The 72,089-nt window shown below is 41.2% G+C and overlaps 1 protein-coding gene across 2 annotated transcripts; it reads left to right on the forward strand.

Moving 5' to 3' along the window:
- Positions 1-7,037: 7,037 nt before the first annotated feature.
- Positions 7,038-48,559, forward strand: LOC139532043 (cadherin-10-like). Of its 2 annotated transcripts, XM_071329154.1 has the most exons (12): positions 7,042-7,447; positions 14,465-14,817; positions 29,540-29,834; positions 31,881-32,000; positions 32,643-32,810; positions 33,449-33,636; positions 34,250-34,509; positions 35,646-35,782; positions 36,131-36,252; positions 36,345-36,453; positions 45,110-45,358; positions 47,443-48,559. In XM_071329154.1, exons 2-12 carry the CDS (start codon positions 14,602-14,604, stop codon positions 47,934-47,936), a joined length of 2,358 nt encoding a protein of 785 aa, XP_071185255.1. In that variant the 5' UTR covers positions 7,042-7,447; positions 14,465-14,601; the 3' UTR covers positions 47,937-48,559. The 2 variants fall into 2 exon arrangements, with proteins under 2 accessions (XP_071185256.1, XP_071185255.1); XM_071329155.1 differs by lacking the exons at positions 45,110-45,358; positions 47,443-48,559 and adding an exon at positions 36,771-45,103 and having other exon boundaries at positions 7,038-7,447.
- The last annotated feature ends 23,530 nt before the right edge of the window (positions 48,560-72,089 follow it).

Raw genomic sequence — 72,089 nt, forward strand, 5'->3', positions numbered from 1 at the left:
GGCCGGCAAACCGTGCCAATACAGTGCATTCGGAAAGTATTCAGACCCGTTGACTTTTATCCACATTTTGTTACATTACAGCCTTGTTCAAAAATGGATTTTTTTTAAAAAATGTATCATCCATCTACACACAACACCCCATAATGACAAAGCAAAAACGGGTTTTAGAAATCTTTGCATATGTATAAATATATAAAAACTGAAATATAACATTTACATAAGTATTCAGACCCTTTACTCAGTACTTTTTTGAAGCACATTTGGCAGAGATTACAGCCTTGAGTCTTCTTGGGTGTGACGCTACTAGCTTGGCACACCTGTATTTGGAGAGTTTCTCCCATTCTTTTCTGCAGATCCTCCCAAGCTCTGTCTGGTGGAATGGGGAGTGTCACTGCACAGCTAATTTCAGGTATCTCCAGAGATGTTCGATCAGGTTCAAGTCCGGGCTCTGGCTTGGCCACTCAACGACATTCAGAGACTTGTCCCGAAGCCACTCCTGCGTTGTCTTGGCTGTGTGCTTAGGGTCATTGTCCTGTTGGAAGGTAAACCTTCGCCCCAGTCTGAGGTCTTTAGCACTCTGGAGCAGGTTTTCATCAAGAAACTCTCTGTGCTTTAGTCTGTTCATCTTTCCCTTGATCCTGACTAGTCTCCCAGGTCCTGCCGCTGAAATACATCCCAACAGCATGATGCTGCCACCACCATGCTTCACCGTAGGGATGTTGACAGGTTTCCTCCGGATGTGACGCTTGGCAATCAGGTAAAAGAGTTCAATATTGGTTTCATCAGACCAGAGAGTCCTTTAGGTGCCTGTTGGCAAACTCCAAGCGGGCTGTCATGTGCCTTTTATTGAGGAGTGGCTTCCGTCTGGCCATTCTACCAAGGCCTGATTGGTGGAGCGCTGCAGAGATGGTTGTCCTTCTGGAAGGTTCTCCCATCTCCACAGAGAAACTCTGGAGCTCTATCAGTGTGACCATCTGACCCTTCTACCCCGATTGCTAAGTTTGGCCGGGCGGCCAGCTCTAGGAAGAATCTTGGTGGTTCCAAACTTCTTTAATTTAAGAATGATGGAATTTGTTATTATGGGGTATTGTGTGTAGATTGATGAGAAAATAATTCAATCAATTTTAGAATAAGGCTGTAACGTAACAAAATGTGGAAAAAGTCAAGGGGTCTGAATACGTTCCCGAATGCACTGTATATTCTCCAATTATCACTTTTATACAACGGGTTACCAACATATTCAAACAATTATTGACATATTTTCATTAAAAACATTATTTTAATGAGTTTATTCATCCTTCCACAAGACATAGTCCCGAAACAAATCTAAGGTTGTTTTTTTTGACCAGTCTTTTAGTCATTCAGTCTTTCTGTTTTGTATCTATGGATGCGACCCAGTCGTTTGTTCTAAATGTTCCATTGCCATACTGGCTGGCAACATTCTTATCCCTTGCTTGCTAGCTAGCCACCTACGACTAACTTATAGTCACGTCAAAAAGCCAGAATAATAGCAAAGTAGCCGTATTTGTTTACGCTGTTTTCTAATGCCATTTATTTGTAATCTATATTAATGAACTAATGAGGCACAATTTTTTGAAAATGTGCTCTCTTGCCAGTGCACTGTTGTTTAGAGGAGCTAGCCAACAACAAAGCTAACACAATCACTGCACACTGAAGCTGGAAAGACAGCAAATTAGCTGTACTTATTTTCATTTTACCTGTTTCTATTGACATTTCTTTGTATAAACCCATAAATATGATGCCAGCGCATTCATGATTTCAACTGGCTGAGGTAATGCTGCCTACATTTGTCTCGTCCCGTCTCCCGACACGTTCATTACTACGGGACAGCAGTAGACTGAATTTCAATATTGAAACAATGTTGCAAATGTTGGTGAGACAGACAGCAAGGTTAATGCAAATCCCTGCTGTTGAAAATCAAATGCTAGTCTAAAAGAAACAGGAAATCATGTCTAAATGCTTTTTATGTTGGAGATCAAGTTCATAAATTGCCTGGCTGGGCTGATAAGACAGTGGATTGTGCAATCAGATGGAACAGAGTAAATAGGCATTTCAACATCATAGCTTCAGCCGGTGGTAACTTGTGGAATAGACACAGGATGGAATGCAGTTTTAACCAATCAGCATTCAGGATTAGACCCACCCGTTGTATAATTAAATATAAATCACTACCCCACATGTCTTAGGAAGAGATGACTTCAGATAACCTTTCATTAACAGTTTGTTACAGTATATCAGGGTCCATTTAAATACTCATCTTACATTTTCAGTGTGAAGTGTGTGTGTGTGTGTGTGTGTGTGTGTGTGTGTGTGTGTGTGTGTGTGCGCACTAAGAGACATGTTTGGTCTCATGATCAGACAGCTACAAGTTTCACCTAACCCTTCCTCTGTTTGATGATGTCGACGGTAACAAATTTAATGAGTTCTCGGCAGATCACAATTCTAATGAGAGAGACGAGTTTCTGCCACGGTTGCTCGAGTCAAACATGTCATGAAATGATTGTTTCATTATGTGGTTGTGTTAATTCTGAAGCATCCCACTGCTCATTCTGGAGACCTCTCATCTCTGTACCTACACTATAAACTCCAATATGCTGTCATTACTTAAAACTGTTTGAGGAAACCCGTTGCTCTTAATATATCTGAGTATGGTTACTTGTGATTTTGTAGTCATTACTCAAACCAAGTGTCACTGGGGGATCCAGATTTGAGTTGTATTACCTTGACATTTTTGTACTAAGCCACGCCTCCAATATAATTTCCCAGTGTGCCTTGCTTTTTCGAGTGAATTGTAGAGTTACAACCCATGACTGTATTCGTTAATGACAAACATCATGGTTGAAGTCATTCATTAGGATGTCTGTGGCCTTCACTAAAATAGTTCCAAGCTGAATGATATCTTAATAATAAAATGCTTGATGGCAATCTGTTACATATCTCATAAGGCTTTATTTTTTAGCTTTAACTTATTACAGTGTCCTGATACTCTACAAGTCATACTATCAGACCTGCAAGTAGTGTTGCAAAATTATACTAACTTTCCAAAAATTACATGATTTATTAATTAAGAACTCCTGTTTGAAGAATGTCCAGGAATATTCCAACTGGGATTTCTGTAGAACCTGGAAAATGTACGATAATTTTGCAACCCTACCTTGAAGTCATATAATCCTGGCTTGCAAAAAGATGTGTAACCTATTAGAATCCAGCCAGAGTTAGGATAACAGTTGACATTTTTATTCATCCACAACCTGCATTCATAATGACTGCCAGGGTTAGTAACCGTGTGAGGAGACTCATTTAAACTGGAACAACCAGTTCAGCAAAGGCAACAAATCTAACTAAATGATTGGATTAGCTGTGAAGAAATGTATGCTATTTATCTTTGTGTAGCATAAGATTAATCAGTCAATGTACATGTAAAAACACAGATATATATATGTTTTTAATCCCCAAAATCTACCTGCAGTAGAGCATGCTTGGAAAAAGTTATCATTGGTTATCCTGACTTCAAACAAAAATAGATGTTGAAAATAGAGTTGATGTGACTTCTCATTTTGCTTTGAGTCAGTACCGCATAACCATTTTAAGTAATAATGACTTTTTACAGACGTTGAGTTCAATTTACTGGATGGATTTTGGGGTTTACAGTGTACTAATATTTATATTAAAATGTGCCTTCCTATCAATTGGGTGAAAATATCTGTGTCCTGGTGTCATAACATGGTGACATGGCAATGAGTTGTTTACATTTTTGGTATAAGTACATTGTTATAGTTCAGTATAAAAGTCCATACCAAAGCAAGTTGGAATAAGCATCATGAAAATAGGAAAAAGAGACTCTCTACAATATTTGAATATGTAATACATAATGCCCCATAGGATTATCTTAGTGGTCCAGTCTGTTTGTGCTTAAGCCAACAACCTGTCAATGTTTGTTCATTGTCATGCCATGACAAACATGAATAGCATGAAAATTATAGAACAGTTGGCTAAAGCTCATACAGTCTGGGACCGGACTACCATATAGGATTTCACTGAAAGCTTATCTTGTGTGGACAAAAGTAGTGCACTATATAGGGAATAGGGTGCCATTTGGTATGCAGTCAGACAATTGAGATAGCATCCCTGAAACGCTCTTACTGGGAGAAAATTGTTTCTTTGCCCCTGGAATAAACATTGTTTTAATGCAACAAATATTCAGCGGTGTACTTTTACTAAGCTAACTACCAACGTACTTAAGAGTTATGTATACGTCTTGCACCTCGGGGAGAGCAGGGGCATGATTCGGTGAAGGTCTGTGTGAGAGAGTTTTGGCACACATAGTCATGCTCGTAATAAGGTGTAAACCTGAGTCAGACACACAATTTGGCTGTTTTTCTCTGATTGCACTGTGTTGTTTGGGCTCAATAATAACAACATAAGTAACCTCCCAGGGGTGTAAATAACAAGTAGATTAAAACCAATGATATGCACAGATGTACAAAATAGCCTGGATTTTACCCTGGCTTGTTAGTGTAGGACATAGGGGCATGGTGGCACCCACCTATACACCCACACATACACAAACACATGCATGCACACATGCACATGTCTGCACACATCCACACGCATACACACACAGTCATGTACACACACACACTATCTCTCTCATGGCAGCATAAACAACACAACTACATTGTAAATTATGAAGGATGTGGACTTGGCTTCACATCAGAGAAAGGGTACCTCAGTGCCTGTGCCTGTGTTAATTAGTTTAGCTTGTTTACTTTTTAATTTATTTATTTTTTTGCAGTAAGAATTTGTCTGCGTCTTAATATCCCCCTATGGGCCTGGGTAAAAAGTAGTGCACTATGTAGAAAATAGGGTGCAATTTGGGACTTCGAGTTAATCATCTATTCACACTGATAGTGGGAGATAAAACTTGCGGTGGGATGAGGGTGGCTAGTGGTACAGCTGCTGCTTACCTTAAATTATTCATTGAGATTGCAGAACCTGAGTGGCATACCATGCATTTCAAAGGTACTCCAACACATTGTTTATCAGCTCAGGGTACACGTATGTGTATTGGCATTTGATGCTTTATCACGCTCTCTCTCTCTCTCACTCTCATTTTCTCTCGTTCTCTCTCTCTCACTCTCTCTCATTCTCTTTTTCTCTGTACTCAGAATCAAACACCCCTGTGATATATTAACTCTCTCCATTTCCCTCAACTCAATTAAAATGCTATATCTCTTTCAAAAGGCAGGGGATTGTGGAAGAGCTATATTGATATGCATCCAAGATGAAGCACATAATGAAAAGATATGACGGAGTGCTGCCTGCCTGGACGAACTGCCTGAGCGCACGCGCTCAATTTCACTGCAGTCCGGTTGGCCAAGTCACCCAGGCAGACGAGAGAGCAATGGAGATAGTTGGAGAACCCCCTCCCCCCTCTGAGAGGGTGATTTACAAGTTATGGCCTTTCTCTCCTTCATTCCACTGTCATTGAAAGGATATTAGATAGAGCTGATAGCTTGAGACATCAAACATCACAGAGGAGCTGGACTGTTCAGGACAACCTAGCTTAGACTCGCGTGCCTCCTCTCTACAGAGCTGCTTTTCTCCCTGCAGTCACATGGAGTTCATTCTGTGCCTTCCAGGAGTCCTACCCTCTACAGCCTCCTTAAGGTTACTACAAGCTCTACGCAGACGCAACATTTGGAGTGTTGCAAAGTCGTTTTTCGTCACAAAAGGGGCAGCTCCTTGTAATACGCTCCGACATTCAACATCGTTTTTTACAACCTGAAAATGTAGACCATTTAAAAAAATAATCAATGTAAACCAAACAAAAAGAACCCACCCCAAAATGTATTTTATTTAGAAGTAATAACTAATGATTACAGGCTATTGTGAAATGGTAGAACCTATTATAGCCAGATAGCTAGCCATGTGCTTTTTTACTCCATGACCAAAACACGATGACGTTCTATTTTTACCTGATATGGGAATAAATATACAAGCAGCATATCAAACTGGGATAATATTTTAGTTTACACCGGTAAAGTATAAGAATATTTGCCACAGCATATTTTTTTCATTATAAATCTGATTATTTCACATGGAGATGTGGGAAGCTAAAAAGGCTAGCTAACTTGCTATGTTTTTAGCCAAGCTGCTCATTACTAGTAGCAAGGGGAGGCGACTCTACCTTGTTTTCACCAAATTAAAAAATTAAAAACAACTTTGTCCCCTTGTGAATGGGAGTGTGACCGGCGAGGATGTCATGTTACCAAAAAGTGTCCGCTACTCCAAAAATCCCACTCACGCATGTAGATCAACGGAGTGAAGCTCGATGTCCGCACCTGAGCAGATATCTAATTAGTATAATGAAAAATCCCCATCAAAAGCTGTTTGTTAAAGCGAGAGATATGTTTTTTTTTTGTTGCATGGGCTGCGTCTCAATCTACCGCATCCGCCGATGACGGCCTTCTGCATCGGCGGTGGAATGTTGCAAAAATCTGTCTTCTCACGAAAACCTCTGTAGCGTCTGAACCGTTTGGGCTATACAGTAATATGAACCCTCCATTGAAAAGTGAGACTTGACCAAGTATGTGTCGGTTGTTTTGCTCTAGGATGCCCACAAGCCTCATCTGAAGGTAGTTTAGTTTATTTCTTATATCACTAAGATATAGGACAGAGAGTTCAAAACAAACTTCCTTTTGATAAATGTTTTGTCTATCTGAGTTGCCATGTATGAATATGTGATTCAATAGTGGACCCCCTCGTAAGGCATAAACTTTACCTCCCCCGTCCTCAATTCCACTGCTGCTTTAGTCAACTGCTGCTTCTCACTGTGAGTAAGGGCACTCTCTTTTCTCCCTTATCCTTTTCCCCTCTGCTTCCTTTTCATTTATTTCTCTTTTTTTTCTCTCCCTTGCCCTCTCTTTCTTTATCGCAAACTTGAGAATGGCAGCCAATCAGAAGCAGAGTCCCCTTTGCTTCAGCCTCCCTGACATCCACAGCCAGAAGTGGTGCAGCGAGAGAGAAAGAGAGTGAAGGAGGGAGAGAGTCAGAGAGAGAGAGCGATAGATGGACATAGAGAAAGAGAGAGGGAAAAGATAGAAAAAGAGAGAGAGGCAGGAAGAGAGAGGTTAGAAAGAAAGAGGGTGGGGGAAGAAGATCAAATGTGAGGCAGGAGGTGGAGCAAGAGAGGGAGGTAGAGGGAGAAGAGCATAGAGAGAGACAGAGGAAGCAGGCAGTAGGCTCACACAAACACTGACACACATACTAGCGCTTGCAGCACTGTTCAGTCTTGGATGTAAGTGCAGCCGAGAGGAGATAGAATAAGTGCCACCGCTAAGCACTGCTACGTGAGGAGTGGGGAGACAGTACCATGACACTCAGAAACACAGATGGACAATACTACTAGCTGTGAATAACAAAGGTAAGGTTCTGTTGTTTTGTTTTCTATTCTCTGTTTTGCAGGATTTTTTTATATCAAATCTCTCATCTCCATCTCTGCAGTCTTAGGAAACTTCAAAATAAAAAGTGCTAGATGAAGGGCAGTAGCTACACGTAGGATATTAATTTGAGCCAGTTTGCTACAGCAGGCAAATAATCCTGCAGCAACAGGACATGTGAATTATTATTTGGTTTATAATTAATGGACATTTTTGCAGGGGTTCAAACATGGGTTGATACATTTTTTGTAACAGAAAATCAAGCCTGAAATTTTCAAAGTGGAAATTACTTTAGAAGCCTTTTTAAACCTCAAATACAATACAGGTTTCACATTTCCTATCAATTTAAGATTCTACATCTGTAAATGCATTCAGATACTTTCTTAAACAAAATAGGATGGACACAGTGCTCATGCTACAGATTTTACAGATGTGAAGGGCAGTAACTACATGAATGCAGGGACTTTTCATAAAAACAAACTAGGACTGGCACGGTGCTCGTACAGTGGATTTACAGATGTTGAAGGGCAGTAGCTGCATACAGGTAACTGCCAAAATAAAAGAAACACCAACACAACGTGTCTTAATAGGGCGTTGGGCCACCACAAGCCACCAGAACAGCTTCAATGCTTCTCGCTTTGGCATAGATTCTAGAAGTTTCTGGAACTCTATTGGAGGTATGCGACACCATTCTTCCACAATAATCATTTGGTGATTTGTTGATGGAAAACACTGTCCAGAATCTCCCATAAGTGTTTAATTGGGTTGAGATCTGGTGACTGACTGACGTGTGTGTGCGCACATACACACACACTTTAAACCCCTATGCTCCTTTGAGACGCCTCTTGAGAGCTCTTCTTCTTCCAGCCATGGTAGCCAACACAATGGGCTACTGGGAATTTTTATACATGACCCTAAGCACGATGGGATGTTAATTACTTAATTAACTCTGGAACCACACGTGTGAAAGCACCTACTTCAATATACTTATAATTATATGTATCCTTCATTTACTCGAGTTTTATTATTTTTGGCAGTTACCTGTAAATTTAGAGACTTCCTAAACAAAATAGGACTTGCATTGTGCTAGCCCATACGACAGATTTACAGATTCCTCCAGTGTCTCACTCTGATTAAATGTTTCATGACCGGCCTCACACGCTTCCAATAAGCTAACTCATATTCAGACTTTTATGTCAGCTACAAGAGTGATTTGTGTGTGTGTGGTAGCAATGGCAAAACCTTACATGTAATTAAGTGTAAGCAGGTTTGATGGTGAGGCAATGCACTACTGCTCCTACCTCAGCTCAGATTCATGGAAGGGTGAAAGAGTTCATTGTGGGGTTTTGAGCACTGCAATAAGAGGGGCAATGAGTATGTTAGGATGTTTATGTTCTATATACCCTACAGCACAGAACTAATCTCTCTGTCCCTCTCTCTCTCTCTCCATCCCCATGTCTCTGTCTCTATCTTTCTCTCCATCTCTGCATCCCTCTGTCTCTTTCTCTCTCTCCTTGTCTTTCTTCCTCTCCCTATCCGCTGTTGTGTGCTATGGGGCTTGGTAGATACCGCCTTATAGTCACACATGTGATTTATAAGGGTGCAGTTTGTACTGGGTCATTTGGGTAATGCCATTATTGTTTAACACAAATTAACCACTAACATTTTCATGAATTATTATTGCCAGATATGTAATGGCCTTTCAGCGTTCGAATGAATAATAGCAAAATCCTGTATCCCTCCCACACAGACACTGCATGGTTCTCTATCTCTCTCCCAAACACTCAACCAATGCTTTCAACAGGCTCAAATTGAAACATGACAGACCAAATTCTAAATGAACACGTTGGATATATATAGGGAAATCTGGAGAAAAAAATCACATGCGGATCAGAAGGGTTGTCATTGTTATAAAATGCTTGGATCAGGCAACAAAGTACATTTTGTGTAGTGGGGCTCATCTAAAACACATAATACAAAATATAATCAATGAGCTGACATGGACTGCAAAATAAATTGTGAATGAAATTGTAAGCTTTCCGTTCAGTTTTAGTGCATCAAAATTACACCACTAACTCTACGTGACAATTTATGCAATAGGAAGGATTTTGTCTGTTCAGGGCCTCACACATTGTATAGTTCCACCTCCCTTTGGACCAGTTTTCAGGGTACAAAGTGAAGACAGCATTTAAAAAATTGCATTTCAAATTTGCAGCAGGTTCTGTAAAGAGTTGTCAAGCCTTGCCAGAGACTGCAGCAGGCAGCCAGGATGCTAGCGATGTTGGAAAGGTCTAGGGCTCCACCAAGTGGACACTTTTTTCAGGTCTGCTGCTTTTTCACAGCTGCATCACCGCCCCTACTGTAGTAGCACTTAGGCTCTGTGGTGGTCTGTCAATTGTGTAGTCTGTCAGTGTGCAATCAGTAGCTAAAGCCACTCAATCTGTCAATCACAAAACAGGCATTTATAGTCCTTGACCTCATTGCACCACAACTGCCTTAATCTCAAGTGCACAGTTTTGTTAAAAGAAGAACCACAAATTGTTTTTGGCAAATACTTATTCAAACCATCGCTCCGTCTTGCTAAGATAGGTCTATCCACAGGGACATCACATGAACAAAAAATATAGCCCATGATGTATTGGGTCATATTTTGGTAGAATGTAACATAAATAAGACATTCTCAAACTGTGGGACGTGGACCACTGGTGGTCTGTAAGAGTTTTCTGATTGCAGAGCAAGATTTGTGTTTGCGACTGAAGTTTGATTATTGTAGAAGAGTATGTGGGCATCAGTGGCCTATATATATATATATACATATATATATATATATACATATATATATATATAAACATATAAACACTCCATTATAAGGGATGCTTAGGGAGCAATCGGCAGTGTATTGCTAAATGGAATGGTCTTAGCTGGTCTCAGGGTGGTTATTTATTTCATATTAAGGCTGCTGTTGCAGATAGGTTATGAATCTCAGGAGAAATGCACCCAGAATACTCATACAGTATAAAGGGCGAGAGCAATTCCACTGACCGTGTCTGTTAGGAGTCTAAACACTCCCAACTTATTCAACACGGTGTGTGTTCATAAAAGTCATATTCAAAGGACAGACAAATGGTTGATAACCATATAAGCCTTCATAGAAATAGTGTTTATTCCACTAGCTTTTGCCAGAATGGACAACCATAAATTGCCAAACGCTCTACTCAAAGACTTAACTTTAAAGAGCATATTTAATGAATTGTTTGTTTCATGCATCTCTGTCTGTTTGCATGCCAAGCCTCTCAAGCTTCCTACCACCTAATATAATCATAAACAACTTTTTTAATATACTGTAGGCATTTAATTGACTAATCAAATCAAGATGATTCAGTGAGAGGAGTTATAGCATCTGGTCAAGAAATCGAGTCAGTACGCTCTGCTCAGGGTGTGGAGGAATTTTAAAAAGACACACTGGCCTAATGCTTAATAGACATGGTGCATCAAAGATTAATATCCAGAATGCTATTAAAACTCAAGGACAGCCTTGAATGATAATTAGAAAATGCAATCACAGGAATCAGATCAAATTAATTGCCAGCCAATGTTTCCCGATTTCCGAGGTTCTGCGCCTGCCATGCCGCCTGTCATACTCATGGCAAAGCCTGGGCACGTAGTGAAGTGATAACAGCACATCATCATCAGCTTATGGCTTACTGGCACCCCACGACTTCCCCCAATCATCGTGGCTTTATTCTGTATCTTCTATCTGGTGGTAGGGAGAGCGACACCTACAGTTGATATCACATTTTCTTGGTTCATACAGTACATGTTGTTAAGCGTACTGTATGTTTTGTGAAAATGATTACTTTGTCCTCATGTAGTGCACATTTTTATTAAATTAGTGATCGTTTTCTGTTCTTGTACTTTAACAAGGTTAAACATCTGGGAAACTGCTCGACCGGGGTCTTGCTGACTGAAAATGAACTTTAATGGTTTAGTTATACTTTATATTTTGAAGGCTTGACCTTGGATGACAGCTGAGGCCATACCAGTTTCCCCAATCACAACTGTCTCTCTCTGTTACTGTCCTAACCTTTTAACATTTGGATATAAGCCATAACCTGCCTCTTTGAGAGTCACGGTTTGATTCAGTATAGGCATTAGCCTTAATGACATGAATTACATTCCACAGTGCTCTTTAAGACTGATGGAATGAATAATGTTTTATTTTGAGATCTCATTAGCTGAATTATTTGATTTGCATTCATGGGGAAATAATTCATTTACATGTGGCAGTGCTTCAGTTTCATCAATGGAACCGTACTCATTTGGCTACAAACAAGGTCCTTTGTTCGTTCCCCAATTTTTTTTTGATTGTTGAACAAAAGCAGAAAATTATCAAATATGGTCCTTGCGTGTTCAAGGCCCCTCGTGAGTTACACAATGAATGCTTGTCAGGATGACGCTGGTACTATGGCCTTTCCACCAGCGTCACACTAAATGGGCTCTTTTATAAAAGGGAGGACAAGATTTATTAGGATTAACTTTCCAAAGTCCATAAATGATGCATGCATCCGCAAATGACCTATCAAGGCTGGCCCTGGTGGGGATTCTGCTTCATCTAGGTACTATAGACTGGTTAGCTGACAACGTCACAAAGACGATGTGTGCGCTTCGAGGGTGGCAGAGGTCTGTGTTTTTTATGATTCTGGGTGGCCAGACAGCTAACAACAATGACAAGAAGCTGCCATGTGGGGATTCGTAGGTGGCTCGTTGTCTCTTGTTATGACACCATGTCTGTCTTGTTTTGAGGTTTTTCGACTCTTGTCACGTCTATGCTTATACAATATGGCTAAAATTATCAATGTGTTTGAAAGACAACAAGTGCTCATTGTGCAAATGTATTTATTATTTCAATAAAGATTTGGAGAGGAAATATAGTTTACATGTTGTCAGCAATCCTTTGATTCTAAGCCAACCCAGCCTCTTTGCTACACGGTTGCGCACTCATCGGTTTTGTTGCTAAACAACGCACTGTCTACATAGCACGTGCCATGGAGTCAATAATACAATGGCTACCTTTAGAAGCCAAGGTTTGGCTGCCAGCAAGCCCAGTAGATATAGCTTTGTCAGTGGTCAGTCACCATATATCAATACACAGGAAGATGGCTAGCTTAAGTTGAATTTGAACCAGGCTAGGAAAACTGTGGTTGAGTTAGCTAGCTAGCTAAGTAGCTGGGAAGCGAGCTAACTTCCTTCAATTACCATTCTAGCCTGGCGGAATTTAATTAACTTTGTCAATACCTATTGTTTCATTTCACAACTGGCTAGCAAAATTAAACTAATGATGAAAACAGAAAATAGCTGTTACTAAACTGTATTACTACTCTACTAATCAAATCTAAAAAAAAAAATATTGATCAATGTATTACATTTTAATGTTTTACTGTAAGGGAAATTAAAATAGGCTAGGCAACGTGTTGCAGTAGGCCTTTGTAGAATAATACAAAACATATCCTTGACTGTAACCAAAAACAAATTACTCTTGATTTTCACATATGTATTTATGAAATTCATCCTTTACAATTGTTTATGGATTATTTATCAACCGTTGGTACTTATGTTTATATCAGGAATCAAGGTAAGACCCAAGTGCAGACTTTGTGAAAAAGAGAGACTGTGGAAAAACAGGAACAGAGAAAAATGCTGGTTGACTTGAACAAACAAGACGAACTGGCCTAGACAGATAGAAAACACAGGTATAAATACCCAGAGGATAAGTGGGGAAGATGGGCGACACGTGGAGGGGGTGGAGACAAGCACAAGGGCAGGTGGCACAGATCAGGGTGTGACAGTTTATGGCAAATCATTTGACCTGCACACCTTGCGGGTAAATATTATTCTGGACTGCATTACTCTATTACCAATCAAATTGATCAAATCTGCTACAAGTTTGGCTACCAGCCAGTTTAAGCTAGTTTAACAGAGCTAATCGTAGGTTAAATGTATGACTGTTTGACTTGCCGATTGGAACTATAATTCCTTTACTAAAAGCTCAATTCAAGCTGTATCGCTGAAGCATTACAGATTGCACTATAGACATTTTAAAGGTAATTTCTGATTGGGCCAACACATGCAGCGTTTACCTTGAAAGCAGTCTCTGCCAATGCGGGAGCATTGTCTTTAGCTGAACTTAAATTTCGTAACGCTGGACATATGCAAAATGGATTGAATATCGCCAAAGATAATTACTGAACGCATTTAAGGAAGTTTCTAATTCCATATAATTCATAATTGTCCCCCACGATGAAATTGGACAGGGAACTGTGGATCTGTCTCCATCTGTCCATCCGTTCGTACATTAGTCACACGCGATATTTCAGATGGCACTGGCCCGATTTTGACGAAGTTTGGGTGAATGATGAGGCTTGGTATAGATCTGGCATTTACAAAATTACACTGACTGGGCCAAGGCGGGAGCTATAGTAATTAACAAAAATGTGTTAGTCACATGCAATCTCAATTGACCCAAGGGGTGGGGGGGCGACATGTTTATGTTGCCTGTATTTTTCTCTAGGAAGATTAAACAGTAGCAATGTACAACACTGGCAACACTAAAGAGCTTTGAAACCAATTATCTCTTGATACAGATCAAATATCTTAATATCTTCATATGATTTTGCTCGAGCAGGAAAATTATCCTGCAACAACGAATGTGAATTATTATGTGGATTATAATTCATGTACATGTTTGGAAGTCTGTCATTTCAAATTGGAAATTACAAACTTCAGAAGCCGTTTTAAACCTCAAATGCACTACACATGTTTTATTTCATGCACTGCAGAAAAGTCCTCCTGCAACAGGTGATCAAATTAAGATCCTACATCTGTATTAGACACAATCAGACAATATGACCATTGGGAGGATATTGAAACCCAATATGACTGCCTCAAGTCAATATCCTGCTTGTGTTATCTCTCTAATTTATCCATGCTCTTCTTCTTCACAGGGATCAATAAGGGATCAAAGGGAAGAAGACTACAATGCCTGATTTGGTTACATTTCATTCCAGCGTGCATCCTACCAGAAGGCCATTACCATAACTCATTAGTCATACAGAACTATTTCCCCGTGTGATTGGATACCATGATAACCAATCACTTCCTGGGTCTACTGATGCTCTCCATCCTGCAGCCAACCAATGCCCTGCCTGTGGCACCTGGAAATACTGTGAATCTCTTGGGAACATTGCAGGAGAAGGATGATGGAAGGATACTCCAGCGCTCCAAAAGAGGATGGATGTGGAATCAATTCTTTCTTCTGGAGGAGTACACAGGGAATGACAACCAGTATGTTGGCAAGGTAAGGGTTTTGGGCACCATTTTTATGGGACATTCTTGGTATGCTGCCTTGAGGTGATCGATTATGTCAAAGTACACTCAGTCCAGAGGACTGTTCCTGTTGTACGTGACATAACTTTCAATAGTTTCAGAAAATGTATACATAAATAGAGAGGAGTGCACCAAATGAGAACTCCCTTAAGGTAAGTACTAGCTTGTTAGGCCAATGATCATAGGTGAAGGGAATGGGCTTCTATATCCTAGCAACAGGCAACTAATTCCAGCCATCCTTCCCTCATTCACACAACAATTCAAAAACAACAAAGTTGGTTATAAATGAGTAAAAGAATTAAGAATCATCACTCAAAATAGCGATTTAACATGACACATAGAGGAGGAATAGATGTTCCATATACGACAGACAATTTAACCAAATCAAGTCATGAGGTAGACATAACGGCTAGATAAAATAACTGACCCAGTACCTCACATCGCCAAGGGCCTGATATCCTCCTCTCTCATGCTGACACAGCTCTTCAACTGACAGAGGCTTGTGTTAGCCAGTCAGGGACCAGATAAGAACGCATAAAAGTGGAAATATTTCTCAGAGCTATAACCCCCCACTTTAGATCAAAGGAGTGACGTGTCAAGCCACCAGTGTTAGTGCTAACACAGAGACAGCTAGTCGCAGTGTTAGAGACGACGTTACAGTTATCATCCTGAGGGAGGGGAACGAGGTGACTGTCGACAGCCAATTTTCTCAGAGGAAGCTGGCTTTCATCACCTGCCTCATCCTCAGGAGTAAACAAGTGTCACGGTACAGGGTGGAGTAGGAGGATATGACTACCAGTTTGGCAGATAGCATCGTCCTGACGCGTTGGAGACAGGGGAACAACAAGAAGACAAAGATGGAGAGAAGAGGGAAGTGGGTAACGGAGAGAAAAATAATGAATCAATCAAGTCAGGGGAATGACATTTCACTTCACAGAATTCAGGCTTTCTTCCTGACTCTGATGAACTCTTGCTGGTACACTGGCAAGTTTCTTTGCATGACAGCAATCACATGTGCTGGCTCTTGACTCACCCAGTGTCCAAAATCATTCACAATTAAACTGTCAGAATGACATGAGGTCTCAATGAATACTCTGGAGTTGGTGTCTGTGATGAAAATGTCGTGAAAAGCCAGGGCCGATGGACAGGCACCTAAAGGCCCAGAACCAAGTCATCAGGTCTTTCTCATGAAGATAATTTCATTGCATTTACAGTGCACTGTGGGAGGATTTATTTATTTCACATCCATTCAAGTCCCCCATCCACCACCCCTCTCACTAAACCCACATACAGCTAAAGTATCTTCCTCCTCTCCACTGGCGTAGCGGAAACCCCCTCAGCCCCCACAAGGTGGGGGGACCAACCAACACTGTCTAAATTGTAATACAATTTTGTATAAATAACTTTGACAGTAACCCTCCTATTAAATGTCCATATGTAGCAAGCAAACTGTTTGTTTTGTCCAATATACATGGGTACAATATAGTTTAATGCATCCAATTAGCCAATTTCTCAGCTGCGCCAACGGCAGACCGCCTCAGCCTCCTCACATAATTGGCTATCAAGTTAAAAAAAAGTTAGGTGAATAAGTTCGGAGAGTGAGTTCATTGTTAAATATGGACAAACAAAAGGCAAGACAAAGTGGTGCATGAAAATGCAGCAAAAATGCTTTATCTGATCAAGCTTGTGCCAATTACAGATCTACCACCTCGTCCTCGACTGTCGAAACACCATCGCAGATAGAAGCTAGTAGGCCTACTTATGTAGCAGCTACCACTAGCAACCTCCCATTCCTGACAGAGACCTCACTGCTCGGGACTGGCAATGACAGTGGCCTTGCTCCTCTTCTTCTTACTCCCCTCGAGAATAGTGACAGTTCCTCTAGTGAGAGTGCCGGCCCTCTTTCTCCTGCTCCTTCTCTCCCAGAAAACTAAGACCCAGCGGCACTCATGAGAGCGACCCCACTTCTGTGAACACTGGTAAGCCTATGAGTAATTAGTAGGAAAAACCTGACAGTGTGGAGTCTGACTTCCAATGTGCAATATAAATAGGCTACCAGCTAAATACTGTATATAGCTATAGATAGGCTAGTAGGTTAGACTGCATTGTCTGCATAATGAAGAGACATCAGTGTTCCTCTCAGTTGAGTTTGTCTATCAGCCGGTGTAAAATCTTTAAATGTGGGAAGATAAATAATGATGTTATTGTTTCGGTTTGTTGAGAACTCGTTTCTTCAGCTTTTATGGTACCAGAACAATATTGGTACATTTTAGGAGCAGGTTTACCTAAACACTGGATCAATCTGGTATCTTATCATGATGTAGGCAGTCTCAATACACAACTCAGACATTTAGGGCTCATCATAGATGTACATCATATAAAATATTATGCTGGAAAGATTTAAACTGTTCATGATGCTGAAATGGCTTCTCTTTTAGGTGAACTTTACATTGCGAATGGCCCAAATTCACAAAGTGTCTCAGGGTAGTGCTAATCTAAGATCAGTTATTAATGATTACATGAACAGGGATGCCCTGATCCTAAATCAGCACTCCTACTCCGCAAAACTTTAGTAAAATTTGCCCAGGTGTGTATTTGTCAGAAAACTCCACTGCATGTGCCTCTTGGAGTTGTTTATTCACTATCACCTGATCTTCAGCGAGCCATTTCAGACTGCCACTAGCATGAGTGAGAGTATTTAACAAGCCAAGCCCTCGTGGAGGGAGGCCTACTTCTTCAGTATGGCTCTGAAGTGTGAACACTTGCAATGTAATCAGACGGCTTTTGTGTCTGGAGTTTCTTTTTGTAAGGGTGCAGTGGCCCACATCACATTCAGTTCCATCCAAGCTATGCATGTGAACAAAACCCCTTTAACCTCGTGGTAGTGTGTGATGCTTTGTGTCTGTAATCAAATGTTGCCGGTCTTCAGTTCCCACTACAATTTCTTCACATTCAGTTTCTACTGTTCATAGGAAAAAATGAAAAATCTGAAATAACACTACTGAATGTGTATAATCCCAGAGTACAACAACTTGAGTTTATGTCCAAGATTATACACTAAACAAAAATATAAACGCAACATGCAACAATTTCAAAGATTTTACTGAGTTACAGTTCCTATAAGTAAATCAGTCAACTTAAATACATTCATTAGGCCATAATCTATGGATTTCACATGACTGGGAATACAGATATGCATCTGTTAGTCACATACCTTAAAATAAACAATAGGGGCGTGGATCAGAAAACCAGTCAGTATCTGGTGTGACCACCATTTGCCTCATGCAACGTGACCTCTCCTTCGCATAGAGTTGATCAGGCTGTTGATTGTGGACTGTGGAATGTTGTCCAACTCCTCTTCAATGGATGTGCGAAGTTGCTGGATTTTGCCGGGAACTGGAACACGCTGTCGTACAGGTTGGTCCAGAGCATTCCAAACATGCTCAATGGGTGACATGTCTAGTGAGTATGCAGCCTATGGACAAACTGAGACATTTTCAGCGCACAGGAATTGTGTACAGATCCTTGCGACATGGGGCTGTGCATGCTAAAACATGAGGTGAAAGCTGCGGATGAATGACACGACAATGGGCCTCAGGATCTCGTCACCGTATCTCTGTGCATTCAAATTACCATCGATAAAATGCAATTGTGTTTGTTGCCTGTAGCTTATGCCTTCCCATACCATAACCCCACTGCCACCATGGGCACCTGTTTGCAACGCTGACATCAGCAAACCCCTCACACGACGCTTCCCTGAGACGGTTTCTGACAGTTTGTGTAGGAATTCTACGGTTGTGCAAACCCACAGTTTCATCAGCTGTCTGGGTGGATTGTCTCAGACCATCCCGCAAGGGAAGAAGCTGGATGTGGAGGTCCTGCGCTGGCGTGGTTACACGTGTTCTGAGGTTTTGAGGCCGGTTGGACGTACTGCTAAATTCTCTAAAACAATGTTAGAGGTGGCTTACGGTAGAAAAGTCAACATTCAATTCTCCTGTGGACATTCTTGCAGTCAGCATGCCAATTGTACACTCCCTTAAAACTTAAGACATCTGTGGCATTGTGTTGTGTTACAAAACTGCACATTTTAGAGTGACATTTTATTGTCCCCGGCACAAGGTGTACCTGTGTAAAGACCTGTCATGTGGATGGATTATCTTGACAAATGAGAAATGCTCACTAACAGGTAAGCAATTTTGAGCATAACATTTGAAAGAAATTAACTTTGTGTGTATGGGACATTTCTGGGATCTTTTTTCTCAGCTCATGAAAAATGGGACTAACACTTTACATGTTGCGTTTATATTTTTGTTCAATATAGATTATAGGACTAAGGGCTTTCCAGCACTCCAGCGGGAGTGGAAAATATTTTGGGTATCTCAGATTGTTCTGGCAATTCTCACATAGTAACTGCATTGGGAGAAAGGATGTTTAATATGTTTTTATATTTGTATCACAAACCTTTTTTTATGAAAAACATGATAAAATGTGCCTTTTTTACTTATACATGCCTCCTTAACTTGTAAGAAGGCCCACCTATTAATTTAAATGCATTCCAGGTCACGACCTCATAATGCTGGTTGAGAGAATGCCAAGCGTGTGCAAAGTTGTCATCAAGGCAAAGGGTGGCTACTTTGAAGAATCTCAAATATAACATGTATTTTGATATGTTTAAAACTTTTTTGGTTACTACATGATTCCATGTGTTATTTCATAGTTTTCATGTCATCACTATTATTCTACAATGTAGAACATAGTAAAAAATAAAGAAAAACCCAAACTTTTTTTGAGGTGTGTTGAGGTGGATGATGTTTGGATGAGTAAACAATCCATGGAAAAATAGATGTAAGTGCATTGGAATGTCGTCCTTTCTAATATAAGCGAGTGACTGTTGCGTATTATGAACCTGCTTATTATCAGTACTTACAGTAATGAAAAGAGAGAGAGAGAGAGAGAGAGAGAGAGAGAGAGAGAGAGAGAGAGAGAGAGAGAGAGAGAGAGAGAGAGAGAGAGAGAGAGAGAGAGAGAGAGAGAGAATAATTATTCTGTATCCGTTCTGGGCTCTATTTTCCTATCTCCCCTCTGCAGCACTAAGCAATGCTCACTACAGACCTGACAAGAATTGCCAATGATTTTGCTACTTTACTGGCTATTCCTCTGTGCTTGTGCAAGGGGATTTAAGTCATCAAAATGCTCCTCTGTCAAAGGCTCATTTTGTGCAACAAGAACTTTAGAAAAGAGAACCACCAAGCCTTACTTATAATACTGTATGTTACCTAGTTACTTGTGCTCGCTCACCTTGAATCCTCAAGAATGCATCGCTATTGAATTCTAACTATTCTATGTTGGTACCAAACTCATTAAACAATACTGCATTTCTGAAGGACAAGATCATAGAAACTACAGTCTTTCTATATAGAGTAGCCTATGCGGGGCATTAGGTCATAAGTAGTACATATCATAGCAAGTCATATACGTTTATGTTACTTATTTTACTCATGGATCCATGGATCGAATCTATACCACTACATGACTTCATAATACTGCATGAATCACTGCATGAAGTGACACCATACTGTTTCACGAATGGATTGTGTAATACTGCATGAATCACCTCTATAATACCTAATGAATCAACTCTAAAAATACTGCATGAATCGACTCCATACTGATGCATGAATTGACTCAATAATACTGCATGAATCCATGCAGCACAGGGGTCTCAACTAACCTGTACCCTCAACTAACCTGTACCCATTGACTTGGTACCGGTACCCCCTGTATATTGCTTCATTATTGTTATTATATTGTGTTACTTTATTTTCTTAAAACTGCATTGTTGGTTAAGGCCTTGTAAGTAAGCATTTCATGGTAAGGTTTCACTACACCTGTTGTATTCGGCGCATGTGACAAATAAAATTGTATTTGATTATATTGTTTACCCCATACTAGTGTGCAAGCATGCCAAATATCCATATGGCTTGTGAAGTTGTCCATAAGCGGACCTCCAATAATTACCTTTTAGTGTTTACCGTTGGAGCGTGTTGTGTACTTTCTGCCTTTTTTAATTCAATAATTGCAAGCCTGTGTACAGTACATCCCTTAGGCCTGTGTTGTCTGAGGATTGTCAAACTCCAATTAGCTGGCAGACCTGACAGTATGGCTCCACAGTATGGAGTTCCCTCTTCACCTCCCTTTGATGGTCTCCTCTTTGTTTTCTTCCTGTCAGTTCTCTTTATGGGATTAACGACTGAGTCTGAGAAGCATAGACTATGTCCCAAATGGTACCCTATTCCCTCTATAGTGCAGTACTTTTGACCAGGGCTTATAGGAAACAGGGTACCATTTGGGACACAGACATACTGCAGGAATCATCAGAGGAATGTTCAGTGTGAACGGAAAAGACACAGGGTATGAATTAGTAATATGAATGCATTTTAGGAGCAGCTACAGATGTAGGATGTTAATTTGAGCCAGTTTGATACATCAAGAAAACAATCCTGCAGTAACAGGAAATATAATTCATTATGTAGATTATAATTTCAGATTTTTTTGTTTGTTGTTGATACATTTTTTGTTAGGGCAAATCAAGTCTCACATTTTAAAGTCTAAATAATAAAAGAATTCCCAGCAACAAAAACTGACCAAATTAAGATCCTACATCTGTGCTGTACATTTTATGTTGAAATTATTATATTGACTTCATCATATTCTTAAATGTTCAGCAATGAACATCATGAATAAAACTATTCACAGACTGTAGCTGGGTCGTTCCAACAATTCTGTACCTGTAACTGTACCTGTAACTTTGTCAAGAAAAACATTGATTTCACCTCACATTCTGTTATAAAGAGCTCATGTTCAACAGTTTTTTCCATATTTAGAGGTTAAAGAAAATGACTATAGTAAGTGCCTATGAAGTACCAATTAAAGTAACAGGGTTGACCGTAACAGGGTTGACATTTTCATCTTAAAATAGCCATATTCCCATTATGACAGGATGAATGCAAGGTTGCTGTGTGCAATAGGGAGTGGCAGTTGAATGCAAGCTTTACAATTTAATTTAATTGTCTATCTATTGGTAACAGGGTTGACGTGTTCTGGTCTACCCGCTCAGTTTTACACCACAAAACACAGGATAATTGCCAAAAAGAGAAGAACCAACACACCTGCTTTTACACTATGATTTGATTATTAGATGTTCAATATATGTATATAAAAAATATATAATTTGGAATAGTTTCAACATAAAACGAGAGTTCATTCAAGTAACAGGGTTGACCTTAAAATGAGGGACAGATGTAAATGAATGACTGCATGAAATAAATAATCTTCAGAAATGACTTTGTCAAAGCAACAAAATAACGACATGATGGTGAAAACATCATGTAAAAACGTTGGGGTAGCCCTTTCCTCCATCAAATGAACAAATCACCCTCTAGAGGCCTCATGGGTGGAATGTTATTAACATTGTTCTTTATTTCATAATTATTATTATTTATTTTGTATTTTTTTAATCCAGTGTCTCTATGTCAAATTGTTTTGTTATATGTCAGTCTTCTGTGATGTACATCAAGTGTCATATTGGGAAGAAAACTCAGAATGGAATACATTTCAACTCTATATCTGACATGGTACAGGTGTCTTCTTTTTTTGAATCCATAACCATGTGTGTGAGGTGTATACCTTTGTTTTAAAGTAGATTTGTTTAAAACTATCAAGAAACACTGTGTGACTCTGATTTAGCTCGCTGCAGTAAAAGGTTTTAAGTGGGTTAAAATCTTCTTAGAAGTTACAGATGTGTACAGAGGGAAAATTCTTAATTTTGGCACTGAAGCAAGTCTTTATTCATATTAAAATAAGAGGTGTTGAATTCTTCACGTGGTCTATATTAAAGGGCAATTACATTAATATTTCATGCTATTAAAATTCAATATTGGTGCCTAATTTCTACTTACAATATCTTTAGGGAGCGACGCAGCAGTATTCAAAGTCAGCATCCCAAATGGCACCTTATTCCCTATATAGTGCATTACTATTGACCAGGGCCAAGCACCAAATACGGAATAGGGTGCTATTTGAGACATAACCATAGTTGGGTCACAGTGTGCATCCTTCTCACTTTCTTGCCCCAGTTGCACTGTTGTTGATCCCAGTTTTCAGATTGCAGAAAATACAGTGGCTTGCGAAAGTATTCACCCCCTTGGCATTTTTCCTATTTTATTGCCTTACAACCTGGAATTAACATGTTTTTTGGGGGGTTTGAATTTGAATTTGATTTACACAACATGCCTACCACTTTGAAGATGCAACATGTTTTTTATTGCAAAACAAGAAATAACAAAAAAACTGAAAATGTTAGTGTGCATAACTATTCACCGCCCCAAAGTCATTACTTTGTAGAGCCACCTTTTGCAGCAATTACAGCTGCAAGTCTCTTGGGGTATGTCTCTATAAGCTTGGCACATCTAGCCACTGGGATTTTTTTCCATTCTTCAAGGCGAAACTGCTCCAGCTCATTCAAGTTGGATGGGTTCCGCTGGGGTACAGCAATCTTTAAGTCATACCACAGATTCTCAATTGGATTGAGGTCTGGGCTTTGACTAGGCCATTCCAAGACATTTAAATGTTTCCTCTTAAACCACTTGAGTGTTGCTTTAGCAGTATGCTTAGGGTCATTGTCCTGCTGGAAGGTGAACCTCCATCCCAGTCTCAACTCTCTGGAAGATTGAAACAGGTTTCCCTCAAGAATTTCCCTGTATTTAGTGCCATCCATCATTCCTTCAATTCTGACCAGTTTCCCAGTCCCTTCCAATTAAAAACATCCCCACAGCATGATGCTGCCACCACCATGCTTCACTGTGGGGATGGTGTTCTTGGGGTGATAAGATGTGTTGGGTTTGCGTCAGACATAGCGTTTTTCTTAATGGCCAAAAAGGTCAATTTTAGTCTCATCTGACCAGAGTACCTTCTTCCATATGTTTGGGGAGTCTCCCACATGCCATTTGGCGAACACCAAATGTGTTTGCTTATTATTTTCTTCAAGCAATGGCTTTTTTTCTGGCCACTCTTCAATAAAGCCCAGCTCTGTGGAGTGTACGGCTTAAAGTGGTCCTATGGACAGATACTCCAATCTCCGCTGTGGATTTTTGCAGCTCCTTCAGGGTTATCTTTGGTCTCTTTGTTGCCTCTCTGATTAATTCCCTCCTTGCCTGTGCCATGAGTTTTGGTGGGCCGCCCTCTCTTGGCAGGTTTGTTGTGGTGCCATAAACTTAGCATTTTTTATAATGGATCTAATGGTGCTCTGTGGGATGTTCAAAGTTTCTGATATTTTTTTATAACTCAAATCTGATCTGTACTTCTCCACAACTTTGTCCCTGACCTGTTTGGAGCGCTCCTTGGTCTTCATGGTGCTGTTTGCTTGGTGATGCCCCTTGCTTAGTTGTGTTGCAGACTCTGGGGACTTTCAGAACAGGTGTATATATATTGAGATCATTGCACACAGGTGGACTTTATTTAATTAATTATGTGACTTCTAAAGGTAATTGGTTGCACCAGCTCTTATTTAGGGGCTTCATAGCAAAGGAGGTGAATACATATGCACACACCACTTATCCGTTTTTTTTTAAATGTTGAATTTTTAAAAACATGTTCTTTTTTTCAATTCACTTCACCAATTTGGACTATTTTGTGTATGTCCATTACATGAAATCCAAATAAAAATATATTTAAATTACAGGTTGTAATGCAACAAAATAGTAAAAACACCAAGCGGGATGAATACTTTTGCAATGCACTGTAATTAGTTTCTCCCTGAGTATGTTGATATTAATATTCATGAATAGTATGATGTTGATGCTGTGTCCCTCACTACTTGTCATTTAGGATGTGATGGCCCAAGAGATATAGAGCTAAATATAAGCCTCTGACACTATTATCAACAGTGCAGTAATGAGCTTCAAGCCAGTCACTTATCATACTTGCTTGAGGTAATGCTACTTTCTTTCAATACGATGAATAGTACAGAAAGAGGCACTTAGATGTCCCTATTTCTTTCCATGAAATTATTGCATTTTCATGTCTCCGGGTCTTGTAGGCTACTTGCATTATACAAACATGAATTATTGTGGTTTACATTGAACATTAAAAATCAATGTTGGGTGGCTTCTTTTGTGTCTATTGTCAGATGAGATTTAAGTGGACACCCTGCTGAGGTAGTAGGGTATAGGGACACATGCAGGTGCACGTTGTCAATAATAGGACAGAGTCACACATCCATGTCCATGTGCCTCTTTCTTAATATGGACACCACACAGGTCTTCCTCTGTGGCACGTGGAAAAGGTGCATGCTAGTAGTATGGCTCTTTACAGCTTTGGTTGCATTCCAATTATCTCTCATTTTCCCCTGAAGTGTGTACTTCTTAATTTCCCTTCATAGATTTGAAAGGTAATGACTGGTACATGGAAACACAGTCTAGCCCATGCCTACACCAATCCAATGTTTTTAAATGTGTGGGGAGTCGTAGTGAAAGAGTGCACAATTCAGAAGGAAGGAGAGATTATTGGGATGCAACCTTGGTGTCTTTCCCAGAGGGGCTTTATCCTCCCTATAGGCAGTGATGGAAAAAGTACCCAATTGTCGTACTTGTGTAAAAGCATAGATACCTTAATAGAAAGTTACTCAAGTAAAAGTGAAAGTCAGCCAGTAAAATACTACTGGAGTAAAAGTCTAAAAGTATTTTGGTTTTAAATCTACTTATGTTTCAAAAGTAAATGTAATTGCTAAAATATACCTTAAGTATCAAATGGAAAAGTAAAATAATAAATCATTTAAAATTCCTTATATTAAGCAGAGCAGACGGAACCATTTTCTTGTTTTTAAAATGTATGGATTGCCAGATTGCTTGAGGTCAATCTGTTTTCCAACACTCAGACATTATTTACAAAAGATGCATTTGTGTTTAGTGAGTCCGCCAGGACAGAGGCACTAGGGATGACCATGTGGTGTTCTGATAAGTGCGTGCATTTAACCATTTTCCTGTCCTGCTAAGCATTCAAAATGTAACGAGTACTTTTGGTTGTCAGGGAATGTAGGGAGTAAAAGGTACAATATTTTCTTTCGGAATGTAGTGAAGTGAAAGTAACATTTCTCAAAAATATAAATAGTAATGTAAAGTACAGATACCCTAAAATACTACTTATCTAGTACTATAAAGTGTTGTCACTTAAGTACTTTACACCACTGCCTATAGGTGCTGTGTATTAGGTGTCCCTTGACATTATTGGTTTTGGAGGTGTTGGATATTATCAAGGACGCTTCAGGTTATTTAGGCCTATATATTTCAGAGTTTTCCTCATGGAGGAAAAAAGTTATCAAATCACATTTTATTTGTCACATGCGCCGAATACAACACCTTACCGTGAATTCTTAATTACAAGCCCTTACCCAACAATGAAGTTCAAGAACTAGAGTTAAGAAAATATTTACTAAATAAACTAAAGTAACACAAGAAAATTACATAACAATAACTAGGCTATATACATGGGATACCGGTACCGAGTCAATATGCGGGATATAGGTTACTCTAGATAATTTGTAAAGTGACTATGCATAGATAATAAACAGTGAGCAGCAGCAGTGTAAAAACAAAGGGGGGGTCAATGTAAATAGTCCAGTTGACCATTTGATCCATTGCTCAGCAGTCTTATGGCTTGGGTGTAGAAGCTGTTAAAACTTATTATGGCTTGGGGGTGCTATTTTCACATCCGGATGAAAAGTGTGCCCAAAGTAAACTGCCTACTACTCAGGCCCGGAAGCTTGGACATGCATATAATTGGTAGATTTGGATAGAAAACACTATAACATTTTTAAAACTGTTTGAATATAGTCTGTGAGTATAACAGAACTGATTTGGCAGGCGAAACCCCGAGCACAATCCATCCAGGCATTTTTTTTTTGAGGTCAATCTGTTTTCCATTGGTTTCTATGGCAAGGCCGGTTTTAATATAAATATTCTTGCCGTTCCTATAGCTTCCACTAGATGTCAACAGTCTTTAGAAATTGGTTGATGTTTTTCTGGTTGATGTTTTTCTTTAGAGAAATGAAGAAGTAGCCCTGTTATTTTCCTGTGTCACTCCAGGTGCACTCTAATGATTTGGTGCGCACGACCTGGAACATGCTTTCTTTGTTTTCGTCCGGTATTGAACACAGTTTATCCCGTCTTAAATTTTATCGATTATTTACGTAAAAAAATACCTAAAGTTGTATTACGAAAGTTGTTTGAAATGTTTGGACAAAGCTAACAGGTAACTTATGAGAGATTTTGTAGTCATTTAGGGTGAGTTGGAACCGGTGTTTTTCTGGATCAAACACGCCAAATAAATGGACATTTTGGATATATAACGACGGAATTAATCGAACAAAAGGACCATTTGTGATGTTTATGGGACATATTGGAGTGCCAACAGAAGAAGCTCGTCAAAGGTAAGGCATGAATTATATCTTTATTTCTGAGTTTTGTGTCACTCCTGGCGGGTTGAATTATGATTGTCTGTCTTTGTTTGATGGGGTGCTGTCCTGAGGTAATAGCATGGTTTGCTTTCGCCGTAAATCCTTTTTGAAATCTGACACTGTCTCTAGATTAACAACAAGTGTAGCTTTAATTTGGTGTATTGCATGTGTGATTTCATGAAAGTTTAATATTTATAGTAATTTAATTTGAATTTGGCGCTCTTCCATTTCACCGGATGTTGTCAAATCGATCCCGCTAAAGGGATTTGATCCATAATAAGTTTTAAGGAGCCTTTTGGTCCTAGACTTGGCACTCCTCTACTGCTTGCCATGCGATAGCAGAGAGAACAGTCTATGACTTGGGTGCCAGGAGTCTGACAATTTGTTGGGGCTTCCTCTGACACTGCCTAGCATACAGGTCTTGGATGTCAGGAAGCTTGGCCCCAGTGATGTACTGTGCCATATGCATTACCCTCTGTAGGACCTTATGGTAAGATGCCGGACAGTTGCCATACCAGGCAGTGATGCAACTGGTCAGGATGCTCTTGATGGTGCAGCTGTAGAGCTTTTTGAGGATCTGAGGGGGAAAATATTATGTTGTGCCCTCTTCACAACTGTCTTGGTGTGTTTAGACCATGATAGTTCGTTGGTGATGTAGACACAAAGGAACATGCAACTCTCGACCCGCTCCACTTCAGCCCCGTCTATGTTAATGACGGCCTGTTTAGCCCTCCTTTTCCTGTAGTCCACTGTCAGCTACTTTGTCTTGCTGACATTGAGGGAGGGGTTGTTGTCCTGGCACCACACTGCCAGGTCTCTGTTTGATTTGAGAATGAGGAAACCTCATGAAAACTCACACAGAGGGAGAGGAGGGGGTCATCCATGCTGTAGGACTACACAGAATGGTAACATGCAAGTGCAAAGGCCAGTATCTTTAAGAATGAAGTAACCATTCAGCTAAACAAATTGCCCATCAAATATGAAACAAGTCTTCTCATTCTGTCATCCAATCTCCTTAGAAATCTTTATTTTTAGGATCTGCCCTGAAGGCAACGTCGCAGACGGAAGACATTAGGGAGCCAAATGGATTTAGAGTCAAAGTGACATGATTTTATGCTACTTGGCATATGGTATCAGATTGAGCTTCTGTCTATTTTTGGTCTTCAACCAAAGTCTTGAATTATGGAATTATGAAAATAAGAATGGTCTGTGCTTTGTGACTGTTGATGCTTCAAGGAAAAGTTGATGCAAACATCATTCCAATCAAGATTTTGCCTTTTGCTGTAAGTATACTGTAGGATATTTTTCCCCTATTTTTTTGTATTTTTTTTACCTGGCCACATGAAAGGAAGGAATCTTCCTGCATGATTCCTGTAGGACTTGTTTGTAAGGGGTAGTACTTGTTACAGTATTGGTGTCTGTGTTGTAACATGAAATACATGACACCTCAAGGGTTGTCCGTTTGAAATTGCTCACAGAATATAACTATTTTGATCAGACAGGGACATCCTGCTTTAGAAATGGCAATTTCAGGGGGCAGTCACAATCAGGATAAGATGTATTGCAATCAATTTGAAGGACACACTTTAAGCAGACACTCATGTTCCTAAGAAACAGCTGGAATACAATATTCTAGATGAGAGTTCTGTGCCAAAGATGAACCATTTTTGTTTAGAGCAGTCTCTGAGAAACCGTTTATGTTTTTATTTTTGTGTCATTTAACAGGTGGAATGTAAGGTCCATACAAGAACCATACACGATACAAACAATAACCATTTTCATTAGAGCAGTCTGTGAGCTAGCATTCTTGTTTTTCCATTTCTCAAATATACAGAAATTCTGAGGGATGGTGATTGGAGGCCAATAGTAAATAAATAGCTGAAATCAAATATCTGTGGATTGAATGTATCCAAGGACAATATTGTGAGCTCAAGATCTCAAGCTCATGATCGCAAGACAGCTAGCTTGGTTATATACAGTATGACTATCTGTCCAGAGAGACAAATCCAAGGCAGATGTAACGTTTGAATGGTACCATTTGAAGTTGAATCTGTTCTACGTAAACCATGCCAACTGTATTTGTTATTTTAGTTTCGTGTACATTTCACATTTCCTGACTAACACTGAATGCTCTCTCCATCTCAATTAAAAACTCTTACACAGCTTTTCTCTCTATCCACAGCTGCACTCCAATATGGACAGAGGCGATGGTAACGTGAAGTACATTCTCACTGGAGACGGGGTGGGAAGCTTGTTTTTAATAGACGAGAACTCAGGTGACATTCACGCCACTAAGAGGTTGGACAGGGAGGAGAGGGCCATATACACACTCCACGCTAAGGTGGTGGATAAGAGTACCAATGAGACACTGGAGGCTGATACTGAATTTAACATCAAGATCCACGACATCAACGACAATGAGCCAAAGTTCTCTAAAGACCTTTATTTCGCCAGTGTCCCAGAGATGTCTGATGTAGGTGAGTAAGTTGGTCCTCTTGTGATGCTTTATTTCTGTGGAGAAATGTGAATGACAATTCTTTCTTAAACCTATATAGTTCACAGAGGCAGAGATAACCAATGAACTGCATATCAATCAAATCATGTCATTCACTCCACAATATAATAATAGTGGAAGGTTGAAATTGAAGCTATCATTAAAGTGTAGGTTTTGCTTCATCACACTCAAATTAATTCAGATAATATAGATTAACCAGTAGGCATGAATACCAACAAATCTTTAAAAATGCAAACAGGAGAACTGGAATCAATTTCCAATCATGAGCCTACAAATTAATAGAAAGTGTAATCACCATTGAATTAAAACTTACTTGCCAATATGAAAAATAATGGTTCTCTATTGTGTTCACATAATGATTGAATTGCTGACTGACTCCAGAGAGAGGATGTTGCGGTTAAAACATGAAGCATTGGTAATATGCATTGAATACATGTCTTTCTGTGAGGTAACCAACCACTTTTATTGAAGATCAGACTCAACAAGCTCTGGTTTGGGCACTGTGAAAAGGTGTACTGTATAAGTAAAAGTTGTACAGTAAAAGCACTGTAAACCACTTGTACTAACAGGCAGATTTCCCTCAAAGGTCGATGCTTCCAGTTTCTATTTGTTTGTTAATTCATTCATTAATCCTTCCATTTCTTTCATTCATTATTTCATTAATTTGTTATTCCGTTCATTCAATCATTCATACATACCCTCGGTAATGTAAAAGTGACGCATTTATCATGGGATTTCTTGTGTGTTAAGTGCATAGCCATTTACAAATGATTGGTCACAGTCACCAATGCTTCACTAAACAGATTAACAAACTGCCCATGGTTGTATCCCAAATGGCACTCTTTCCCTGGTGCACGTCTTTTGACCAGGGCCCATAGGAATGCATCCCATGTGTTTAGAGGGTGCAAACTGGTTTGTCAGAGCAGGCATCTGTGAAGAGTCAGCAGGTAGCTCCCTTTCATGTACTCATTGCAGACAGCTGTTCCTGCAGTCATTAGTATGCTTGAAGACAGTCAGACTTAGCCAGGACGTTACAGAGGTCTCCAGAATGCCAAGGACAAATGCATTCCAAATGGCACCCTATTCCCTATAGTGCACTACATAAGGAAAAGGATGCCACTTGGGATGCTAACATAATCTGAGCAGTGGCTGTAAATGTAAGTACATCAAAGGGCTATGAACCCACACACTAGGGGCCAGTTTCCCAGACATAGATATAGACTACTCTTGGACTAAGTGGCACTTTCAATTGAGAATATCAGTTGAACATGAGTTTTTGTCTAGGACTGTATCTGGGAAACCAGCCCCTAGAGGCTTAGTATTAGAACAAAAATGACATTTTTTGCCCCAAAAAAACCCTTAGCAGAGCTTGAATCATTTCAGCTCAAATTACTTCCCTTTCATTGATGACTATTATGCATTCTGTGGAAATGTTTTTAGCTATATTTATAACGACAAGAGCAGTGTGTTGTTCATATTTCCAAAGACAAGGTTAACTAGGTCCTGTGCAACATAAATTGCAATGCCTCACACGACGTCTACCTCCCTTTGAGCTGGATCGCATTTCAAATGATTTTGTAAAATGTTATTGTGCTTATAGTTACTTTATTATATTCATGCTAGATCATTCCTAGTAATTGCTCTGTATAGCTATGTACATTTTCGTGGATGTATGAATGTGCATTATGTTGGATGCAGAGATAGGGCAGCCTAGCGGGTAGAGTGTTGGGCCAATAACTGGGGAAAATATGTTGATGTATCCTTGAGCAAGGCACTTAACACTAATTGCTCCAGGGTCGCCGTTAATAATGGCAGACCATGGCCGTGCACCACTCTCCGAGGGTATCTCAGGGAGAGTTGGGATATGGAAGAAACACATTTCCAATTGCATACTAATGCACACTTGTACATGTGTGAAATAGGACAAATAGCACCCACCAAATTATATAATTTGTGCATTATCTATACTTTGCTATGTATTGTAAGGTCTCTATCTTCTCCTCCACAGGCACATCAGTTATTCAAGTCACCGCGGCAGATGCTGATGATCAAACATACGGGAACAGTGCCAAGCTTGTGTACAGTATTCTACAGGGTCAACCATATTTCTCCGTGGATTCAGACAATGGTAATCTAATCACAACACCCACAATGGGCATGCAAACACTTGAAAGAAGCCATCATGTGTGCATATTATCTCTCCTCCTCTACTCTGCAAACAGAGACCCAACAGCACTCAGTATGGGGTGTTTGTTTAATTTTCCTCTCTATCTCTATGTTAGTCAGATGACATCAATAAAGGATATTTTAATAGTGGGTGAATACAATGGCTGCTGTGAACTCAATGGCTTGGTGTGTTAATATACACTCTTGGGGTTCATCGGCTGTCCCCATAGGATAACCCTTTTCAGTGTCAGGTAGAACCGTTTTGGGTTCCATGTACAACCCTCTGTGGAAGGGGTTCTGCATGGAACCCAAGTGGGTTCTACTTGGAACCAAAACGGTTCTACCTGGAACCAAAAAGGGTTCTCCTATGGGGACAGCCGAAGAATCCTTTTAGGTTATATTTAGCACTTTACAGTAGTGTTCGGCTTTTGATACCTTCTTTTGATAACTACAACATTCTTGTGATATATTGCACATATACCATTGAGGACTGGCAATTCAAATGTATTTCGTCTAAATAAAGTAGATATTGTCCTTGTAAATGATTTTAATCTCAAGTTAAACCTGACCAGTCATACTGATAATAGTCTATTTTCTCATTCAGGCACGATTAGAACAGCCCTGCCTAACATGGACAGGGAGACCAAGGAGAACTACCAGGTTGTGATCCAGGCTAAAGATATGGCTGGCCAGATGGGTGGGTTATCAGGGACCACCACAGTCAGCATTACCCTCTCTGATGAGAATGACAGCCCACCGCGCTTTGCTAACCGTAAGAGACCTTCTCTCTTCTCATCTTTGTTGATATTCTGTTTTTCGTGGAGACAAAAAGTGCTGTACATGTAGCTTTCTATGTGCTTTCTTTTCGCTATCACTGTGCACATTTTTTTGAACTGAGACGACAATTGTTAATCTGGCTTGCATCGACGATATCCTGTGAGCTCTTTCTCAAGTCAGTGTTGATATGACCTCTGTCAAAAGCTGGTTTTGAGTAATGTGTTATGACATAACTAATAACCCATTTTCTACAACTATACCGAAACTTTGCCAGTTAAAAGGCAGATATTGTGCTATGTGCGTAGCCTACGGGTAGGACTGGCATCAGAGTCGAAAAGGGAACAATCTTTACATAATAATCCTTTCTGAATGAGTCCCACAACTAATGACAAAACAAACCGGAACATTTCTACACAAGACAAACTCTATAAAAAATCTGCGCTACTTAATTGAAGCTGAAAGTGGAGTACATTTTATATATACTTCTCCCCCAGGAGACGTAGATAAACAGACATTTAAAAATACACATCAAATCACATCGTCCCAGAGTGCAAAGAATCTGGGGGATAAAACTCCAGTGCTTATTCTGTTTCTATTCAATTTTTTGTAATCGTATTTTCTTCTTCTCCACAGATACGTTTCGTCTGAGCACTCTGGAGTCGGCTGATGTAGGAGCAGCCATAGGTCGGATCAAGGCTAATGATGCGGACGTGGGGCGGAATGCTGAGATGCAGTATAGCATCGTCGACCGAGACGGACAGGATATGTTCACTATCATCTCGGACCAAAACACACAGGAGGGCGTTATCAGGGTAAAAAAGGTAGGCCCTAAACGTCCAGTACAATGCTCTCATGTTTTAATCACTTATGACCCAACTGCTTCAAATCACAAGATACCACTTTGTGTATGTAGAGAGTTATCCTCTCTCTAAACTAAACCCATCTTCTATTATTATCATCTTCATGAAAGTACTTAATTCTGTTCACTGTCAAGAGACCCTTATTCCTCCTGGGAGTTTGTATAAAGAGCCTTTGAGACTTTTGAAATCCAGGTTTAGCTTTTCTTTTCTTAGCCAGGGCCATACTTTTCAGAGCCTCGGCCAATTATGCAAATTGGAGAGCCTAAGTGAAAAGAGGACGGGGCGTACATACTGTATACATAGGCTCAGATTAAAAATGACACCCTGATAGCAGTCCTTTATATCTGAAGGTGCACAAAAAAGATATAAAGAAACTCATAGATACAGTAGGTATAAAGCCGTAAGGAGATAAGTAGTGGAGCTCCGCTTTACTCATTTACTAGTTTTTATTTCAACCAATAATCGACCAAGTTTTTCAACTTAAGCATCAACTTTCAGTTTTCTTTCAGTTATGATAGTAAATTAATTATATTGAATAATTATTGATAATTTATCTTTTTCATTTTCTTCATAGAAACTGGATTATGAGAAACAAAGGACGTACTCATTCAAAGTGGAGGTGACTAACACCTATCTGGACCCCAGGTTCATGTACAGTCCAAACCCTCCTTTCAAAGATGACGCCATGGTGCGGGTGACGATAGAGGATGTGGATGAGCCACCAGTGTTTAGCAGGAACCCTTATATCATTGAGGTGCACGAGGACACAGCCGCTGGCAGCTTTGTTGGTGTGGTGTCTGCCAGGGACCCCGATGCTGACAACAACCCAGTCAAGTAAGTCATTGTGTCTGCATGTCAAATTGCACCCTATTCCCTATTGTCAAAAGAGTGCACCTTATAGGTAATATGGTGCCAGTTGAGACTCAGAACATACATTGAACTGATCTGGCTCAGCATCTTTGTTATAAATTCAGATAATCCACAGGATTTCATTGGTTGATTGATTGATTGATTGATTGACTACATGTAGTTGGCTGATTAGTTGACTTACTGATTGTTTATAGATGTTCCCTTGCTGAATAAAGCTCTTTTAATTTAGGTAATTTGATTGTTTCATAACCTAATGGACTATTATTGTGTAAGAAACCAAGGTAGCAATAGAAATAAACAATTCCTGGTGTGGTAATAAGTCTATAACAACCATTACATTTTTGGGGGTGGAAATGTGGTTCGCTTTGCTAAATCGAATCCATCAATGTATCCGAGTGTCAGTGTGGAGAGAGGGTGGTTGGAAGAAAAGCAAATTATTGATGGGTCCCTCCTTGTTGACGGCACTGTGAAGAGAATACAGACACTGTTTATTTCCACAGAATTATGTAAGCTAGCCCAGTGTGGTAGCGGCACCAAGTCAAAGTGAATGAGCCTAATTTGCTCTATCGATTCACACTGCGCTGTTCCACACATATGGCGCCTGTCTGTCTGTGTATTTGTCTGTCTGTTGTCTCTGTGTATCTACCTGCCCATCTGTCTGTCTGTCCGTCCATCTCTCCGTCCGTCCGTCTCTCTCTCAAACATGGAGACATGCCAGTCTCTGCTCGTGCAGCACAATGAGGAATGTCAGTAGAATATATAAGTTGACAATGATAAATGAGACAGCATTATAGAAGTATTCATTATTTCCTGACCAAGGAAATAGAAGGAGAGGAATGATACATACTTGCGGGCCAACATTTGGTAATTTGTAGTGTATTTTTTAATAGACTTTAATAGACTGTGTTTTGCTCTAACATAATGAATGATATTGATGGAATTTATCACAGGAGACAAGAACTACAGCTTTATGTCTGGGGCAAAACATCATGTCCATATGATTAATTTGATTTGAATCATGTCTCGATTAGTATGGGTCAATTAACATTAGGGACATTTTTACACAATCAAACATGATGTATTTGTATTACTCTATGCAGATACTCCATTGACCGCCATACCGATCTGGAGAGACTGTTCAACATTGATTCTGTTAACGGCACCATTACAACACTGAAAGGCCTCGACAGGGAGATGTCAAGATGGCATAACATCTCTGTTGTTGCAACTGAAATAAGTAAGATAAACATCCTCTTTTTATTACTTTTTTGGCAAAAAATCTTGTGCCTGTTTGCTACATTTTGTGGCCTTTGTTATTACACAAATTGTTGATGCTAGAGGCATTTATGCACTTTTGAAAATAGACAAAGACACATAAATGGGATGCAAAAGCTGCAGATGTTCACATATGCTTAAAAAAAAAAATCTGCTTATGTTCCACACACCTGGTGTCCCAGGTCTAAATCAGTCCCTTATTAGAGGGGAAGAAATTTTTAAAAGCAGCGGAACTGGCTTCAAGGTCCAGATTTAAATTTGAGGGGTCTACTGTATGGGCCTGCTAACACACTTCAAACATCTTGTTTAGGTAACCCTCGCCAAACCACTCGAGTCCCAGTGTTCATCAAGGTCCTGGACGTTAACGACAATGCACCTGAATTTGCCATGTATTACGAGACATTTGTCTGTGAAAATGTCCAATCAGGACAGGTAAAGTAGACATCATGATACTAAGAATGTTGAGGAAAAGCCTGAAGAAAGTACATGTGTTTTCGAATGCCTTTTTGTTTCACTATCCACAGCTGATTCAGACGATAAGTGCGGTTGACACAGATGAGCCCCTTGTTGGACATAAGTTTGTCTTCAGCATCAGCTCCTCCAATCCAAACTTCACTATCGTTGACAATGAAGGTAAACGTTAGTCTTCTGTAATTCTTTATTGACTAGTAGAATTTACAAGTAGTGAATGATGCTTTGTATCTGGCCATTATCTGTTCATACTGTTCACTGCAAAAAAATGTGTTGTAATTTTTATAGTGCAATACTGGCAGCACATTTCTGTTATATGTCAAGACTTATTTGTCATTTGGATATCAATGGCCTGAAGTACCTATAATTTATTTTGAAATAGTTGAATTCACTCATGCATCTTGTATTTTCAAATTTAAACATAGACTTTAAAAAATATATGTTTTATTGAATATCCGATACATACAATATACTTGCAGTGAAGCCGCTCAACAACTACATCATACCAGTCATCCAACAGATTCCCATTCAGAGCGACACACAGAAGCATTCAGGGTCAATGCCCTGCTCAAGGGCACGTTGACAGATCTACCACCAGGCTAAAAAATGTGAACCCGAACCCTCCAAGATCCCCCCACAGTTCCCCAATAGCTGTCCCTCAACCATTCAAGACCCCTCCCACACTCCCCCCCAGGAAGAAAAATTAAAATACAATTAATTCCATTCCCCACCCCCAAGAACCCCCCAATGCACCAACAACCAAGAGAATGAACTAACGAGAAAAAAGAAGACAGAAGAAAACAGCAAACAACAATGCAAAAAAAGAATGAAACTAAATAATACATTTAAAACAAAGGACATCAAGCACAACTAAAATCATAACAGCAATGCCAACTGTATATGTTTGTGTGCATGTCTGGCACTATTATATGTATGTGTGTGTTCTTGTATGTGTTAATTTGAAACACCTGCACGGCATCAGCCTCAGGCAAACTGGCATTAGTTGTAAAAACACTGCCACTCAGTGTCATTCGAATGTACTTTTTATTATGTTTTATTTAGACTTTTTTTATAACTTTTATCTTTGACCCTCATTCTATCTCCCAACACAGCAACTCCATTCCCACTTGTCTCCAATTCCAATTCCACATCCCAACCCTCAGTTTTTCTCAGCCCATCCCATCTATCTCTTTAAAGATAGACTTGCAGGTAGCGTGCTTAATTACAACAACATACAAAGTAACGTTAACAATTTTTTACTTGCCACAGTATTACATTCATATGCTCTTTTTATCTACCTTAGTTTAATGCACTGACTGTACGTTGCTCTGGATAAGAGTGTCTGCTAAATGACCAAAATGTACATGTGAATGTAAATATAAACACTTGCAATACACACTGCTGGGTATTATTCTAATGAGCTCTGACCCCAAATAAGGCCACATTTTATCAAAATACAAATAGTTTGAGAGTGAAACTCATTAGAATAATACCCAGCAGTGTGCTTTGAGGATTTTCATGTCACATTTTGGTCATTTAGCAGACACTCTTGTCCAGACCGACTTACGGTCAGTGCATTAAACTAAGGTTGATAAATAAACACATATCACAGTCATAGTAAGTAAAACATCTCTGTAGCCATTACTGAGAATGCTTTAGTAGTTAATAATACATTGGTCTTCAAGATTCTATGTATTTGTTGCAAGATACTTTTTTATGTATCTTTGCCGACCTCTGGGTAGTGACAAGTACGTTATTCTAATATTCACAGTAATTTACCACCAGTGTTCTTTAAGTTAAGTTAATATGACCCTTTTCTCAATTTTCGCCTAAAATGACACACCCAAATCTAACTGCCTGTAGCTCAGGACCTGAAGCAAGGATATGCATATTCTTGATTCCATTGAAAGGAAACACTTTGAAGTTTGTGGAAATGTGAAAGGAATGTAGGAGAATATAACACATTAGATCTGGTAAAAGATAATACAAAAAAAAAAAAAAAAATTACCGTTATCTTTCAAATGCAAGAAAAAGGCCATAATGTATTATTCCAACCCAGGCGTAATTTAGATTTTGGCCACTAGATGGTAGCAGTGTATGTGGAAAGTTTTAGACTGATCTAATGAACCATTGCATATCTGTTCAAAATGTTGTATCAAGACTGCCCAAATGTGCCTAATTGGTTTATGAATACATTTTCAAGTTCATAATTGTGCACTCTCCTCAAACAATAGCATAGTATTCTTTCACTATAATAGCTACTGTAAATTGAACAGTGCAGTTAGATTAACATGAATTTAAGCTGTCTGCCTATATCAGATATGTCTGTGTCCTGGGAATTGTTTTTGTTACTTATAACCTCATGCTAATCACATTATCCTACGTTAGCTCAACCGTTCTGTGGGGGGACACCGATCCTGTAGAAGTTAATGTAATATCAGAGCCATGCTACAGTAACATACTGTAAAATGTGCCTACTATATGAAAGTAAGTGCTACTGTAAACATAATATTTGTGTTTCACAGTAATTACATGGGATTGGTGCAAGCAAGTTGTCTGCTAGATATTTGCATATTACAGCATATATATGATTATTAGTTGTTTTATATCACGTGTACTTCTAGATGCCTAAACAAATGCTTCCAAACTTGCAATGAGTACAAAAATACAGTGCTTGCAAAAGTATTCATCCCTCTTGGCGCAGCCCCCTCTCCTTACGCTGATCCCTCCGCCTTTGTAGAATCGGACCGTGGATCATTGCCGGAGGCTCTGGACTGCGGATCATCGCCGGAGGCCCTGGACTGGTGACCGTCTCCGGAAACCGCGAACTGGGGACCGTCGCCGGAAACCCCGGACTGGAGATCGTCGCCGGAGACCCCGGACTGTGGACCATCTGCGGAGGTTCCGGCTGTGAACCGTCGTTGAAGGTTCCGGACTGTGGCCCGTTGTTGGACGTTCCGGACTGTGGCCCGTCGTTGGAGGTTCCGGACTGTGGCCCGTCGTTGGAGGTTCCGGACTGTGAAACGTTGCTGGAAGCTCTGGACTGGGAACTGTTGCCTGAAGCTCTGGACTGGGTGCTGTCGCCGGAAGCTCTGGACTGGGTGCTGTCGCCGGAAGCTCTGGACTGGGTACTGTCGCCGGAAGCTCTGGACTGGGAACTGTCGCCGGAAGCGCTGGACTGGGAACTGTCGCCGGAAGTTCTGGACTGTGGAGGCGCACTGGAAGCCTGATGCGTGGTGCCGGAACTGGTGGTACCAGGCTGCGGACATGTACCTCAGGGCGAGTGCGGGGAAGAGGCACAGGCCGTACTGAACTGTGGAAGCGCACTGGAGGCCTGATGCGTGGTGCCGGTACAGGTGGTACCAGGCTGATGACACGCACCTCAGGGCGAGTGCGGAGAGGAGGCACAGGACGTACTGGATTGTGGAGGCGCACTGAAGACCTGATGCATGGGACCGGTACAGGTGGTACCGGGCTGATGACAAGCACCTCAGGGCGAGTGCGGAGAGGAGGCACAGGACGTACTGGACTGTGGAGGCGCACTGGAGACCTGATGCGTGGGACCGGTACAGGTGGCACAGGGCTGATGACACGCACCTCAGGACGAGTGCGGAGAGGAAGCACCACCCTTCCTGACTGGATGCTCACTCCAGCCCGGCAAGTGTGGGAAGCTAGCACAGGACGCACTGGGCTATGAATGCGCACTGGAGACCTGATGCGTGGGACCGGTACAGGTGACACCGGGCTGATGACACGCACCTCAGCACGCCCGCTCTGCAGCGCTCTCAATGCTAGCACCTCTCTCCGGAATCTTGCGTCGAACTCCTCATCTGACTCCCTGAGTGGCTCTGGTTCGCTCCTCGGCTCCGCCGCCTGCTCCATGTGCCTCCGCCCCCAAAAAAGTATTGGGGTTTCTGTGGCCTACCCCGTTGGTATAACTCCTCGTAATATCGCCATTTCGCTTCCACTGCTTCTATTTCCTCCTTCGGAAGGCAATACTCCCCAGCCTGCGACCAGGGCCCTGCTCCATCCAAAATCTCCTCCCAGGTCCATTCCTCCTGAACACGCTGCTTGGTCCATTTATGGTGGGTTCTTCTGTCACGTTCGTCGTATGAATCGGACCAAGGCGCAGCGTTGTATGCGTACATTCTATTTATTAAAGAATGAACACTGAACAAACTAACAAAAATAACAAAACGAAACGTGAAGCTATATGAATAGTACAGACAGGCAACTAAACACAGAACAAGAACCCACGAACACAAAAGGGAAAATGGCTACCTAAATATTATCCCCAATCAGAGACAACGATAAACAGCTGCCTCTGATTGGGAACCATATCAGGCCACCATATACATACAAATACCTAGACCTACAAAACCCCTAGACATACAAAAACTAGCATACCCACCCTCGTCACACCCTGACCTAACCAAAATATAAAGAAAACAGAGATATCTAAGGTCAGAGCGTGACAGTGTGTGCATATGTATTCACCACCTTTGCCCATAAATAAGATATGGTGCAACCAATTACCTAAAGAAGTCAAATAATTTGTTAAATAAAGTCCAACTGTGATGAATCTAAGTATCACATGATCAGTCACATGATCTGAATATGTATACACCTGTTCTGAAAGGCCACATAGTCTAACACAACTAAGCAAGGGGCACCACCAAGCAAGTTGCCCCATGAAGACTAAGGAGCTCTCCAAACAGGTCAGGGACAAAGTTGTGGAGAAGTACAGATCAGGGTTGGGTTATAAAAAAATATCAGAAACTTTGAACATCCCACAGAGCACCATTAAATCCACTATAAAAAATGGAAAGAATATGGCACCACAACAAACCTGCCAAGAGAGGGCTGCCCACCAAAACTCACAGACCAGGCAAGGAGGGCATTAATCAGAGAGGCAACAAAGAGACCAAAGATAACCCTGAAGGAGCTACAAAGCTCCACAGCGGAGATTGGAGTATCTGTCCATTGGACCACTTTAAGCTGTACACAGCTTTACGGAAGAGTGGCCAGAAAAAAAGCTTAAAGAAAAAATAAGCAAACACATTTGGTGTTCGCAAAAAGGTATGTGGGAGACTCCCAAACATATGGAAGAAGGTACTCTGGTCAGATGAGACTAAAATTTAGCTTTTTGGCCATCAAGGAAAACGCTATGTCTGGCGCAAACCCAACACCTCTCATCACCCCGAGTACCCCATCCCCACAGTGAAGCATGGTGGTGGCAGCATCATGTGGGGATGTTTTTCATCGGCAGGGACTGGGAAACTGGTCAGAATTGAAGGAATGATGGTTGGCGCAAAATATAGGGAATTTCTTGAGGGAAACCTGTTTCAATCTTCCAGAGATTTGAGACTGGGATGGAGGTTCACCTTCCAGCAGGACAATGACCCTAAGCATACTGCTAAAGCAACACTCGAGTGGTTTAAGGGGAAACATTTAAATGTCTTGGAATGACCTAGTCAAAGCCCAGAACTCATTCCAATTGAGAATCTGTGGTATGACTTAAAGATTGCTGTACACTAGCGGAACCCATCCACCTTGAAGGAGCTGGAGCAGTTTTGCCTTGAAGAATGGGCAAAAATCCCAGTGCCTACATGTGCCAAGCTTATAGAAACATACCCCAAGAGACTTGCAGCTGTAATTGCTGCAAATGTTGGCTATACAAAGTAATGACTTTGGGGGGGGTGAATAGTTTTGCACGCTCAAGTTTTCAGTTTTCTGTCTTATTTCTTGTTTGTTTCACAATAATAAATATGTTGCATCTTCAAAGTGGTAGGCATGTGGTTTATGTGAAATTATACAAACCACCCCAAAAATTTTAATTCCAGGTTAAGCAACAAAATAGAAAAAATGTCAAGGGGGTGAATACTTTTGCAAGCCACTATATCTTAGCAAATCAGTAACATTTTAAGACTAGTTACCATTGTGATCTGTTTCCTATGCACATTAAAATGATCAGTCACAACTACCACATGTCAGTTCAGTTGGTACAGCATTCTCACTGACGGGTGAATATAGCCACTTACAAGGCACACCTCAAAATATGTTTATAAGCCAGCGATTATTTCCCCTCTCACACATGTTTTCCCACAATGCACCATCATTTACATAATACTTCAGTAAATATAGAGCAAACAGCAATACAGTACTTCATTGTTCAATTGTATTGTAATACAATCACAACAATTGCTAACATTGAATATGTAATTACAGTATATATTACAGCACACCAATTCATATTTGGTGTTTTATATTACTTGCACTTGTAGAGACCTTATCAAAGGCTTCTAAACTGGCAGTGACTACAGGGCAAAACAGATCAAGAGGACATAGTTAAACACACAACCATAAAAGGTTTGGGTTTTACTGCCTCTCCGATCTGTCCCCTACACATATCAGTGGTGACCTCGGGGGCTTTGAGGTACCAGAACGCATGAAAAAAAAATCACCTTTATAATAGCATTACTGTCGCTTTTGCGTACTGGCATAGAGCATTAGGGTAGAGGAACTTGCAGAAGTTGCACACATGAGGGAAAAGTTTGTAGCCTAGGAACCGGAAAAATGTTGGCCTTTTATGACCGGATTTCATGAAATTCTACATCATTTTATATCATTGAAGATTTTAGCAGAATTGTTTTTAATACCTCACAAATCGAAATTACAGCCTACTTAGACACTGACAAACTGAGATCAATAAAAACTATCTTGTCTTGAATCCATCAATAGCCTAGGCCTAGGTGTGTGGAGACACATACAGTGTATTGTACAATATGAGAAGGACATTTAAGTCCTAAAAAAGCTTTCCAGTTTCACTGACTCACCCAATGATGCGCAGCTAACTCACCGGCGATGGCTGATACCCTTTTGTCAAAATCCTCTCTCTTGTTTTACTTTGTAAGACAATACTGTTCGCTCAATAGGCATATTTAAAAGTTCATAACATAAACTCGGCAAAAAAAGAAATGTCCTCTCACTGTCAACTGCGCTTATTTTCAGCAAACTTAACATGTGTAAATATTTGTATGAACATAATAAGATTCAACAACTGAGACATAAACTGAACAAGTTCCATAGACATGTGACTAACATAAATGGAATAATATGTCCCTGAACAAAGGGGGGGATCAAAATCAAAAGTAACAGTCAGTAGCTGGTGTGGCCACCAGCTGCATTAAGTTCTGCAGTCCATGTCCTCCATCTCATGGACTGCACCAGATTTGCCACTTCTTGCTGTGAGATGTTACCCCACTCTTCCACCAAGGCACCTGCAAGTTCCTGGACATTTCTGGGGAGAATGGCCCTAGCCCTCACCCTCCGATCCAACAGCCCCAGATGTGCTCAATCGGATTGAGATCCGGGCTCTTCGCTGGCCATGGCAGAACAATGACATTCCTGTCTTGCAGGAATTCACGCACAGAACGAGCAGTATGGCTGGTGGCATTGTCATGCTGGAGGGTCATATCAGGATGAGCCTGCAGGAAGAGTACCACATGAGGGAGGAGGATGTCTTCCCAGTAAGGCACAGCTTTGAGATTGCCTGCAATGACAACAAGCTCAGTCCGATGATGCTGTGACACACCGCCCCAGACCATGACGGACCCTCCACCTCCAAATCGATCCCACTCCAGAGTACAGGCCTTGGTGTAACGCTCATTCCTTCGACGATAAACGCAAATCCGACCATCACCTCTGCTGAGACAAACCGCGACTCGTCAGTGAAGAGTACTTTTTGCCAGTCCTGTCTGTTCCAGCGACAGGGTGTTTGTGCTCATAGGCGATGTTGTTACCTTACAACAAGCCTACAAGCCCTCAGTTCAGCCTTATTCAGCTTACTTCGGACAGTCTGAGCACTGATGGAGGGATTGTGCGTTCCTGGTGTAACTCAGGCATCCTGTACCTGTCCCGCAGGTGTGATGTTCAGATGTATCAATCCTGTGCAGGTGTTGTTACATGTGGTTGCCACTTCGAGGACAATCAGCTGTCCGTACTGTCTCCCTGTAGCGCTGTCTTAGGCATCTCACAGCACAGACATTGCAATTTATTTCCCTGGCCACATCTGCATTACTCATGCCTCCTTACAGCATGCCTAAGGCACGTTCACACAGATGAGCAGGGACCCTGGGCATCTTTCTTTTGGTGTTTTTCAGAGTCATTAGAAATGCCTCTTTAGTGTCTTAAGTGTTCATAACTGTGACCTTAATTGCCTGCGGTCTGTAGCTGTTAGTGTCTTAACGACCGTTCCATAGGTGCATGTTCATTCATTGTTTGTGGTTCATTGAACAAGCATGGGAAACAGTGTTTAATCCCTTTACAATGAAGATCTGTGAAGTTATTTGGATTTTTAAGAATTATTTTTGAAAGACAGGGTCCTGAAAAAGGGACGTTTCTTTTTTTGCTGAGTTTATTTGGTGAGCCTACAGGCTGATTAGTCTTCTCTTTTCCATAGGAACCATTTGCTTTCCAATCTGTCTTTTCCCACAATTGTATTTGAAATATTGCGAAAGGCCTGTTTTGGCTGAATGTCATTTTACAGCAGTGTAGCGGAGTGCCATTGAGCCCCCAAAATACATTGCTCTTTACAGTACTGTATTGTAATATATAATTACAGTAGCTAACTGTACATTTGTTGCTGTACATTTACAGCAATTTATTACAGTGATGGTGTGAGATGTATTACGTACTTTTTTGTAACCTATGGAGCTGCAACGATACAAGCTTTAGGGGGACTATTTGTTCAAAACATTACAAACTACCTTTCATTTCTCATATCCTCTATTTCTTTCCTCTGCAATCCACCCCTTAGATAACACAGCCAGGATCCTGACTCGGAGGGCTGGATTCAGCCGGCGTGAGATGAATACCTACCTACTGCCCGTGGTGATCTCGGACAATGACTACCCTATCCAGAGCAGCACCAGCACTTTGACTGTGAATGTGTGTGCCTGCGACAGCCGGGGGAACATGCAGTCCTGCAACACTGAGGCTCTGCTGTCTGCCGGGCTGAGCACTGGAGCCCTGGTGGCTATCCTGCTCTGTGTCATTATCCTCTTGAGTAAGTATTACTATTAATTACACTGGTACAGACATTCAACGGCTTTGTTCAAATGTAGTGAACTATAGGGAATATGGTGCCATTTGGGAGACGCCCAAATCAGAGTCAGAGCACTCAATTAGTCTTAAGTCTAAACACACGGTAAAGTATAACCCACCTATCCAATTCACGTATTACAAAGTGGAGGCAATTATTATGGGCTGTGTTGGACTGTGTTGGACCACAAATAACTATACTGCACTGTGCTGAACAGGTCTGTAGCCACAAAGTTCTTCGACAGCACTTAAATCCACTGTGCTACTTCTGTGACTCTACACCTTCTTCTTTGTGTGTATTCCTTTCATCATCATTCTTCAACTAAAGATAGTTGAATGTAGGACCACTCGCTGAGGCATACTTTGCTGGCTGCTTGTGTAAATACAGTGTGTTTCCTCAAGAAAATGGTGCAGGGGGATGAAAGCTTTCATTAGTGGATATATCCACTTGACAAAAAGGTTTGTGTTTTTCCGTGCTAAAGTAGGTCACATGCTATTTCCTGACTTCCTAAAGGACCACTTCAGCCCCCTTTGTGAGCTAATGCAGTATTGTAAAAGCACACAGTGCAAAACTGTGTTGTATGCAAGCATTTTCCATGGCAAAAAGCTAAAATATGTAGTGCTTATGTTCAAGGGTATATCAATAAGTAATGGCCAAAATACTGACTTCGAACCTGGTACTGCACTTGGCCAAGCATAACCCCAGTGCCACCAAAACAGCATCATATAGGAGGAGCCTATTTAAGATGTTGATCAATTCAATTATCCCATTAAAAGTCATGACAGTGACCTAACGGCAACATACATATCCACTGAGTTTTCTTTGTGTACTTCACTTCACATCGTGCCTAAGAACAGCCCTTAGCCCTGTGTTATACACAATATTACTCAGGTTCTAATGTGCCTGAGTGTGTTTGCTAATCTTCCTCCTCACGCAATACTGCAGAGACCCAGCTCATCTATTGATGTGTTCACCTCTTCATGTTTATGCTATCTTTCTTTCACAAACACCTGTTTCATGATCTCCACTTAACTAGAATCATGTTTGCATCCTCACCTAGCAACTGATTCATCGCTAGCAAATTGAGTATTGACATTTCTTCCACTGCATGCCTGTTCCTCCTCACAGTCTCCCTTCACTTGTCTGTCTCACACTGAAGAGAGCTCAACTGTAGCTCTGGCTTCTGGCTCACTCAGATTGGAAGTGCTGAAGGTTGAACCCCATGCTTGCCTTTTGAGCGAAATATCATGACATCTGCTCATTATCCAATGGTTCTCGCTTGAACCCCTATGACAGGCTGTCTAATTCACCTCTACTATGCCTCCGACAGACAGGCAGGCAGGCAGTAGGCACTGAGCTGGAACGGTTTGCCCTCCTGCTTCTCCTCCTCTTCGCCACCCCAAACCGCCCAAAACCACAGCATGGGTCAGTCAGAAAGGTCTGGTCACAGGGCCTCTAAAGAGCCCCTCCTGCAGAGAGAGCTTTATAATTAACACCTAGGTGGGAGGCAGGTAGCGCACTACAGCACCTGCTGAGAGGTGGAACGAGGAGGAGGAGGAAGAGGGGGAGGAGGGAGTAACACTGACTGGCTGGAATTATTTTAGCTATTTTTGCTCCTTTTTCATGAAAATAATGAGCTGTACCGCACAAAAATCCCACACTCTCATAGCGCCACTCTCTGGATGCAAATTTCTGCTCATGCTGGCAAGTTTTGATTAAAAGTCCTGCTCAGAAATGAAAATATGGTAAGATGCATTTAATCATGTGTGTAAGTGTAGTCTGACTTGAGAGAGAAAAAAAGGAGGCACTCTTTCAAGTGCTACAGCTTTTCTACAGTGAATGTGAAGTTAAGCGGAAAAGAGAAAGAAAATCTTTTCTGCTGAATCTTTAATAAAAGGAGGTGAGTGCCCGTGGCAGTGCAGCGGATTTATCACTGATAGCAAATGCGTCTTTCTCTCTTCTGTGCATTTCTGAGTCTCCTTAATGCATGACACATGACTCCTCTCCCATCTCATACTCAAGTTCTTCTCTCTCTTTGTTGTCTATAGTGATCGTGGTGCTGTTCGCTGCCCTGAGGAGGCAGCAGAGGAAGAAGGAACCTCTGATCATCTCCAAAGAGGATGTGAGAGACAACGTCGTCAGCTACAACGATGAAGGGGGCGGAGAGGAGGACACCCAGGCCTTTGATATTGGCACGCTGCGCAACCCAGAGGTGATGGACGCTAACAAGCTGCGCAGGGATATCATCCCAGAGATGCTATTTCCCTTCCAGAGGACATCACCTATAAAGGATAACGCCGACGTCAGAGAATTCATTCATGGGAGACTCCACGAGAACGACTCGGACCCCACCGCGCCGCCCTACGACTCCCTGGCCACCTACGCCTATGAGGGGAGCGGCTCGCTAGCCGAGTCCCTCAGCTCCCTGGAGTCTGGATGTGTGGAGGGGGACCAGGAGTACGATTACCTCAGCAACTGGGGACCCCCGTTCAAAAAACTAGCAGATATGTATATAGGGAAGGACACGGCGAGAGAAACCTAGATCACAATTAGGCCTATACTAAAGCAGCTCATCATCAACGTTGTGTCTCAATAATCTCTCTCACACACTTTCCTGCCACCCATCCATTGATTCATATGAATGGTCAAGTAGATATCAAGACTTGAACATTACACTCAATACTGGTGGTGACATTTCTCACAGTTTTACTGTTTTTGGTATAATCAGTAAAGATGCCTTTGAATTTTAGGAAATTTTGTGAACAATGGTGTGGACAATGTGTTTTGTAACTGAGGAACGAGATAGTAGTCTTGTATACTATCAATGTTTAATGGGAAAACATATTCACGAAAAAAAGTTTAAAAAAAATAGCTTTTCCTGCTAATTACATTTGAAATAGATACATGTATGAACAGTTTTTCCATGATGGACATACTATATCCTATTCACTATCTTTGTTTGACAAACAATGTTCATGTGAATGGTTGGTAAGGTTAATTCGTCAAACTGTGGATTCATTTCATCATAGGTGTACAATGTAATAAGGACGTGTACGTTGTAGGGTAACTGTTACACACTGAATTCATGTTGTTTGAATGCCAAGTCATATTGTTTTATATTTATATTTTTATACTTATTTTATTAATAAAAATTCCCCAAAAACACCTCACTTTTTCCCTATTTTTCCATAGATAAGTGCATAGATCATGCCTTGCCCTCTATAAAATATACAATGATACATCATATCAGTGGAATATGGTAGCATCGCTATTCAGCAGATGATGCATATTGTAAATCTTACATGGCCACATATGAACTACAGGAAACTGTACGTGAGCTACAACCAGTGGCGATTTTAGCATGTAAATCTTGATGTGGCAAAAAAAAAGTGGGATGCCTGCCAGCAAAGCCACTACACAACACAGCACTAAACAATACATGAATTGGACTATAACGGTGACAAATGGTGCCCACAAACTGTTAGGGCCTACATAAAGCTGTTCCAACAGCAGAGTCCCAACACCTTACAACTGCTACACCTGGCTATCAGCGGAGTCTTGTCTGGCAGCGAAACAGTTAATTCATCCTCATTTACTACCTTTTAAAAAAGCATAACTGATATGGCTGACTTGCTTAAACAAATGTGGTTTCTACTGACAATTAAGATGTACAAACTATGGCATAAGGGGACGACAAGTGGATAAGAGGCAATCCGTAATTTCAGAACATGGGCCGTTCTTACAGTGTACTCGCTGTACACCAAGTCAGAACCGTAGGATAAATAAAGGGGGCATAATAGCAGACAATGAAAGCTCTCACAATATTCGATGATTACATTTCTCAAAAACAGGTTATAGGCTACATGTGCACCACCAAGTTAGAACAGTAGGCGAAATTAAGGGGTGAAAATAGACCAAATTATTATCCACTGAATAGCAGGCCAATGTTAGTGGTTGCTTTGCAATGCTTGCAGTTAGCCACGGATGTCACGCTGGTATAAAGGATTTGGAGACAGGCGCAGAAATACATCATCTGGGTTTTTAATACACCCAAAAGAAACACGTATACAAAACACTGGGATGTACCCAAACAAAAGAGTGAGGGTAAACCTCGTAGAACGACACGGGGCGAGACCCGTAATACACAATGCACAAAACACGCAGCACAGGCTGAGACAACGCATAGGTACTCACACGACCAACGGTCATGGGAACAATAATCGACAACCCAATTGGGGAAACAAAGGGCACATTTATACAAACACAACCAGTGAGGAATTGGAACCAGGTGTGCGTAATGACAGTTCAGTGCAACCTAGAAGGCCGGTGACGTCGACCTCTGGAAATGGTGACCAGAATGAGCAGCAGTACGAGGGGATCCGTGACTTCTGATTCCTTCCAAACTACTCATTGTTGAATTTGCAATTTCCAACTTGTTGTGTAATTTTTATGTCCAATGGCCGATGAGCACCGATACGCTTTATCTATAATTTCTCTTAATTATTTATCTTCCTATGACAAGGATTAAAAAGGATTAGCCAGTATATTGTCGATTAGATTTATGATGACTGCTAGCTAAGATTTTGAAAGTAAGATGTTTACATCTCCAATAAAAGCTACTGTACTTACAACGGATTTGACGCCATTTTATCTGTGGCCAATGATCTTGAGCCTTCTTGGAAGGGCTCTTCTAATGTAACTCTATGGCAGGACCCAAAGGGCTTAAATGTTCGATGTCTACACTTACTAAGGACTTAGCCTTGTGACGTAGTGTCCCCATGAGTAACAGAACACTGAGCCAATCATGGTGCAAAGCTCCTATTTTCTGCTGGCTTGCCCCACCACAGAAAGCACTGAGCTAGGCTGAAACATCTGCATTTTGGAGCTGCCTTACTCAAGAAAACAAAAAAGAGACCATGATTGCATGCTGCTTTATTAACTCAATTATATATATATTTTTTATATTGTGACACGCATTAATGACAAAATAACATTCAAAATAGGCAAGCCCCCCCATTTTTTATTTATTTATAATTTATAAAAGCAATTTTTTGTGTTGCTAAAAATGTGGGGCTCAAAACTATTGGGGGGGTATTTTATAAGATGATCAACAGCTCTTGACTCTCCCTTTGTGGACATATTTTCTCTTGTTGAATTAGTTCTCTTTTTCCCCCCATCCAATTTATTACATTTCAGCTATCTTTCTCTCTCTTCCCTCTGAGGTTACACACAACATTAACTTCCTACTTGTTTAGCAAGCACAATTATCGATAATGTCGCTGTATGCATATTTTGAAACGGGTGGAATCAAATCCAATATAGCAAATGGATGTGTCCCAAAATGGCACCCTATTCCCTCATTTTGTGTAAACTCTTTGTAAAAAGGGTTCCAAAGGGGTTATTTGGCTGTCCCCATAGGAGAACTCTTTTTGATTCCAGTTAGAACCCTTTCGGGTTCAAAAAGGGTTCTTCAAACTGTTCTCCTATGGGGACAGCCAAATAACCCTTAGTTAAATCAGGAGTTTAACTAAATATATAATCTACTTACCGCACAAGCCGCAGTCCAAGCCGCAGTCCAAGCCGCAGTAGTCCAAGCCGCAGTCCAAGCCGCAGTCCAAGCCGCAGTCCAAGCCGCAGTCCAAGCCGCAGTCCAAGCCGCAGTCCAAGCCGCAGTAGTCCAAGCCGCAGTCCAAACTTTGAAGTATACCTGTGGGTTTGGTCATGATTAGTTTTACAATATAATAATGTTTTATCTCTTTGAAGTGCCATTCCTTATGGCAACACAACATGGTTACTAATGAAGTCTCCATGGTTAGCTAACATTCTCATCTCATGCTAATACTAATAGTATTAGCAGTAATAGTATTACTCTTCCTCCAGCAAGATGGTGTCTTGATTTATGATAGACACACTGACTGCTATGGACAATGTGGGAGTCTATGGCAGTAATAGTACACCGTCATTTACCAGATGATTTTTTCCAAACTGACTGACTGTAAATATCACACCCATTTCCACAGTGAGTAAAAATCAAGTAACATTCTACCTTTCCTTTTTAATTGAATTGATGCCTTATCCAGGAATATACTACATCTGTAGAACAACACTATGTCATTATTGGAGCCACCCAAGACATTTGATTAGAAGCACAATCGGAGCTGTAGTTTCAGAACAAAGAGGGGGGCTTCCTGACTCTACTGAGAGACCCGACCAATACTACAGTATGCCTTTCTGAATAATGCATTCGGGCAGAGAGACAAGCCAAGGTGACTGCAAAGACGTGCCACTGTCACTGGCCATTACCTTTAGACTTTAGTCCGTATCCCAAATGGCACCCTATTCCCTATATAATCTATTATATCTGGTCAAAAGTAGTGTACTATAAAAGGAATATGGTGCCATTTTGGACACACAGGCGGTAATATGGCACACTATGAATCGTCCATGTCGTTTGTAGCCAAAAATTCTGCATTAATATTCCAAGCACCACGTCAGTACTATGCAACATTAGTTATGGTGTGATATCAGTGCTGTGAAGTGGGAGAGACCTATATCTAAGGTCAATGTATTTTCCATTATATTTAGTGAGGTAGTTTGATTATAAGTTTTATGTGTAGCTAGCCTAGTCAGCACAGTGAAGTCACACTTTACCAGTCTATGACGTTTGGATGCTGACGTAATAGAGGCCTATGGGTTGTTCTTGAACTGCGGAGGCATTTTCAGATCTTCACCTTTGGAACCATGAAAAACACTTTAAAATGAAAAATAGTTACACATCATAAATGTTTCTGCTTAATTCGCTTGTCCCAGTACTGACCGAGTAGAGTTTTAGTGACATGTTTTGGGAATTTAGCGATATCTATCTATTATTTTGAACACTAGAAAGTAAACAAGAGTATTTCATATATAGTATAGATCAATAAAAAACAAAGAAGGCTTTTGAAACACCTACTTTTTCTTTACAAATATAAAATGCATCTCTCAGTTTTATGTCATTGGTGTTACCACCTTAAAAATCATTCATTACAAAGATACACAAAGACCTTGAGCATTCCCTCCAGTGGCAAACTGTTACCGGGGGAGGGGTCTATATTAACTACAATTCTTGCATAATTGCACCCTTTTAGTTTGTCATACATTTTAGGATTCCATTTATCATTTGGGGTTTCTAAATCCAAGTGTCACTTGGTGTTACTCAATGTCAATAAAGGGAAATTACAATTACATTGTGAGAAAAATGATGAATCATATATGTTTCATGGATTAATGGCCTTAGCTTTGAGAATATGTGGCCTCTATTTCCCAAAATCTAAATTTACCTCAAATGTAGCATTGGTGTGACCATCATTGGTGTTACTAGATGCATTTAAGTTTGACAAAATCTAGGAAAAATGTGCTAAACATTTTTTCTTTATTTTTTGCCATACCCAAATGCCACCACAATTCAAAAACTTTCTAAAGGTACTGTGTGTACTGTAATATGCCATAAGGTTTCATAAATATGTTTCCTAAACAGCATGAACATATTTTTTTTGATAATAGGGATTCAATCAAATGCACCTATGTCACGCCCTGACCTTAGAGATCCTTATTTATTCTCTATGATTGGTTAGGTCAGGGTGTGACTCGGGTGGGAGAATCTATGTTATCTATTTCTTTGTTGTTTTTGCATAGTGTGGTTCCCAATCAGAGGTAGCTGTCTATCGTATATAAGTTGTCAATTTCCATTTGGGTTCTGTGGGGTGTTGTTTTCCGTTTAGTATCTGTGCCTGACTGAACTGTTCGCATTCATAGCCCGGTGCGCTCTGTACCAGCTCCCCGCAGTTGACGTGCTAGAGTGGGCATTCAGCCAGGGCGGATTATGCCGGCTCAGCGCTCCTGGCCTCCGGTGCGTCTCTTCGGTCAAGGATATCCTGCGCCAGCTCTATGCACGGTATCCCCAGTTAGCCAGCACAGCCCAGTGCGGCCTGTTTCAGCACCCCGCACTTGCCGTGCTACAGGGGGATTCAGCCAGGACGCGTTGTACCAGCTCTGTGCTCCAGACCTCCAGTGCGCCTCAACGGCCCAGCATATCCTGCGCCGGCTCTACGCACTATGCCTCCAGTGCGCCTTCATAGCCCAGTGCGTCCCGTGCCAGCTCTCCACACTCACCGAGCTGGAGTGGGTATCCAGCCAGGACGTGTTGTGGCAGCTCCCCGCACCAGGCTTCCAGTACGTCTCCTCAGTCCGGTGAGACCTGTTCCGGCTCCACGTATGAAGCCTCCAGTGATAATCCATGTCCCGGAGCCTCCAGTGATGATCCATGGCACGAAGCCTCCAGTGATGATCCGTGGCCCGTTGCCTGCAGCTATGATCCATGGCACGAAGCTTCCAGCTATGATCCATGGCACGAAGCCTCCAGCGATGATCCATGGCACTGAGCCTTCAGCGAGGGCTCCAAGTCCAGAGCCTTCGGCGAGGGTTCCAAGTCCGGAGCCTTCGGCGAGGGTACCAAGTCCGGAGCCTCCGGCGAGGGTTCCCGGTCCGCCGGTCCCCCGATATTTTACACACTCACGAAGGTACCCATAAGCAATAATTTCTGATGAAAAACACAAATGTGAAAAACTGTGGATATAGCGTATTGGATATAATCTCTTCATATAATGCACTACTTTTTAACAGGGCCCATAGGGGATTTGACCACTGCATAGGGTGCTGTTTCAGACGCACATTAAAACAACACAGAGGGGAAGAACTCACATCTTCCACCTCCCTCCCTCACATGTGGCAGCTTGTGAGTACTTATGTTTTGCATATCCTGTTTGCATGTCATATGGAATAATACATGGCAGATACCTTATTATGGTGAGAGGATTCCCATGGTAAGCAAATGCTCTACTGCTCACAGTGCACTTTAAGTGCAAAGCGGCAGATGACAATCGCTGATCTTTTTTTCCCACACTTTAACTTCCTCAGATGTGACAAGCATTTGGATGTAACAAATTGCTTTCTAGCCCGAGGCCATTGTGGCTTCTGATGTCTTGTCAAGTCACCATCTTCAGAATGGTTCAGAATTGTGTCTCTAATGTTAGCATTATTTTGTGCCACTAGTGTGTGTGGGGGGGGGGGGGGGGGGGGTTGGGAGTATAGTTTCACAACATCGGTTTTGTAACACCCCATCGATTGACTCTCTATGACTTTGATATCTCTCATGTCTTTAAATAGTCACATCAGCAACTCTGAGAAAAGGTCTCAGATATGATAGAAGATAACTTAGTACTGTCTTCTTCACATGGGATCCTCCCCTGTGCTATTCTCATAGTTTGAACATACACTACTCCATGCAGCGTAAATAATTGCCCGCAAGCACGTTGAAGCAACTACATCCAAAACTTTCTTTATTTGGGATGTTATTGTACCCCCTGTGAAGCAGACGAGAAGAAGCGAGAAGTGGGTTGCGTGTCAAGTTGTATAATACATTATATTTTTTATGATGTATCAGGTTTGAAAATCGCAGAAGGGAATCATTTTTCTGAGTCAGCCATGGACCGCTATGCCATAGTGATCAATAATTCAGGTGAAGTATTGGCATGTGGATGGGATGTGACAGGCTGGGGCAGGGAATCCAGACCACCTGAGACATGGTGGGGTCCTGGAGGAGTGGGAATAGCTCTCCCTGTCAGAGTGCATGCGTCCCAAATGACACCCTATTCCTTATTTAGTGCACTACATTTGACCAGGGCCCTGGTATAAAGTAGTGCACTATATAGGGAATATGGTGTCATTTGGGAGGCATGTTCTGTGTCCCCTGTTTAGAGGTTGAACTCACACTTGAGTGGAGCTAAGCGGTGCGTCTGGCGATGCGTCTGGGCAGAGGACGGTAACGATTAATCAAGTGAGTCATCATTGAAGCCGGTGGCCCCAGAAGACGCAATACTCATCTTTTAATAACGAAAATACATTTCCTAAAGGGGCTGGGGTTCTAGTCATTGGAAATGTTAAGTAATGGATTTTTCTGATGGTTGATTTTTAGAAGGACCCATCACTGCAAGAGTAAGTGTTTGGTTTACAAGGAAGGGGACATTGTTGCAAGCATGGGGCACAGGCATCAGCTATCAGATTGGTGGATAGTCCATTCTCTCCTCATAGCATTTTACATTGCCTACGGTTTTCAATTTTCTGTGAATAGACAACTTGACTTGTCTTTTACAGCTCGGAGGTTGGTCCTCAATTCATTCCATTTGTAAACTGTCACATTTTAGGGATATGGCTAACCTAACATAGCAGGAGTAAAAGAAAACACCTGTGGAGTTCCCACATCCGTTTTGTCAGTGGAAAAGGAATCTACCGTAGGTTGAATTAGTTAAATCCCTGAAAACCATATACATCCGGTTGTTGGCAACTCTGCTAAGACTAGGATATAGCAGACTATTAAAGCACATATATATTGGCTAGGCCTACAGCTCCCCCTCTAAACTTGACAGTGCATTCAGTCTTTTTCACTTCATAAAAGCAAACCCATGACACAGCTAAGCCAATTTTCTAAAGACCCAGGCTTGCATAGTCAGGATGAAGATACTCAAAGTGACTTGATGAAAAATAGCCCCGGCGATCCACCCGTCATCTTCTGGATTTTATGGTGTGAAAAAGCTGAAGATTGATTCTGTGCCAGGACAGGATACACCATGGAGAACATACTGAGCATCATCAACATGAACTCTAATCTAACTCTCTATGGAGCACCATAGGCCTAGTTATAACTGTAAGAAGGTTCTTGCAAATGTAAGTAGGTTAAACTCTAATAGCGCTTTGTTTCCTTAATCCCCCCAAAAAACAGAGATAGGATCACAACCATATACTGTACAACAGGATTAGGAATAAATACATTATTCTAGGATTTGAAGCACTTTGTTTACTGAAAAGTACTATACAAATAAAGTTTTTATTATTATTATTATTATTATTAATAGTAATATTTTTATCGAGACTGAAAGCCTAGCTCTCAAGGGTAAATAATTGTATGCGTTTACAGTATGTTCAACTGTATGGTGCTTGTAACAGGTAAAAACAAAGATGTCTAAATCAGAAACAGCATACATACATACAGGGGAGAAGTTATCACGCATCAACCACTACTGTACCCAGGGATAGGCGAAAATGTACAAAATACAATTTCAAAATAGCATGAAGATCAATGTATCAAAATAAACTACAGAATTTTTGATTTTGAAATGTATTAAAATACATGCATTTTAAAATATAGAAATACATTTGCAAGTAGCAGGTATAACACAGCAACAACACTCTCAATAAAGGTTTCAGAAATGTTTAACTTGCTATGACTGTGATATGTTGTTGTTTATCTACCTTAGTTGAATGCACCGGTTGTACGTCACTCTGGATAGAAGTGTCCTCTAAATGGCCAAAATGTAAATGTGCAGTGCATTCGGAAAGTATTCAGACCCCTCCACATTTGTGACCCGATTCAGGAAACTAGGCGTATGTCGCAAATCACGACTTCACAGGAGAGCCATTAGAACGTAATTACATTTTTTTTATCAAAATGCGTTTTTTTGTCAGAACAGCTTTCTCAAACATGTTATCTTTCATGTGCCTTAGAAACAAACAAGTATGCCATCTGTAAATACGAATACAATTGTTAAATTACGAGCCTTGTTGGTTAAGCCACAGAAAAAGTTGGCAACCTTCTCACTAGCCATGATTGGATGAGATAATGAGTGGGCTGGACATGCCGAGAGAGGAGTTCAGATTGGTCTGCCATATTCAAGGCTTCTGCCTATTTGAGCTCGTCAGTCTGTGTTGGTAATCCTGTCAAACGCTGCTTTTTTATGTATTGTGTAGTGGAGCTGTGTAAGTGTTGCTCTCCACTTTCTGGATGATCAAGTTTTGAAATCAGTGGAATTAGAGTATGATAGCTAAAGAGATGGAGAAAACACCTGTCTCTGCATTACATCTTCAAACTAAGGGCAACCGTTGTATGGCATTCCTGACAGGGGAAAGCATCCATCATGCATAATGATGTATACAGGTAAGATAGCTAGCTACATTTTCAGATAATACATGTTTATAATTTTGACAGAAAGCTAGCTATTTAACATTAGCTGGCTGGCTCCATAGATTACATTATTATTTGTTTCCCTGAGCCATTAGATTTTCTAGTTAGAGCCAAATGTTAGCTAGCTAACATTGGACCTGATCGGTTAGCTCAAAGCACTGTGGCGTTGTTGGAATGTTGGTCATTGTTGTTCAACTAACTAATGTTAGCTGGCTGACTCGTTAGCTAACTTTACATGACGTGTGTGATTTTAAACATTGTATACCTAGCTAGGATCAATGTTTAGCTAGCTAGCTACACTACTGGTCAAACGTTTTAGAACACCTACTCATTCCAGGGTTTTTCTTTATTTTTACTATTTTCTACATTGTAGAATAATAGTGAAGACATCAAAACTATGAAATAACAACTATGGAATCATGTAGTAACTTAAAAAGTGTTAAAACAATTATTCAATACACACTCTTTGCCCTGATGACAGCTTTGCACACTCTTGGCATTCTCTCAACCAGCTTCACCTGGAATGATTTTTCCAAAATTCTTGAAGGAGTTCCCACATATGCTAAGCACTTGTTAGCTGCTTTCCCTTCACTTTGCAGTCCGAATCATCCCAAACCATCTCAATTTGGTTGAGGTCGGTGGATTGTAGTGGCCAGGTCATCTGATGCAACACTCCATCACTCTCCTTCTTGGTAAAATAGCCCTTACACAGCCTGGAGGTGAGTTGGGTCATTGTCCTGTTGAAAAACAAATTACAGTCCCACTCAGCCCATACCAGATGGGATGGTGTAATGCTGCAGAATGCTGTGGTAGCCTTGCTGGTTAAGTTTGCTTTGAATTCTAAATAAATCCCAGACGGTGTCACTAGCAAAGCACCCCCACACCATAACACCTCCTCCTCCATGCTTTACGGTGGGAAAAATCATCCATTCACCCACAAAGACACAGTGGTTGTAAAAAAATCTCCAATTGGTACTCCAGACCACCAAAAGACAGATTTCCACCTGTCTAATGTCCATTGCTCGTATTTCTTGACCCAAGCAAGTCTCTTCTTCTTATTGGTGTCCTTTCGTAGTTTTTCTGTGCAGCAATTCGACCATGAATGCCTGATTCACACAGTCTCCTCTGAACAGTCGATATTGAGATGTGTCTGTTACTTGAAATCTGTGAAGCATTTATTTGGGCTGCAATTTCTGAGGCTGGTAACTCTAATGAACTTATCCTATGCAGCAGAGGTAAATCTGTGTCTTCCATTCCTGTGGCAATCCTCATGATAGCCAGTTCCATCTTAGCTACTGATGGTTTTTGCGACTGCACTTGAAGAAACTTTCAAAGTTCTTGAAATGTTCCGTATTGGCTGACCTTCATGTTTTAAATAATGATGGACTGTTGTTTTTCTTTGCTTATTTGAGCTGTTATTGCCATAATATGGACTTGGTCTTTCACCAAATAGGGCGATCTTCTGTATACCCATCCCCCCCCACCCCCCACCCCAACCCACCTTGTCACAACACAACTGATTGGCTCAAACGCATTAGAAGGAAAGTAATAGTAAGTAAGTAAGTAAGTAAGTAAAGTTTGGAACCACAAAGACTCTTCACAGAGCTGGCCGCCTGGCCAAACTAAGCAATCGGGGGAGAAGGGCCTTGGTCAGGGAGGTGACCAAGAACACAATGGTCAATTTAACATAGCTCCAGAGTACCTCTGTGGAGATGGGAAAACCTTCCAGAAGGACAACCATGCAGCACTCCACCAATCAGGCCTTTATGGTAGACTGGCCATAAAGGCACATGTAAAAAGGCACATGACATCCCGCTTGGAGTTTGCCAAAAGGCACCTAAGACAATGAGAAACAAGACTCTCTGGTCTGATGAAACCAAGATTGGACTCTTTGGCCTGAATGCCAAGCGTCACGTCTGGAGGAAACCTGGCTCCATCTCTACAGTGAAGCATGGTGGTGGCAGCATCATGCAGTGGGGATGTTTTTCAGCGGCAGGGACTGGGAGACTAGTCAGGGTCAAGTGAAAGATGAATGGAGCAAAGTACACAGAGATCCTCGATGAAAACCTGCTCCAGAGCGCTGGGGTGAAGGCTGGGGTGAAGGTTAACCTTATAACAGGTAACAACCCTAAGCACACAGCCAAGACAAAGCAGGAGTGGCTTCGGAACAAGTCTCTGAATGTTCTTGAGTGGCCCAGCCAGAGCCCAGATTTGAACCTGATCGAACATCTCAGGAGAGACCTGAAAATAGCTTTGGAGCAACGCTCCCCATCCAACCTGAGAGAGCTTGAGAGGATCTGCAGAGAAGAATAGGAGAAACTTCCCAAATACAGGTGTGCCACGATTGTAGCGTCATACCCAAGAAGACTCGAGGCTGTAATCACTGCCAAAGGTACTTCATCAAAGTAATGAGTAAAGGGTCTGAATATTTATGTAAATAAAGTTTTTCTGTATTTTACTCATGACGTTTTTTTTTAATTAAAAAAAAACAATTTTTGCTTTGTCATTATGAGGTATTGTGCGTAGATTGATGAGTATTTTTTATTTATTTAATCAATTTAGAATAAGGCTGTAACATAACATGTGGGAAAAGTCAAAAGGTCTGAATACTTTCCGAATGCACTGTAGTTATAGGCCTTATTATTAAAATGGTACATTCTTGCACATAAGTATGTTTAACTGTAGTAGTGCTTTGTTGCTTACTGTAAATCACAAACTGTAGGCCCATAAACTGGCATATGCTAGCATCAATGAACTCATCATATCCATCTCAACAACCCATTGATGTGTGGAGCCAAACATTTGCTCAAACTGAGAACTATTCATACCTCATTATAATTCTTGCATGTTAAATTAAAACAATTACCAAGCAATTTAACAGATTCTGCTAACATTGTGATAACCCTCCAAATTTCGAGTCCTCGTTCAGAGTCTAATTGAAAGCGGTAATTTCCCACACATTAACCCAATTATGAACATGGATATATTATATTATAAATCCCTTGCATTTGGCACTGAGATAAATCCATGTGAAGTAACTGTAAAAATCAGATAGCCAATAGAGCACACTATTGTATTTGTCCCAAATGGCACCATTTTTCATATATAGTGGACTACTTTTGACCAGCGCCCATATAGGGAATAGGGTGCCATTTGGGATGCACCCTATGTTATGTCATCCGCAAACATCACTAACAGTGAAATAACCTGATCCTTTCATGTAAACAAGTAAAGCTCTGTTCTGCGATGTGTGAGTGGAAAGAGGGACGTGACGAGAATGTTAAAATAGAAGACATAGGTTTCCCTCAGGAACTGGAAATTACTCCCAAATCCAGAGGGAGTGCATCAATGGTGAGGCACACTGCCTGGTTTGTTATAATTACAGGCAGAGGAAACTTCTGAATAGGCATCTTAATGACCAAACAAATTGTTGCATATTTCAACTCCATCCGGGCTATTTTCTTAGGGGGAAGATTGTAATTGCTGTTTTGAATGGTTTCAATGCTGTCTTTGTAGCGTGTGCTGCTCTCCATGGTGGAGTAATATGTATTCATCACATTTCAGATGATTATGGAGGCAGTTACATGCCAATCATGCCATTCCTAACAAATACTGGTAGCACATTATTTTGACAGGGAGGATGCCATGCTGACGGTATAGTTAAAAAAAGAGAGGGAAGACTGAAAGAAAGGGAAGAGGGAAGAGAAGATGACTTGAGAAGGGAGACATTAAGGGATGATTTATGTAATTGCTGTTTAAATAGCCAAAACCTTGCTGTGCTGAAATTACCATGCAGCCATCATATCCATTCCCACAGCTGCAGATATCACTAGCTGGTCCAATAACCAAGAACCAATGTTGATAATTGGCATTTTGTTGCAGATAAATCAACATCCTAAATTGTATGTTACTTTAGGTTTTTAAGTGAGAAGATAGGCCTTACAGCATATTGACAGCCTACACCTTACAGCCTGTTTTTTCCTTATGACCAGGTGCGACAGTTATACTGTACTAATCTCAGTAATGTATTTATTGTAATATTAGGTATTTATTATAGTACATATACAACGTTTACAGAGTGTGGCTATAAGAATGGACCTATAAGGAAGCATTACCTAGTATGTGGCACCATCTTCTGGAAAGGACATGCTATTGCTTTTAAGATGCTGGTCAACCATATAAAGTAATACAATCTATGAGCATTTCTAATAACTGCTAATCATTTTAAATTCCAAACATGTTGATATGGAACCATTAACCAGGGTACCTGACCCATGGAAACAAATAAAGATCTCTAAGACCTGACCAATAATGTCATATCCTCATTATTTCATGTGGAATTAGATTCTGGGAAATATTGAAATAAAACGTGTGGTGAGGCTGTTCAATATTTACCCAAGCAAATTCATTGGCAGAGGCGTTTTGTAAAGGGGTCCTGGAGAAGAATGGGAAATCACCATTGGGCCAGTAAGTAAGGTCATCCAATCAGCATAAATCCTGCAGAGCGGACCTTACTTGATCTCTGCTCAATATGCATTGGCTTTGAATGACTGCATTTACAGATGTTTATGTCAGCAAAGATTGCAAGGAACACACATTCAAAGACAAAGACACTTTGGCGGAAAGTAGCAGCATAGTACTGTATCCCCTTTAGAGGGCAGCAAAGTAATGGCAAAATAATTGCACCGTTCAAGCAGGTTTGCAGTTAGATTAGGACTACCATATCCACACAACTAAAGTTTTTAGGTTTGACTCTGTAGGAGAAAATGACAATGGATGTAACTTGTACCACTGATCTAATTTGAAAGAATGCTGTCGTCAGTATTATGAATAAATTCATGAATTTGATTTCATTAATCTAGTTCAGATTATTAGGAGAGGCGCTGTGATACAATATGTTATTTTTTAATCTAAAAGCTAAACTTGCTTTTGGCCTGAGTAACCTCTGGTGGCAGAGCATTCCAGAATGACATGGCTCTATACACAACTGAGCAATGCATTAAATATGTTTTTAGTTTGGTTACTGTGAAGAAACCCATACAGTAGTAGCTTGTCTGGTGGGCTACGTATGTCCGTTTGAAGTGTATGCAAATAGATTATACAAGTGGTTAAGCATTTTCAACACACACATTTTTCTGAAAAAGACAACCATGAAAGACTATCATGCGTGTTATTGATGGTAGTTCTGTTTGTGCAGTTAAGGGCAAGGCGTGCTGCTTTGTTTTGAGCCAGCTGCAGCTTTGCTAGGTCTTTCTTTGCTGCAGCTGACCATACAGTAATCAAGATGGGACAAAATCAGAGCCTGAACAACTAGTACAGTTTATCTTTGTGTCAAAACAGACAACAGACATATGTCGTAGAATTACAACACTATGTTAATCACATTACATTTATATTACAATGTATTCCTATATTAGTACATTCACACTGTTTTTCTTAGAGGCAACAGAATAGGGTTCTTAGAACTCTCATCTGTCTGTGTTAACGCTGACAGTAGATTTACGATGCCTTAGGTGATAAACCTAACAAGCCACATTCCATTCATGTGAGGGAGATGGCTCTGGTCTGACCGAGCTTGCAGTTCATAGACTGAATTGGTGTTTGTGTAATGGAAGGTACCAAGGAGAGATAGCTCGGGTTGAGAGGAACCTCGTTTTGGGGGCCAAACCCTGGTTTCCGTACAATGAGAACAGTCTTCACAGCAGATACTATCTGCTGTGAATTATTCATTTCTTTCATACAAATCCTAACCTCTTGACCAAATCCACACATCTTCTGTTTGTCATGTATTCAGAAGGATGTCTTTGCTATAAGGAGCTGTAACTTAGTTATGCTCTTCTGAGTTCTCATTGATCACCTCCAGGGTGGTTACCGACCAACTCCATTACTGCAGTAATTAATAAAGTTCAATTGTTTTGAAGAAATCTAAAAAAGTATCTCCTTTGATTAGAATAACTCCACCACACATACCTTTCCCCATCTTCACACCAACTTTATTACTCCTAGGAGTTCAGTGTCAATAGTTCACCTCTCCAAAAGCTAACCGTAACATAACTACTTACTTAGACACAGTTCCTACTACTGTAAACTGGAATTATAGTTCCTGTTTCAGACATGGCCTTGCCATCACCCCATTCACTGTACACATAAAAGAGAGCCCTTTCCAAACAAAAGACCTGAGAGAATACTTATGTCAGAGTACGAGTGCTCACAGCCTTAGGAAAAATGTCAACATCTATCGTGCGCCATGAAAACGAATTGCCAGTGGTCCACAAAAGACTGACTGTAGTGTAGTGTAGTGTAGTGTAGTGTAGTGTAGTGTAGTGTAGTGTAGTGAGTGAGTGAGTGAGTGAGTGAGTGAGTGACTGCATGCATAGGTGGAAACAAGGTGGTTGAATCTGTGGTTGAATCTTAACTTCACACAGGGATGAAAAACCTATCTGACTTTCACCTTACTCAATCAAAACAATTCATCTTCACATATTCAATTTTGAGGTGCTTTTTCAAAACACCAGTGTCATATATTACCACAATGAAAAAGTGTTACCAGCACCCTCTACAGCTAATCCCTGTAACTACATCTGGCCGGTACTAGCATAGTGTGTTCCAGAGGTCAGCTCTGATTCCATCTCTGTTAAGCTTCATTCTCCTCAGCGTATCCAAACTGGACCATTCTGTGTTCAAATAGCCAGGGCAGACACAAGACAATACACACAATGTCAATGTGCACGGGTCAGAGCTGGCAGAGCAGAGTGGGCCATCAATTAGTTAGACATTGAAAGAGGTGGACGATAAGCTGTCATATGCCCCTCGGCACCTTCCAAGGCCATCCCCGCAATTGAGTTGTGCCAGCGATTCCCTCCACCCACCACCAATTGAAGCGAGGGGAGGAGAGAATGGAAGAGAGAGAGAGAGAGAGAGAGAGAGAGAAGGTGAGAGGAAGACAGAAGTAGAGAGAATAAGAGAACAAGAAACAGAAGAGAATCGAGAGAGTAAAAGGGGAGAGAGAGATGAGATAACGAGAAAAAGAGAGAGTGAGACAGGTGTGTGGGCCTAGAGTCCTGCATTGGGTTAGATTACCAATTTGCGGGTCAATTGTAAGTTTGGAATTTGGAGTTCCGACTGGGGAATTTCACTTGAACAACCCTCCAAGTCATATTTACATGTGGGAAACTTCAAAGAAGAAAAAATGTGTTACCCGAGTTGCTAAGTTCTGGAGTTTCACCACTGGCCTTTCACCTTTTCAACCAAAAGAAGACAACAAATCTGTTTTGTCAACATGGATAATGTAGCTAGTTTGACCATATTGTCAATGTTAAGCAAGCTAGCTAACTTTCTTATTAGCAACGTTAGCTAGCTTATCTACAGTAGAAATCAAACATCTTGTTGGTTGAAGAAATGTTTTCCGACTTCAAAAGTGCTTCAACACCATCCTGTCGGACTTACGACCTCCTTAGAGGGAAGTTTCCCGACAAGCAGGTGAATGCCCTATTAATCATGGTAATAAAAAAATTACTTCACCATTTTAGTTTTCACTTCATAAAATATTTTCTCCAATACTCAAGTGTCCTACAGCATTGTCGTGTTAGGACAACAACCTGTCTCTCAACTTCAGCAAAACAAATTAGTTGATTGTTGACTTCAGGATGCAGAGGAGGGAACATGCATTGATCCACATCAACGGGATTGCAGTAGAGAGAGTCAGAAGTTATGTTGCTCGGCGTCTACATCACAGAGGACTTGACATTGACCAGCAACACCACCACTCTTGTCAAGAAGACGCAACATTGTCTCTACTTCCTAAGGCGGCTGAAGAAATTAGGCATGCCACCACGGGTTCTCTCCAAATACTACTACTGCACCATCGAGATCATCCTGACCGGTTGCATCATGGCCTGGTACGGGAATTGCTCCGGCCACGACCGCAAAACCCTACAGCCGGTAGTAAAGACGGCACAGTTCATTATTGGACCGTGCTCCCACTCATACAGGACATCTACTCGAAATGGTGCCTGTTGAAGGCCAGCAGCATCATCAAGGACCCCACACACACCAGCCATGAACTGTTCACTCCCTTACCGTCGGGCAGACGGTATCGGACCATGAGGTCAGATACAGTAGCTTGCGAAAGTATTCACCCCCTTGGCATTTTTCCTATTTTGTTGCCTTACAACCTGGAATTAAAATAGATTTTTGACTATTCACCACCCCAAAGTCCATACTTTGTAGAGCCACCTTCTGCCACATCAATCCCGGCCTTTATTAATAATAAGTTTATCAATGACTTTGTCCCCACAGTGACCGTATGCACCTATCCTAACCAGAAGCCATGGATTACAGGCAACATCCACACTGAGGTAAAGGCTACAGCTGCCGCTTTCAAGTAGCAGGACACTAATCAGGACGCTTATGAATAATCCCCCTCCAACGAACCATCAAATAGGCAAAGCGTTAATACAGGACCAAGATAGAATCCCTCTACACCAGCTCTGACGCTTGTCAGATGTGGCTGGGTTTGCAAACTATCACGGATTACAAAGGGAAACCCAGCTGCGAGCTGTCCAGTCACGTGAAACTACCAGACGAGCTAAATACAGTGCATTCAGAAAGTGTTCAGACCCCTTGACTTTTTCCACATTTTCTTACTTTACAGCTTTATTGTAAAATGGATTCAATAAATACAATTCCTCATCAATCTGCACACAATACACAATAATGAACAAGCGAAAACAGGTTTAGACATTTTTGCTAATGTATTAAAAATAAAAAACAGAATAACCTTATTTACATAAGTATTCAGACCCTTTGCTATGAGACTCGAAATTGAGCTCCGGTGCATCGTGTTTCCATTGATCATCCCTGAGATGTTTCTACAACTTGATTTCTACAAATATCTGCAGCATTGATGGTCCCCAAGAACACAGTGGCCTCCATCATTCTTAAATGGAAGAAGTTTGGAACCACCAAGTCTCTTCCTAGAACTGGTAACCAAGAACCATCCAGAAGGATGACCATCTCTGCAGCGCTCCACCAATCAAGCCTTTATCGTAGAGTGGGCAGACGGAAGCCACTTTTCAGTAAAAGGCACATGACAGCCCGCTTGAAGTTTGCCAAAAGGCACCTAAAGGACTCTTAGACCATGAGAAAAAAGATTCTCTGGTCTGATGAAACCAAGATTGGACTCATGGGCCTGAATGCCAAGCGTCACATCTGGAGAAAATCTGGCACCATCCCTATCGTGAAGCGTGGTGGTGGCAGCATTATGCTGTGGGGATGTTTTTCAGCGGCAGGGACTGGGAGGCTAGTCAGGAAAACATGAACAGAGCAGATCCTTGATGAAAACCTGCTCCAATGCACTCAGGACCTCAGGCTGGGGCGAAGTTTCACTTTCCAAGAGGACAACGACCCTAAGCACACAACCAAGACAATTCAAGAGGGGCTTCGGGACAAGTCTCAATGTCTTTGAGTAGCCCAGCCAGAGCACGGACTTGAAACCGATCGAACATCTCTGGAGAACTTAAAATAGCTATGTACTGATGCTCCCCATCCAACCTGACGGAGATTGAGAAGATATGCAGAGAAGAAAGGGAGAAACTCCTGAAATATAGGTGTGCCAAGCTTGTAGCGTCATACCCAAGAAGATGAGGCTGTAATCCTTGCCAAAGCTGCTTCAACAAAGTACTGAGTGAAGGGTCTAAATACTTATGTAAATGTAATATTTCTGGTTTTTATTATGAATAAAAAGTGGTCTGAATATTTTCCGAATGCACTGTACCTTCTACACTGAACCATGCATTAGTGCACCAGCTGTTCCGGATGACCCTGTGATCACACTCTCCGTAGCCGATGTGAGTAAGACCTTTAAACATGTTAACATTCACAAGGCTGCATTGTCCTTACATTACACTTGATCAGTATAGCTTTTTAGCGAGGTGAAATGAGATTTCAGATAATTGATGTTGAAAGATTAAAAAAATAGATAAGAGTGAAGATGTCCTCCTCCTCTCCCCTCTCTTCTCTTCTTCCTCCTCTCCTCTCTTCTTATCTCCCCCTTCTCCCAATCCTCCTCTCCCCAGCCTCCTCACCCCTTCTCCTCTCATCTCCCCTCTTCTCTCCCCTCTCTCCTGCCCTTCCTCCTCTCCTCCCCTCATCTTTCCTTCCTCCTCTCCTCATCTCCCCCTTCTCCTCTCCTGTACCCTCTTATTTCCACCCTCTTCCCTCGATATATTCATCTCTTGCACTCCTCACTTTTATTATTTTGTATTTTTATATAACCTTCATTTAACTAGGCAAGTCAGTTAAGAACGAATTATTCTTTACAATGACGGCTTACCAAAAGGCAAACGGCCTCCTGCGGGGATGTGGGCTGGGATTAAAAATAGAAATATACGACAAAACACACATTACGACAAGAGACACAACACAACACTACATAAAGAGAGACCTAAGACAACAACATAGCATGGCAGCAACACATGACAACACAGTAGCAACACAACATGGCAGCAGCATAACGTAGTAGCAGCACAAAACATGGTACACATTTTATTGGGCACAAACAAAAGCACAAAGGGCAAGAAGACAGAGACAAAAATATGTCACGCAAAGCAGCCACAACTGTCAGTAAGAGTGTCCATGATTGAGTCTTTGAATGAAGAGATTGAGATAAAGCTGTCCAGTTTGAGTGTTTGTTGCAGCTCGTTCCAGTCACTAGCTGCAGCGAACTGAAAAGACGAAGGACCCTGGGATGTGTGACCAGAGGAAAAAACAGTCGCTTATAGTGGACTTTTCTCAATCTCAAGAGAAATAAAAGTGTTTCTCAAACTATTGTTTTGGAAAAGTCCAAAGTATTTCTCCTAAAACCCCCCTTAGAAGCACCAATGAAAATGCTAAAGAGAATGGACCATAATACAACAAGAGAAGTACGGGAGAAAAATAAGAAAACCAAGGTCTCTCATTTATGAATAGCTGTGCTCATTGACTACTGAGTTTTCTCCTAACGGTCCTTTCGAGCAATTAAAAGACATGAGAGAGAAATAGCCATTTTGATACTTATGTGAGACAAATGATCTTAGTTTGAGATGAACATTTAAGCACTATCTGAGAAGTATAAGATATATAGATATATATATATATATTTTTTATTTTATTTCACCTTTATTTAACCAGGTAGTTAAATTGAGAACACGTTCTCATTTACAATTGCGACCTGGCCAAGATAAAGCAAAGCAGTTCGACACATACAACAACACATAGTTACACATGGAGTAAAACAAACATACAGTCAATAATACAGTGAAAAATAAGTCTATATACAATATGAGCAAGTGAGGTGAGATAAGGGAGGTGAAGGCAAACAAAATATATATATAAATAAATAAAAATATAAAAAGGCCATGGTGGCAAAGTAAATACAATATAGCAAGTAAAAAAAAAAAGTAGAGTAGAGATAGTAGAGATAGAAAAAGTAGAGATAGAAATAATGGGGTGCAAAGGAGCAAAATAAATAAATAAATACAGTAGGTAAAGAGGTATTTTGTAAATGACATCACCGAAGTCGAGGATTGGTAGGATGGTCAGTTTTACAAGGGTATGTTTGGCAGCATGAGTGAAGGATGCTTTGTTGCGGAATAGGAAGCCAATTCTAGATTTAACTTTGGATTGGAGATGTTTGATGTGAGTCTGGAAGGAGAGTTTACAGTCTAACCAGACACCTAGGTATTTGTAGTTGTCCACATATTCTAAGTCAGAGCCGTCCAGAGTAGTGATGTTGGACAGGCGGGCAGGTGCAGGCAGCGATCGGTTGAAGAGCATGCATTTAGTTTTACTTGTATTTAAGAGCAAATGGAGGCCACGGAAGGAGAGTTGTATGGCATTGAAGCTCGCCTGGAGGGTTGTTAACACAGTGTCAAAAGAAGGGCCAGAAGTATACAGAATAGTGTCGTCTGCGTAGAGATGGATCAGAGAATCACCAGCAGCAAGAGCGACATCATTGATGTATACAGAGAAGAGAGTCGGTCCAAGAATTGAACCCTGTGGCACCCCCATAGAGACTGCCAGAGGCCCGGACAACAGACCCTCCGATTTGACACACTGAACTCGATCAGAGAAGTAGTTGGTGAACCAGGCGAGGCAATCATTAGAGAAACCAAGGCTGTCGAGTCTGCCGATGAGGATGTGGTGATTGACAGAGTCAAAAGCCTTGGCCAGGTCAATGAATACGGCTGCACAGTATTGTTTCCTATCGATGGCGGTTAAGATATCGTTTATGACCTTGAGCGTGGCTGAGGTGCACCCATGACCAGCTCTGAAACCAGATTGCATAGCGGAGAAGGTATGGTGGGATTCGAAATGGTCGGTAATCTGTTTGTTGACTTGGCTTTCAAAGACCTTAGAAAGGCAGGGTAGGATAGATATAGGTCTGTAGCTGTTAGGGTCAAGAGTGTCCCCCCCTTTGAAGAGGGGGATAACCGCAGCTGCTTTCCAATCTTTGGGAATCTCAGACGACACGAAAGAGAGGTTGAAAAGGCTAGTAATAGGGGTGCAACAATTTCAGCAGATAGTTTTAGAAGGAAAGGGTCCAGATTATCTAGCCCGGCTGATTTGTAAGGGTCCAGATTTTGCAGCTCTTTCAGAACATCAGCTGACTGTATTTGGGAGAGAGAGAAATGGGGAAGGCTTGGGCGAGTAGCAGAGGGGAGGGCAGTGCTGTTGACCGGGGTAGGGGTAGCCAGGTGGTAAGCATGGCCAGCCGTAGAAAAATGCTTATTGAAATTCTCAATTATAGTGGATTTGTCGGTGGTGACAGTGTTTCCTATCTTCAGTGCAGTTGGAAGCTGGGAGGAGGTGTTCTTATTCTCCATGGACTTTACAGTGTCCCAGAACTTTTTTGAATTTGTGTTGCAGGAAGCAAATTTCTGCTTGAAAAAGCTAGCCTTGGCTTTTCTAACTGCCTGTGTATATTGGTTTCTAGCTTCCCTGAAAAGTTGCATATCACGGGGGCTGTTCGATGCTAATGCAGAACGCCATAGGATGTTTTTCTGTTGGTTAAGGGCAGTCAGTTCAGGAGAGAACCAAGGGCTATATCTGTTCCTGGTTCGAAATTTCTTGAATGGGGCATGCTTATTCAAGATGGTGAGGAAGGCATTTAAAAAAAATATCCAGGCATCCTCTACTGACGGGATGAGATCAATATCCTTCCAGGATACCTCGGCCAGGTCGATTAGAAAGGCCTGCTCGCTGAAGTGTTTCAGGGAGCGTTTGACAGTGATGAGTGGAGGTCGTTTGACCGCTGACCCATTACGGATGCAGGCAATGAGGCAGTGATCGCTGAGATCTTGGTTGAAAACAGCAGAGGTGTATTTGGAGGGCAAGTTGGTTAGGATGATATCTATGAGGGTACCCGTGTTTACGGAATTGGGGTGGTACCTGGTAGGTTCATTGATAATTTGTGTGAGATTGAGGGCATCAAGCTTAGATTGTAGGATGGCTGGGGTGTTAAGCATGTTCCAATTTAGGTCGCCTAGCAGCACGAGCTCTGAAGATAGATGGGGGGCAATCAGTTCACATATGGTGTCCAGAGCACAGCTGGGGGCAGAGGGTGGTCTATAGCAGGCGGCAACGGTGAGAGACTTGTTTTTAGAGAGGTGGATTTTTAAAAGTAGAAGTTCAAATTGTTTGGGAACAGACCTGGATAGTAAAACAGAACTCTGCAGGCAATCTTTGCAGTAGATTGCAACACCGCCCCCTTTGGCCGTTCTATCTTGTCTGAAAATCTTGTAGTTGGGGATGAAAATGTCAGAATTTTTGGTGGTCTTTCTAAGCCAGGATTCAGACACGGCTAAAACATCCGGGTTGGCAGAGTGTGCTAAAGCAGTGAACAAAACAAACTTACGGAGGAGGCTTCTAATGTTAACATGCATGAAACCAAGGCTATTACGGTTACAGAAGTCATCAAAAGAGAGCGCCTGGGGAATAGGAGTGGAGCTAGGTACTGCAGGGCCTGGATTCACCTCAACATCACCAGAGGAACAGAGGAGGAGTAGGATAAGGGTACGGCTAAAAGCTATGAGAATTGGTCGTCTAGAACGTCTAGAACAGAGAGTAAAAGGACGTTTCTGGGGGCGATAAAATAGCTTCAAGGAATAATGTACAGACAAAGGTATGGTAGGATGTGAATACAGTGGAGGTAAACCTAGGTATTGAGTGATGATGAGAGAGATATTGTCTCTAGAAACATCATTGAAACCAGGTGATGTCATCGCATATGTGGGTGGTGGAACTGAAAGGTTGGATATGGTATAGTGAGCAGGGCTAGAGGCCCTACAGTGAAATAAGCCAATAAACACTAACCAGAACAGCAATGGACAAGGCATATTTACATTAAGGAGAGGCATGCTTAATCGGGTGATCAATAAGGGTCCAGTGAGTAGAGGTTGGTTGGGGTCACGGCGATCCAGACAGCTGGCCGGGTAGATGGCTATCGGTAGCAAGATAGCATAGGATGGAGGTCTATTTTTAGACACCTCGTGCGTTTCCGTCGGTAGATTAGTGGGGTTCCGTGTGGTAGAGGGGATCAATCCAATTGGCAAAATAGATATAGTGACCCAAGAAAAAAAAAATTCCGATATACTTATTCAG

This window comes from Salvelinus alpinus, chromosome 10 (genome assembly GCF_045679555.1).
Source record: "Salvelinus alpinus chromosome 10, SLU_Salpinus.1, whole genome shotgun sequence".
In the NCBI taxonomy this organism is placed as follows: domain Eukaryota; kingdom Metazoa; phylum Chordata; class Actinopteri; order Salmoniformes; family Salmonidae; genus Salvelinus; species Salvelinus alpinus.

Excerpts from the sequence above, each read along its gene's own strand:
- LOC139532043 (XM_071329154.1), top strand. The coding sequence starts at position 14,602 with ATGATAACCAATCACTTCCTGGGTCTACTGATGCTCTCCATCCTGCAG. Across the intron at positions 36,454-45,109 it reads CACTATCGTTGACAATGAAG|ATAACACAGCCAGGATCCTG; the intron begins GTAAACGTTAGT and ends TCCACCCCTTAG. Across the intron at positions 45,359-47,442 it reads CTGTGTCATTATCCTCTTGA|TGATCGTGGTGCTGTTCGCT; the intron begins GTAAGTATTACT and ends TGTTGTCTATAG.